This window comes from Tenrec ecaudatus, chromosome 1 (assembly GCF_050624435.1).
Source record: "Tenrec ecaudatus isolate mTenEca1 chromosome 1, mTenEca1.hap1, whole genome shotgun sequence".
NCBI lineage: Eukaryota > Metazoa > Chordata > Mammalia > Afrosoricida > Tenrecidae > Tenrec > Tenrec ecaudatus.
The window spans coordinates 225,259,948-225,330,196 of NC_134530.1; the positions used below are offsets into that span (position 1 = coordinate 225,259,948).

The window sequence follows — 70,249 nt, forward strand, 5'->3', positions numbered from 1 at the left end:
AGGAGGACTCTGGCCCTCCAGGAGTATAGGAGGCAAGTCAGCCCCTGTGGTGGCAGCAGCAGGCCAGGCAGTTAGTAAGGGATTGCACACAAGTACATTGTTTGCTTAAAGCACCATGTGTGTGTGACGGAGTGTGGGGACGCTGCTGCAGAGAGCCTGGAAAGGGCCTGCAGGGCTCTGCCAACACCTGCTGTTCTTTTCCCTCTGCTGAGCTGTGGAGGGGTTTCCTGCCTCTGGAATCACGTGTCATTTCTCTCGCTTGGCCCCAGGTTTTTAAAGACCAGGCTTATAAAGGTAATTTAGAGCAAGACAGGTCATCTAACTCTTTCTATAATGGGCCAGATAGTATGTTAGGTTTTGCTGGCCATAGGGTCTCAGCCACAGCTATGCCACTCTGCCCTTTTTTGGGGACAAACACAGCCAGAGACAATATGTCACCAAATGGGTGTGGCTGCCATCTCAATAAAACTTTATTGAAATGTCATAAAATGTCACCCGTTGTGTGACAGAATCCTTTGATTTGTTCCCAATCATTTCAAAAATACAACAACTATTCTTAGCTTCTTAAACAAAGCAAGGCTTAGCTTGGAAACAGTGGGCCAAAATTGACCAATGGGCTGTCATTTATCAGTCCCCGATATGGATTCAAGATGTTCCAAAATGTACTGCTCATGTTGAAATACTTACGGGAAATGTTGAACTACCCAAAATTTACACACACCCACACACACCTTGCAGCTCCACCACCAACATAGGAGACTTTTCAGAATCTTAATTATTCTCAGGAATATTATTCATTTCCTAGGTGCGGTGGGTGGTTTCTTTGATTAACCTCACGAAGAAATCTCCTTGGTCGGGAGTGTCTTGTCAGCCTAGTATCTTGTTGGGAGTGTCTTGTCAGGGCTCTTTTCCTCCATGCTGTGCAGTATGCTTCATTGACACACACTCACCCATGCCCTTGACCCCTGGAAGATTCGAGGGCCATGATAGCTGGAGGGATGACTAGATCACTAGGCACAGTGCTCGACTGCCATATTCTCTGGGCAACTCCAAAGCCAGACCAGTTCAGGTCAAGGCCAGCTCACCGGGTCCTTTCTTTATTTTCCTGGTTCTCAGAAACTAGCCCACTGCCATCAAGTCAATTCGGACTCAGTGAGTGACCCCATGGGCCAGAAGAGAACTGCCCTGTGAAGCATCCCATCTGTATCTTTACAGGGGCAGAAGACTGCATCTCCCAGCCCCACCTGGAGGAGAAGCTGATGGGTTTAAACCACCAACCTTGCGGTTAGCAGTGCGGTGCGTAACCCACTGCACCACGAGGGCTCCTTTCCAGAAGCCAAGGTGGATCATGTTTTATGACAACACTAGGGGTTGGGAGTGACTATGTCAGGAAGCATTTAAAAAATTCCTGGCCCTGAGGGCTTCAGAGAGAAGAGTTCTTGACTATCTGTGACTTGTGGGCTAACCATCATCAGTTGAGTCTAATTATGGGATTATTTTGGCAGGAACAGAGGTTGCTGTCCTCTACACAGTAAGAACATGCTTACTCATGTAATGACCCCGAGTTTACAAAGCACCTCTGTCATGTTGGCAACTGTCCTTACAACTGCCCTCTGGGAAGAGGGGACAAGCTTTTCTTTTCAAAGATGTTATAGATGCAGAACCTGAGGCTCAGAGAAGCCAAGAGACTGGTCACACAGCCAGCGGCAGAGCCAGAACTTGGACCGAGGCCCCATCTCCCCTCAGGTGCTGCCTTCTCCATTGCCTTGTTGGCTTAAAGGCAGGTGACTAGGCAGTGACTTGGACAGCATGACCAATTTCCCTTTCTCCACCCCCTTCCCCTTTCTCCACCTCCTGCCCCCTATATATACCGGTCCCCACACAGTCTTCTTGGCCTACCATCCTTTCCTTTTGAAACGATTCCCACAGCTGGGGAAGCAACCTTCCACTCACAGCTGCATCTCTGAGAGGTCGAGAGGAAGAAGGGGCCTACTCAACTTTTTGCAGCCATAACAATCAGCCACTTGCAAGCAGCTGGCCCTCAAGCATCATTTCCAGCACCCAAGGTGAGTAACGGGAATCTCTAATACTTTGCTGTTATAGCATTAGGCTGCTGCCTATTTGGGATTGGAGGAGGAGGGGTGGTAGAAGTCAACTTTTTGAGTTTCAAGTGAGGATAAGGTGGGGCACTAGAGGAAGAGTTGCTCTCTCCAGTGGAAGACTGAGAGGGATTTTAACTTAAACTTAGACTCTCTGCCATCTAGTTAATTCCAACGCTCTGAAACCCTCTGGAAGAAAGTAGAATTTCCCTCACGTGAATTTCCAACGCTGTAAATCTTTACGGAAGTAGGCAACCTCAATTTTCCTCCAAAGAGTTGCTGGTGGTTTTGAACTGCTGACCTTGCAGTTAGCTGCTCAATGCATAACACACTATGGCTGGGGGCCTCCTTTTCGCTGGATGGGAGAAGGAATTTCCTGGCTAGAAAACTGATAAGACACAGGGATGAATTTTCAAGGCAGATTTTAAAGCAGCTGGCATTTGAAAGATGAGAATCAAAAGATGTTGAAGGAGGCTGTTGAAGACGGAGGAGAATGCTCTCAGCCAGGATACCACATTCCTTGGTGGTGGCAGTCATTTCAAAAACTGGTCTTATCTGGTCTCTCTGCTCGTTCTATGGGTGGAAGACTGTTTCCTTAAGTCTTCGGCCAATGCTTAGAATAACAAAGTGTCTTCAATGGTTGTGGGAAGAAGGAAGAAAGGATGAGAAGGAGACAGAGATTGAGGAAGGAAGGAAAGAGAGGAGATGGAAGGTGAAGGAAGGCACTGGAAATAGATTGTCTGCATGTAAGATAGACTAAAGCATTGTGTTAAATTCCTCTGACTCAGAGGCTTTTGGTACAGTTGTTCCTAAAAGGCATTTCAGTGGAAAGTTTGAAGGTGACTCACCTGGAAAGTGAATTCCTCTCTTTTGTTCAATTACCTAGAAAGGTAAAATTCTTAGCATCAAGAGTGAGTGGGTCCCGTTGGGAGAGCAAGAGTGGGATCTTGTGGTACCTCTCTAGAGGCCAGGATTAACCCTTTGGCCTCCTCACAACGAGGCACCGGGAATGGTATTTTCCTGGGGGAGACATGTGCATGGAGTTTAAGGCAGGACACAAACAGACTAATGCCCAGTTAACATACTGGCCTGTCTAGTCGTATGGTCACAGCAAAGTGACATGATGGCAGACAGCTTGGAGCTCTTTTCTCTACTCTTCTCGGCCAAATTCTGACTAGCAGATTGTGGCCTCCAGAGACTTGTACAGAGCCAGGAAGGAGATGCAGAGGGTGTGTGAGGTGAAGGAGAATAAGGGAAGGGTGGGTAGTGAATGGTAAGGTCAATGGTGATGAGATTGAGGGGCAGAAAGAGCCCAGCCAGACCACTCCCACGATGTCACTTGTCTCTAGTCTAACAGTGGGAACCAACTCTAGTCTCAGATCTCCCAGCTGGATGCTCAGCAGACCCAAGGAGCGTTACCTGGAATATATCGCTCTGTACCAAACCTGAGATACAGCACTCTGTTCTGAGTCTATGCCAGAAGAAGGCTCAGGGGTGAGCTCAGTGGGCCTGCTCAGTGGGGATGCCTCCCTCTTTCAGCATAATCCCCAAACCCTCCTTCACCACAGATGGACCTGAGAATGCAGATGGCCACCTTTCCCTGCCTGATGTTGTTCCTGCTTCTCTGGAGTCAGGTGCCAGAAGTCCAGGGCCAAGAATTCCGATTTGGGTTCTGTCACGTGCAGGGGGTCAAGCTCCAGGTTCTGAGGAAGGCCTTTGGGACCCTGAGGGACACTGTGGTGAGTAGAGAGATGCTCTGGGCCTCAGCATGGGGCTCCTGTGGGCCAAGGGTAGGAGATTATGCTGGCGGAGCCTTTTAGAGCTTGCCAATCATTTTCTAAACCACAGCTCTCTGAGGTCAGATGGCATCATGAACCTGGTCTACATCCGAAGTGTATGGTGCTCAGAAAGATGTGGTCAGTCTATAATAAAGGGAGGAGAACCCAAGGGGGACACAGAAGAAATCCTGATACTTCCACGCTTCTTCTAGGTTTCATATACATCTCAAGGGAACATGAGATAACCCCACTCTAGAAGCCATGGGCAGTCTTTGGAGCCCCACTGGTGTGTTCACTCACTGCTTTTCCAGGTGTTCCTGAACAATCAGACCTTGGCTAATGGTAGAAAGAAGGGCTAATCCTGAGGTCTAGTGGGACAGTGTGCACAGTGTGAGGGAATCCTCCTGGACCTGAAAGCGCTCCAAATCAGGAAGAAGGGCTAATCCTGAGGTCTAGTGGGACAGTGTGCACAGTGTGAGGGAATCCTCCTGGACCTGAAAGCGCTCCAAATCAGGCACTCTGAGCTCCTCATTGATCTAGATGCCAGGGATCAGGGCAAAAGAGGGAGATGAATGAGACAGCCTGAGGAGAGAGGAGCCCTAGGCTGGCACACAGGACAGCCGAGTGTATTCTAGACTTTGAAATGGGCACCAACTCTCCTCACCAAACTCACTGACATCGGGTCAATACCAACTCATGGTGACCCTATAGGACAAGGTAAAACTGCCCCTGTGGGATCCTTAGACTGTAACTCTTTAAAGTAGTAGAGAGCCTAATCTTTCTCCCGAGGAGCGGGCTGGTGGTTTTGAACTGCCGACATTGTGGTTAGCAGCCCAACGTGTAACCACTGCGCCACCAGGGCTCCTGTAATTCTCCTACCCACCCCAAACTCAGTGTCATCATTTGCACCTTGAAGAGGTGAGACACATGGGCCCCTCAGGCCACTTCCTCTCAAGAATTCTTTGACTCTAAACCCCGATGAGGGAGTGAGTGGTTGGGCTTCAGAAAAGCTTCAAGGGCAAGATGTAGCTCAGAGGTGCAGCCCCTGCCACGTGTTCACTTGTGGAATGCAGAGGCCAGACCCCGCCTTTCCCAAACCCCATTTCACTGCCATCGAGTCAGCTGACTCATAGGGACCCTATAGGGCAGCGTAGACCTGGCCCTGATGGTTTCCAAGACAGTGGCTCTTAATGGAGTAGAAAGTCCCATCTTTGCCAAGGAGCGGCCAGTGATTTCAAACTGTTGGCCTTTCGGCTTGCAGCCTAACATAACGTGTACCCACTGCACTACCCAGGCCCCCTCCTTACCATCCTGCCTTTAGGAATTCTTAAAGTAAACAGGCCTATCACTCCTTGTCTTGGGTGTCAGAAGTCCAACAGTTCCCACATTAAATCCATGTTCAGGTTCCAAGAGCTCTTGTGACTGTATTTTCTCTTGAGGTCAAGCTTTGGGATTTTCTACGGTCAGAAACTTGCACCCTCTTCCCAGGGCCCCGCCTAGCATAGCCTTCCTTGACTCCCCGTTTGCTCCCTCCCGTTTCTGACATCTCAGAGACTGCATACATTTGGGGGTCTGGGACAGTAGCCCGTGTTTGCAGGGTTCATTTCCATGCTGACCACCAACCTAGAGGCATCTTTCCCTTTTCTGTTCCCACAGCAAGCTCAGGATAACAATACAAGTGTCCGACTGCTGCGGAAGGAGATTCTACAGAACATCTCGGTAATCAGACCTGGGCAGGCTGACCCATCTCTGTGGACCTGGTGCACTAGCGGAGCGGGGGTGGTGGTGCCTGGGGAAGGCTGATCAGAACTCTCCCTTCTGTCCTGGGCCGGAAATTCCATCTCTGGCATTATCCCTGTGTGGGTGCTTATATGGTATCTTGGGAGAAAAGGGCAGCGATTGAGGCAGACAAACAGCTTTCTCAAGTTGGGGGGAGCAAAGTCATCAGTCTCTCTCTCCTACTTATGAATGAATATCTGCTTACGCCCACCTCCCTTTTTTGTTCAGCCTTCCTGTCTTTTTTATTATCCATCTAGCCTTGGTGCCCGAGTGGTTACGAGTTGGGCTGCTAACCGCATGGTCAGCAGTTCAAAGCCACCAGCTGTTCCATGGGAGAAAGAGAGGGCTTTCTACTCACATAAAGAGTTATAGTCTGGGAAATCCACAGGAAAAGTTCTACCCTGTCCTACAGGGTCACTATGAGTCAGCATCGACTCTCTGGCACTGAGTTTTGAGTCCATCAGGAAGCTCCAAGGAACTAAACCCTAATCCCCACCAGGGCAACACACGGAGCCCTTGTCACTGCAGAGCACGGTGCTTTACCACGCAAAGCTGGCAAGGAGCAGAGGGCAAGCCCTGGCTTCCAGGGCATCTCTCTCCCGTCCTCCTGAGTTCTTCCTTTCTACTCCTTTCCCCCCCAGCCCTCAGCCACCAAGTTCTGGGTGCCTCTCTGGGCACGTCATGCTCTCCCAAGCCTCCACAGAGGCAGCGTGGTGGAGAGGGAAGAGCACCCACGGGAGGAGCGTGTGTCTCTCACTGGCTGCCTGAGGGACCTTGGGCTAGTCCCTTCCTTTCTCTGGGCCTGAGACTTCTCCTGGCAAACAAAGGCCCTGCTCAGCGAGGCCCTGGAAGTCTCTTTCAGATCTAATGTTGCCATCACCCCTTTATCTCTTGACCAGGAGCAGATTATCCATAAGCAAGGTAAACCCAGGCTTGCTCGTACTTCCTTCCTGATGGGGAGTGCCAGTGTCATGCATGGGGTGGAAAGCATGAGCGATTAGTAAGTAAGCACCAGTAAGCCAGGGCTTACCTTGCTCATTAGGTAATCTGGCACTGCTTTTGACTAATACGTTGGCCGGGCCCAGGTCCCATACGGGTTATTCACCTCGGGGGCCCAGAGGGTGGGGCGGGCTCAGGGGTCCATTGAGCCTCCGTCTCTCTTCAGGATGCCGAAAGCTGCTACTTCATCCGCTCTTTGCTGACGTTTTACTTGAAAACGGTCTTCAAAAACTACTACCGTCAGGCAGCTGAACTCAGAGTCATGCGTGCGCTCTCCACGCTCACCAACAACTTCATCGCTCTCACATCCGCACTGCACCCCAGGGTGAGTAAAACAAAGCCAGGCTTAGGGTGTTTCTAGAATTCTCTCTTCTCCTAAGTAGTAGATCCTGGCTTTTAGCTCACCACAGGGAGGCCTGGGGTGTCAGAGAAAAGAGCACCCTCTTTGGGGGCCAACATTCTGGGTGACTCTTTTTAAGGTGGTCTCTGAGCTCCAGTCTTCTTTTCTGTGAAGTGGGGTGACCCCAACCTTGCTGTGAGAGGGGCCCACGCTGGCCACAATGTAAGAGTTTGGCCTTAGGCTACCGGGCAGCCAGGAATTCAGTGCTGCCCTCTCAGCCCTGGGGCATCCTTCTGGAACGTCTAGAAACGAGTGGGAGGAGGCTTGCTTCTTCACTGAGTGACACGAGGCGCAATGTCTTTATTTTCTGGTCCCAGGAGGAAGATGCGGTGTTTTCTCTGGCTGACAGTGCACGCAGGCAGTTTCTCCAGGTCCAGGGAGCGTTTCAACAGGTAACCAGACCGGTGTTTCGAACTAGCCCAGCTGTCAAAGTGGGGGGCGGGAGAGAGCCTCAGAGCCCTGATGCAGAATTCATGACGTGCTTGCCCCAAAGCCACCTGAATTAGCAACACTACCACTATGGTAGGGAGTCCTGGTGGCATAGTGGTTCCATGTTGGGCTGCTATCCATCAGGTCAGCAGTTCGAAACCACCTCCATGGGAGAAGGATGAGGTTTTCTACTCCTGTAAAGAGTTACAGTCTTTGAAACCCACAGGGCCCACTCCACTTCGTTTTCTAGGGTCGCTATGAGTCAGCATTGACTCAACGGCAATGAACGGTTATAGTTATCATTAACATGCATTGTGCACAAGCACCACAGGCCAAGTGGCGCATCATTCAGTCAGTTTCCAACTGACTGTAAAGCATATGCATATATACATCTCCTTACAAGGTGATCTCAGAGGTTCCTGGGCTGTGCAAACGGCTAACACTCGAGACCGTGAAGCAGAACAGGGGAAGTTCAAGTCTCCCCAGGGGTCCTCTGCTTCTGGAAAACCAGCCCCTGACACCCTGAGGGGCACAGCCCTACTCTGACAGCAGGGGCTGCTGTGCATGCGCCGAGGCACCGTCATGACAACAGCTTCTTTTTAAAAAAATCATTTTATTGGGGCTCATACAACTCTTATCACAATCCATACATATATCAATTGTGTAAAGCACACTTATACATTTGTTGCCCTCATCATTCTCAAAATTCGCCTTCTGCTTGTGTTCCTGGAATCAGCTCCTCATTTTCCATTTTTCCTTCCCCTCCCCTCTCCCTTATGAACCCTTAATAATTTATAAATTATTTTTCTATCTTATCTTACACTGCCCCGCATCTCCCTTCACCCACTTTCCTGTTGCCCATCCCCCAGAGAGGAGGTTATATTAGATCCCTGAGATTGGTTCCCCCTTTCTACCCCAGCTTCCCTCCAGGTATCGCCACTCTCACAGTTGGTCCTGAGGGGTTTATCAGTCCTAGATTTCCTGTGTTTAAAATTCCCATCTGTACCGCTGTGCATCCTCTGGTCTAACCAGGTTTGCAAGGTAGAATTGGGATCATGATAGTTGGGTAGAGGAAGTGTTTAAGAACTAGAGGAAGGTTGTGAGTTTCATTATTGCTACACTGAACCCTGAGTGACTCATCTCCTCCCCACTACCCCTCTGCAAGGGATGTCCAGTTGTCTACATATGGGCATTGGGTCCCCATCGTACACTCCCCTCATTCATGATCATATGATTTCCCCCCTCTACCCCCCCACCCCTGCCTTTGGTGCTTGAAACCTGGTCCTCTCAGCCCTTCATGATCACACATGTTGGTGTGCTACTTCCATGTGGGCTTTGTTGCTTCTGGGCTAGATGGCCGCTTGTTTACTTTCAAGCCTGTAAGTCCCCAGATGCTATATTTCTCGATAGCCGGGCACCATCAGCCTTCTTCACCGCACTTACTTATGCACACATTCATCTTCAGCGTTTATGTGGGGAAGGTGATCACACAATGATGATTTTTGTTCTTTGGTGTCTGTTACTTGATCCTTTCAACACCTCGTGTTCACATAGGCTTGTGTGCTTCTTCTCTGTGGGCTTTGTTGCTTTTGAGCTAGATGGCTGCTTGTTTGCCTTCAAGCCTTTAAGACCCCTGATGCTATATCTTTTGGTAGCCGGGCACCACCAGCTTTCTTCACCACATTTGCAAATGCACACGTCTGTCTTCAGCGATCATGTCAGGAAGGTGGGTTTCATGAAATGACCATTTAGCTGAGCAAGGTGCTCTTGTATTGAGGGAATGCGCGCAAGGTGGCCCAATGTCCACCCGCTACCCTACTACTAAACCTATAAATACGGCTTCTTTTTTAATGAGAGGGTTTCACTAATGAAGACTTCCTTTCTGCAAGAGGCTGATGGAACTTGAGCTAGGTAGTTGGAGGAACCACTGAGGGAGAAAGAATTTGGGATGTGTTCCCTCATACACACCAGCTGTATTCCCAGCAGGCTCAAATGGCCCAGTTGGGAGGGGAAAAAAACAAAACAAAAAACTATTCTGGGAAACTATATTATCATTACCCACAATGAATATAACAACAACAACAACAACAAAAAACCAATTCCACTCCCAGCCCCTGAAAAGGGCGTACGTGATTATGGTCATTTTTCTGAGGAATAGATAGGTCAACCTACAAAGACATGATGACGAGCAGGGCCATGCAAGGAGATGGGACTCAGTTTCCTCATCTGCACAGTGGGCTGACTGTGGGGGAAATTCTGGGGTCACATTAGGATTCAATGGTCCTTGATGTCAGGGGCTACAGACGATTTTGCCTTTGTTCTGGCCCACGGCCTCTCACAGACTCGTTTGCCCCCACTCTAGAACAGACTGCGCACAGAGACGGGAGTGTGGTGGTGGCGGGTGTGACTTGGGAATGGCTGGAGGCGAGGAACCTGACTTGCTGTACCTTGTGGTTAGCACCGCTGACCTCCCACTCTCCTCTCCCTGCAGCTGGACCTAGAAGCAGCTCTGACCAAAGCCGTTGGAGAAGTGGACATTCTCTTGACCTGGATGGAGAAATACTACCAGTGTTGACTCTGTAGACCACGATGCTTCAAACGGTGTCCCTTCCTGTGCTGCTCTCTGGGGTGTGTCACACCCCCTGCCTCGGACCCCACTGTGGGCCCACGTCTGACCTCAAAGCCGCCTTTTGAATGTGGCCCTGTGGACAAGTGTGGAAGGTTCCCTCGGCTGCTGTGAATGACCCCATGCACACTCCTCTATTTATGACAACTCTATTTAATCGCCATCAGTGTTTTAACTGACGTTATATTTATTTGTGAGACTGTACGTTCTGGGAAGCCAGCAGGGGGCCATCTCATGCTTCCCTTGCACCCTCCCCCCCCAATGGCTGCCACTCTGTGTGGCGGGGTCCTCAGTAAAGGGCTAACACACTGGATTTCCAGCCTGGCCTGTGAATTGTCAAGGAGCAATGAGGGATGCTGGGAAATGAACTTGAATTGCAGGAGCCACACTGTCTTGGTGTCTGTGGCTTTGGGGTGGGGTGGAGGCACTGGTTTGAGATGTTGAAGGTAACAGATCTAATGTCAGTCAAAGAGCCCCGCACAAAGCAAGCTCCCACTAAACATTGCATATGTCCCTCTCCTCCCCACCACTCCTCTCCGCTCCATCTCTCCCCCTCATGTGCCCTCCTTTCTTCATCCTAGTCAATCTTCCCTCAGGGGTTGCTTGAAAGGGTGCCAGTGTCAGAGTGGCATTGCTAATGATGTCACCATACCTAAAGGTACTGTCCAATCTGTAAAGGCATTTCCTGATAATAAACAGCATCAGGACTTGGGTCTGGCAGCCTTTCCATTCGGCTCCTGGACAAGGGCCCAGGGATGCTGCATGGCATGTCAGGGAAAGGCCTTCATCCTGAGTGGAAGACTCCATCCTCCTTTTCCCTCAGACTCCAGCCAAACCTCATCCTTGGCTTACATCTAAAGCTATACTGCCTGATTGGCACCTTGCTCCCCGAGGCCCCGAACAGAGAGAGTTCACATAGAAGGGGAGACTTCGCTCGCTCGCTCGCTCGCTCTCTTCTATGTATAGAAAAGCTACTGCCCTCCGGAAACCCCAGACAGCTTCCCTCGCCACCGCGCCACCTTGCTATAAATGATCTGGAACTGATAGAGAGATGAGGTGTATTTATGGAAATAGAAAAGAGTAGTGGTTTTGGATAAAGAAGTACTGAAACAGCCCAAGGTTAAGAGACACACACAAAGGTCAGTATTAGGCTACGGACGAAGGGTAAGGAGATGGCAACGACTACATTGGAAAGAGGAGGATGCTGGGTGCAGGGCACGCGTGGGCATCAAGACAGAGTAACTTGGAGGGTAGAGGATTTATATATAGAAGTTATCTCCTCTTTAATCTTGGGCCTCACTTTGATCGAGCTTGGGTTCATCAGTCAGCCAGCAGTGCTTAATGGAGTGAGCACCTTTAAGTATGTTTCCAAAAGCTTAGAAGACATTGCTACATCAACACCCTTGTCCTTTTCAGGGGGCTCAAGATAAGGAGACACCCCAGCCTTAAAATCAGGGCCAGCCTTAAAATCAGGATAAACATATTGGGGGTGTGTGGTGTGTGTGTGTGTGTGTGTGTGTGTGTGTGTTTTCATGGCAGCCCCCTTTCGTAGCTTTCCTGTCTCCATGAAGAAACCCATGGCCTTTGGATTGATTCTGACTCATAGGCCTCCATCGGGCAGAATAGAACTGCTCCATAGAGCTTCCAAGGCTTTCTGGAAGCCTTTACTGTCCTAAGCGCTATGGAAGCAGACCGCCATGTCATTCTCTCCCTGGTCGGTGGTGGGTTAGAACCAGTATCCTCTGGGTTAGGAGCTGAGCTCTTTAACCACCGCACCACCAGGGCTCCTTGAAGCAGCCCCCAACCCACTGCCATTAACTCATAGCAATCTTCTAGGTCAGACTAGAACCTCCCCCTTGAGTCTCTGAGATTTTAAATCTTTACAAGAGCAGTCAGCCACATCTTTCTCTCGTCCTTGCAGTTAGCAGCGCAATGCATGACTTATGCGGCCCTCATTGCTCCTTGAAGCGCACGGGGTACCCTTGGGTGTGAGGCCCATGCCTGCGAGGGCTCCAGGAACAGCAGCTGTGTCTGTGCTCCAGCCAGATGCCACGTGCTCTAGGGCTAGGCAGGAGAGCCCTGTCATTAAGAAAAAAAATGCCCTGCCAATCCGACTGCCCAGAAATGGAGTAGATGGCATAGGGCAAATGCCCTGCATGCCACTTGTCCACCACAGGGGACTGCAAAATTGTACAAGAGGAGCTGGAGCCGGGCTCTGTGCTCAGGGCCTACAGACTGGGACCAGGGTCAGGCGAGCAGTGGGAGGTGATGGGTCCCTGAGAGCTGATGGAGCAGACATTGGAACACAGCAGACAGGTGAGACTCATTGGCACAAAGGTCCTGGCTCGGGAGGACAGCTGGGAAGATGAGTCAGGCTGGGCATGTTGACATAGTCAGTTGACTCCTCATCCTCCACCTGAGCAGGAGGCTGGTGGTAAAAGCTCACATCTTCACAGCTGGTCTTCAGGGATGGAGCAGGGGACCAGGGAACTTCAGACACCTGGAAGCAACCAAAGGAGCATTGTTGGATCTGGGCAGGGGGGGGGGCTTTACTATCTCTCCGGGGGAGTTCCACAGCGCATGGCGTGTGGCTGGTTGCTGCCTTCCAGAAGACAGCGACAGGGGTGACTGAGCTCCACTTGGCCCCGCCCTGGGAATTTTCAGAGTGGTGTCTCACCCTCGAAAACTGGAAAATACTTTGGTCTACTGTGAGCAGGAAATGCCTTACATGGGACTCAGGCTACAGCCCCGTGGCTCAGCACCAGTGAGAAGGAAACCCAGCTGCTAGCGGAGTCTCCCCTCGGGGATCAGGTGATGTGAGGTGTGGAATAAAGAAGCATCTCCTAGGGCCCAAGGAGTTAGTAGGAAGTTGGGTGAGTCATCCCCTGCACCTCTGGAAGGGCTCCAAGAGCCCGTGGCATGACATGACCAGGGTGCATTCCAGGAAGGGGCTGGGTCGTGGTGGGGAGGAGGCCAAGTGAGGCTCCTCTTCCTGACAGAAACTTCAGGATGGTCAGTTCTCGGAGGACAGGGCTGCATCCTAACCCTGACCTGGTACAACTACCACAACATTCACTACTGTGAAGTTAACCACAAGCCCTGACAACTAGAAGTCAGTCCCCCAAATAGAGCAGGCACTCAGTACACACCTATTGAAAGCAACGTTGCTATTTTACATTTTCCCCAAAGTAGCAGCCACTTGCTTCAATATATATATATCTCACTGCTTAATCCAGTTCATCGTCTGAGATGAACTCTTTTGCGTTTAAAGAACTGAAATACTCCCTAAGAAATATTTAAAAAAAAAAAATAAACTTACTGCCACTGAAATGATTCTGACTCACGGCAACCCTGTAGAACAAGGTATAGCTGTCCTTGTGGGTTTCTGAGACAATAACTCTTTACAGAAGCAGAAAGCCTCATCTTTCTCCTGAAGGGTGGCTTGTGGTTTAGAACTGCTGATCTTGCAGATTGCCAATGCATAACCACTACATCAGGACCCCTTGAGGTATTTTAGGGAGTGTTTTAATGCCTAGTCAAGCAAGACTTCAAACTCTCGTTCACTCTGGTTCAGCCCCCAAATGACAATTTCCACTTCCCTGCCAGACACAGAATAAGAATCTACAGATCTACATGCCTACCTAACAATTACCTGGGGATGTTAAAATGTCGATTCTGATTTAGCATAGATTCCGTTTATCCATGCAACTGGAGTGCCCCAGCTTGTCAGTATCTTCAAGCAAGGGGTCTAACTGGAAAGAACTGGTTTGAAGCCCTGCTTGTAAAGGATGGGATACTTGGTCATCAACGTCTCACTCTGCTGTGAACTAGTTTCATCGGTTCACCAAGAGTGGGCATGAGAGTTCCAGGCAGGAAGGAGGCAGGGAGAGTTGAGTCAGGTGCTGGCCCAGGTGAGAGTTTGTGTGACCATGGGCCATTCTAGAAAACGGAACTGGTCTAAAGGTAGAGTAAATGAAGGCGGGAAGGACACATTTCAGTAGCCTCCATGTGTGGTCCCGGTGCTGTTGTTTGTGGAGTGGATTCTGCCCCAGAGGGTTTCCAGACTGCAATCCGTACTGAAGCCAATCACCATGGAGCCCCTGGGTGGCTTCAAACCACCAACCCTTCTGTGAGCAGCTGAGTGCTTGACCATTGCATCACCAGGGCTCCTTCTAAAATGCTGAATTTGGAGTCTCAGGGATTTGGCAGAACATTCCTTGGACACTGCTGGCCCATTCCTGCTGGGTGTCAGCCTGCTCTCAGAGGAGCCGGGGAGGGTAAGTTCCAGAAGTCACAGGTGACTTTGGCCGAGCTGCTAACTGTTGCTGGGTGTCCCTGTCTCTGTCTCAGCGAGGACCATGACTGCATAGGCAGGAAGTACATCAGTCAGCCTCCTTTGAAGACAGCTCAGGAGCCCTGGTGGTGGAGTGGTTAAGCAATGGGCTGAGATCCAAAAGGTTCCGTTTGAAACCACCAGCTCCTCCTGAGAAAGACGAGGCTTCCTCCTCCCATAAACAGTTGCAGTCTCAGGAACTCACCAGGGCAGTTCTACCCTGTCCTGCAGGGCTGCCGTGAGTCGGCATCGACTGAATGCATTAAGCTTGGCTTTGGATTTTGAAGACAGCTGTGCTCACATGATTAAGTGCCAGCCACTGGGATGTGAATAGACATGCCATGGTGAAGACACTTGGCTGCTAAGGGAAAGATTGGCAGTTACCAGCCACCAGCAGCTCAGTAGGAGGAAAATGAGGCCATCTCTTTCTGTAACCATTCAGTCTCAGAATCCTATGGGACAGTTCTGCTCTGTCCCATAGGGCTGCTATGAGTCAGAACTGACTAGTAGCAAAGGTGGGTTTGTTTGGGTTCTTAAAGAAGCAGCTGTTGGCCCTTCTCCCTTCTTTCTCTTTCCTCAAGCTTGGAATGTGAGCATGTACTAGTGATTGAGCTTTGACTACGGGCCAGCCAAGACTCCAGGGTATGGTGGATGAGATAAAATGAATAGCAAGGCCTGGATGATCTCAGGAAGCAGCCTCCTCCCCCAGGATGTGAAAGGAACACAGACTCCTGTCTTGAAAGTCTTGTCCTTTGGGCTCTACGCTTTCAGTATAAGACATTGGCTCAGTGACAGAACTCTGTCCTTCCATAGGTGGGGGAGATTCAGGTTTGATTCCTCACCAGAGCATCATATGTGCCGCTACTACTCCTCTGTCAGTGGAGGTCTTCGTATGCTGACCAGCTTTTAGCTGAGCTTCCAGACTAAGACAGACTAGGACGAAAGGCCTGGCGATCTGCTTCTGAAAACCAGTCACTGAAAATCCGATAGATTATAATGACTCAACCCATACCAAATAGGACCAGTTACATGGTAGCCAACAGCATTTTAATTAAAATGAAGAATTTGCCACACACTTTTTTTTAAGCTCTGGGGTTCCACTATTCTAAGCAGGTTCTGGGCCCACAGTCTGGGGTGTGAGTTCCCTCAGTTTCCTCCTTTGGTGGAATTGACAGACTCGCTGCTAAAGCATTGTGGTCAATTTAGTTATGTGGTTTCAAACCATGCAGTTCCCCTAGGATAAGATGTGTGCTGATGCCAGGGTTTTTGTTTGTTTGTTTGTGTTTCCTAAAGTCATAAAGTTTTTGACAAGGTGAGCTACTTTTAAAAAAAATCTTAATTTGAAGCCTGCCTCCTGCAGCTGCCGTGCACAAATCTGCGGGGAAGGGGAGACGCAGACCGGGCCTTGCAGGCCCCACTCCAGTTGCCTGGCCCCGAGTCAGGGAGGACTGGGTTTTTGCAGGCCCACAGCACACCACCTCGCTCAGACCGGACCATGGGAGTCGCAGACCTGGTCCTTGCAGGCCCACCCAGCAAGCACCCAGGCCCCAGGGGCCTCAGATAAGAGCTGCCTGGGTCTACCGCAGCTCAGGGATCTTTGCTGACCTGTCCGCTCCCAGCCCATGAAGCGAGTACATCAGTGGAGAATACATACCAGGTCCAGAGGGCATCCTTGCCTCAAACCTAGCCCAGATCTGAAATATAGGGTACCAGTGACCCAGTTCTGGGAGCTCCCCCAGGCCATGTGGGTCACACTACCTTAGACTCTAATGGCACTGCCACCCACCCCGTGCCCCCCTATAGCCCTACCACTGTACCGGAGCTATCCACCAGTCAAATTGAGTGCCCCACAGCTGTCCCCGCCGGTGCTCGCCACCTCTCACCGCTGTTGACCACCGAGTCACCACAGCACCTGTCTACACAGCAGCCTAATCCACCTCCATAGTAGGCCACAGACAGCCCTTGAAAACACTGTTGAAAGTCACGTAGTGAAAGAACGCAGGGCCTCTTGGTCTCCCAGAAATGTGGTGCCCAGCTCTTCGAAATCATCATGTAAACAACAGCATACCGCATCACTTCCAAGAGGGAAACAAGAAAGACAAACCACAACAGCAGACACCACTAACAACACTCTTAGAAGAATCTGACGTGGATCTGCCACAAAAAGAAATTTTCAAAAGGCTGCTTGGAGTAATACAGGAGATGAGGGCAGCTACACAGACTAAGGATGCAATGATAGAGGGGATGAAGGCCACCATAGAGGGAATGAAATCTATGTACCAAAGGGAAATACAGGAGCTAATGGATGAAGTAGCAAAAGCTGCACAAAAGATCACCGATCTCACAAAAAGACTAGATGAGGCTGAGAACCATATCAGTGATCTTGAAGACAATCAGACAGACTTCAGCAAACGAGAAAGACAATCAAACAAGAGAGGATATTTCTGGGGTCACATGGTGGGGAAGCAGCATGATCTGAACCCCCCAAAATGGAGCAAATCAAGAAGGGAGTCTACCTGGATAAACAATCTGGAGGTTAAAACAGTGGGACAGATAGTTCGGGGGGGGGGGGCATGGGAAAGGGGCCGATGGGGGAAAGGAAGTAGCGTCAACAAACCCAGGGACAAGGGAACAACAAGTGATCCAAAATGTAACCGAGAGGAAATACTGAAACCCAAATGAAGGCTGAGCATGACAGTGGGACAAGAGGAAATTAAAAGGAAATAGAGGAAAGAGCTAGGAGGTAAAGAGCATTTGTAGAAGTCTAGATGCAGGTTTGTACATAGGTAAAAATATTGATATATGATGATGGGGAAATAGATCTATGTGCATATATTTATAGGTTTAGTATTTAGGTAGCAGATGGACATTGGGCCTCAAGTAGTCCCTCAATTCAAGAACACTTTGTTCTATTAAACTGTCTTTCATTGATGCTCACCTTCCCAACACAATCGCTGAAGACAAATGGGTGCATAAGCAAATGTGGTGAAGAAAGCTGATGGTGTCTGGTTATCAAAGGATATAGCATCTGGGATCTTAAAGGTTTGAAGGTAAGCAAGTGGCCATCTAGCTCAGAAGCAACAAGCCCCACATGAAAGAAGCATACCAGCCTGTGTGATCACTAGGTGTAGAAGGGATGAAGTATCAGGCATCAATGAACAAAAAAATCATATCATTGTGAATGAGGGGGAGTGCGGAGTGGAGACCCAAAGCCCATCTGTGGGCAACTGGGCATCCCCTTACAGAAGGTTCATGGGGAGGAGATGAGCCAGTTAGTGTGTAGTGTAGCAACGATGAAACATACAACTTTCCTCTAGTTCCTAAATGCTTCCTCCCCCTCACTATCACGATCCCAATTCTACCTTACAAATATGGCTAGACCAGAGAATGTACACTGGTACAGATAGGAACTGGAAACACAGGGAATCCAGGACATATGATCCCTTCAGGACCAGTGGTGAGAGTGGTGATACTGGGAGGGTGGAGGAAAGGTGGGAAAGGGGGAACCGATTATAAGGATCTACATATAACCTCCTGTCTGGGTGACAGAGAAGAGAAAAGTGGATGAAGGGAGTCACCGTACAGTGCATGATATGACAAAATAACAATAATTTATAAATTATCAAAGGTTCATGAGGGAGGGGGAGCAGGGATTGAGGGGAAAATATGAGGAATTGATACCAAGGGCTCAAGTAGATAGCAAATGTTTTGAGAATGATGATGGCAACAAATGTACAAATGTGCTTGACACCATGGATGTACATATGGATTGCAATAAGCAGGCCCCCAATAAAATAATTTAAAGATTAAATAAATAAATACTAAGAGTGAAGGCAAAAAAATCTTAATTTGGAAAACAAAGACAATTCGGGTCACTTAAAGGCATTTTTGCCTCCCTGCCAATAACCATAAATTAAAAAAAAAAGACATATCCAATCCTAGATTTAAAGAGGAACTCCCCCACCCCAAGTCAGCCAAAGTATTCATGCAGGCCAAGCTTGACTGCTGTCAGCGATGGGTAATTGCCTTCCTTACATCTTGGCATTTATACCGCAATACAGTGTAATTGTTCTGGTAGCTTCCTTGGAATCTCCTGCCAGTCCACCCTTTTCCACAAGGAGTCCTTCCTCTATTTGTAGCTCCCGTCGGTTCTCCCTTACTAAGCTGCTGGCGTCAGCACACATTTACCCCAAGGGAATGGCAGGGTTTGAGACCACATAACTAAATATATGACAATTCTTTAGCAGCCGGTCTCTTGATGCCACTTTCAAAGGAGGACACTGGCGCAACTTGAGGCTCAGGCTCTGAGCCCAGGACCGGCTCGGAATGGTGGGCCCTGCAGCAAGGTCAAGACTACCTCAGAGTAACTGCACTTGCTCAGGTGACCATCCGCCCAATAAGGGGCGGGGCGGGGCTGCGGAGGGGCGGGGTTTACGGGCAGCGGGCCTGGGCGGGGCTGCGGGGGGTCCGGGTTTACCTGTTGCTGGGCGGGGCTGAGCTGGAACGGGGAGGAGTGCTCGGGTCCTCCAGGGCCTGGGAGAGTTGCCTGCTCTGGTCCTGAAAGAAACCGGGATCACAGAGATCAGGTCTTGGCGGAGGGATCCAGCTCTGTCCTCACTTCCAGCCCCATCCTGCGGGAAAGCCTGGGAGAGGTCGGGTGGGCGGGGCAGCGTCCGGCTTCCCGGGAGCAGCGGCGCTGAGCCCCGGCGTCCCCTGGGGTCCGCGGTGTGTGGGCCCGTCAGGTCAGCCCGCTCACCTGGGACGGCGTTCGCTCCGCGGGCTCGCAGCGGGCAGGCGCTGTAGATGTTTTGGGAACGCTGCCGGGGTGACACTTGGGGCCTCCGGGGCCGCTGGGAGGCCTCCAAGGCTCGCATCCTTATGGCCAGGCGGCGGACCCTTTTGGAGAGGACTTCCCGGCGAAGCCACAAGGAGGAGAGGGCAGGAAAATGGTGTCAGGGCTGTGGCTACCCTCTGCCCACATTCGCGCCTAAAGCAGGTCTCCTCCCCTGGACTCGGCAGTGTCCGACTTGAAGATCCTCAGTACCCGTGCGCGAGCCCACTACCCCCCAGGGAATCTAACGCGTCCACCTGACTCTAGGCCGTTGCCCCCCTTCTCTTCCCCACACCCAGCTGCTCGCCCAAACTTCCGATTGCCCCTGTGGGCTAGGAAAGTGGAGGTCTGTAGCGCTGGGCCTTTCTATCAGGGAGGCCTGAGCCTTGGTACCCACCTTTCCTCCTCTGAATGGCCCTTCTCACCACCATGCCCAGCAGAGCCAGTAGCATAAGACCCAGAATGGTGGGGATCAGGATATGAAAGCCGTGGTTTTCAGAACCAGATGATCCATAGTTGAAGGTCCTGGAGAATGAAGGAAGGAAGAGAGGGAACACAATGTTTCTGAACACTCTCCGATGAAGTGTCCCTTTGTGATAGGCCTCCACCCCCGCCTCACTGCACAGGCACCTTGTCCAGAGTCAGGAAATCTGGGCTCAAATTCAAAGTGTCTGCCTTTTACTGGGGACAAACGAACCCTCCTCTCCCCCAAATTCATTATCTTCCCTGAGCCTTGAATTTCCCTAAGTGGAGATCATAAGACGTGGAATGCAGAATTATTATGAAGCTAAGATAAAACAACGACCATAAAGAGGTTAGTGCATCTGCCCTACATCAGAAGGGGCCTGGTAGTGTACTGGTTCTGAGTTGGGCTGCAAACCGCAAAGTCAGCAGTGTGAAACCACCGGCCACTCAGCAGGAGAAAAATGAGGCTTTCTGTTCTGGTAAAGGGTCTGGGAAACCGACAGAGGCCGTTCTACCCTGCTCTATAGGGTCACTGTGGTCCGAGTGGTCTCGACGGCAGTAAGTTTGAGCTTTGTGAAGTTGCTTCTGGATCATGGCAGCCCCATGTGTGTCTGTCAGAGTTGGACTGTGTGCCCCACACAGGTGTGGCAGTGACTGATTAAAAAAAAAAATTTTTTTTTCAGAACAAAATCATCAGGTCTTTCTCTACAGGCTCTTCCGGGTGAACTTGAACCTTTGACTTCTTTCCTTTCAAAGGAGCATAATAGCTTCTCCCACACCTGTCCAGTACCACCACCACCCCAATCCAGTCGATTCCAACTCACAGCCCCCCTGTAGAGCAGTGGTTCTCACCCTTCCTACTGCTGCGACCCTTTCATACAGTGCCTCACATGGTGGCGACTCCAACCATAACATTATTTTCATTGCTGCTTCATAACTGTAATCTTGCTACCATTATGAATCGTCATGTAAATATCTGATAGGCAGGATGTATTATCATTGTTACAATTTGAACATCATTAAAGCATAGTGATTCATCACAAAACAATATGTAATTATATATTGTGAAATATTTATTTCTAAAGACATAAATGAAGTTTGTCTTGAAGCTTGGTGTACTCGTATGTGGGCATATCAGCATGAGGGCGGACCCTCCTGGAGACAGATAGAAGAGAGGTGTCTTGGTTCCTAAGTGTTTTCTGATGGTCCTAGGCGACTGTGAAAGGGTTGTTCGACCCCCAAAGGGGTCGCAACCCACAGGTTGAGAACTACTGCTCTAGAGGATGTTCAAGGTTGTACATCTTTACAGGGTAGACAGCCTAGTCTTTCGACCACAGAGCGGCTGCAGGGTTTGAACTGCTGACCTGCAGCTAGCAGTCCAACACTTTTCCTGGCATTGCCACCAAGGCTCCTGCTGGTCTTCATACATGTCAGCTTCCCTTCCAACTTTCTGCAACTCAGTGTCCTTCCAGGATTATTTACAATATGAACTGGGTTGGTTTCCTGTAGCGGTACTGTCTATTGAAAAGAAGATTTTTTTTTCCCGCAGTGCTCCCTCTCCCTGGAAGATCTTCCCTGCATCATTGCTACCTAGTGAACACTTACGTTCCTTAAGCCCCCCAAAACCAAACCCACCACCATTGAGTCCAGTCCAACTCACAGCGACCTTCCCAGACTAAATCTTTCAGGCAGCAGACAGCCTCCTCTCTCCCCTCAACCCTTCCTTAAAGATCAGTGCAAAACCACCTCTTTCCTTCCCCAGTTAATGGTAGTCAGAATGACGTTTCTGTCTGTGTGCACTCCCCTTTTCTCGATTTTGTGCTCAGCCCACCATGGTTCTTAGCACAGTGAGACTTACAGTAGTTCGTTCGTAAGACCTGGCTTTTCCAGTGCCTGCCACTATCCTTTTACATCCGTAGCATGGAGACCAATGCCCAGCACATAGTGCAGGCTCAGAGCAGTCAGCTGGGTGGATTGGGTGATGGAAGTGACTGAACTAGGAAACAGGAGTCCCGGTTCTATTTGAAATGAATTACCCCCCACTCCCACCCCCGGCCTTAAGTTCCTTCTCTACAAGTCTCAAATCATTTGGAAGATTCCTATCTACACTGGCATGCTTGTCTTTGTTGTTAGGTGCCACTGCGTGGGTTCGGAGTCCCAGCGGCCCTGCGCACAATGGCGTGGAGCACCACCTGCCCTGCACCATCCTCACAACCATGCTTCCGTTGGAGCCTATTGTTGCAGCCACTGCGTGAGTTCATCTTGTCAGCGGTCTTCCTGTTTGGCTTGAGCTAAGCAAAAATAATTGCAGATTTTACAGAGGTGTTTTTTTTTTTTTTTGGTGGGGTCAGTCTAGGAATCTTGGTGGTGCAGTGCAGTAAACTGGAAGGTCAGCAGTTTGAACCCACCAGCTGCTCTGCAGGGGAAAGGCGAGACAGTCTGCTTCTAGAAAGATTTACAGCTTTGGAAACTCTGTGAGACAGGTTCCCTTTGGCCTGCAGCATTGTCGTGAACCTGAACCAAGTCTGAGGCAATGAGTGGGTGAGGGAGTCATCCATAATACGATCCCCGAGCAGTCAATTTCTCAAGAGAAAGACGAGGCGTTCTACTCCGTAAGGAGTTACAGTCTCCACTAGAACGGACGGTGATCACACAACTCATTTTAGAAATGATTTACCCGCAGGGGTGGGGAGGGGGAGAGTGTTCTAAAATTGATTGTGGTAATGACTGTATAACTTTTCTTGATCTGATTGAACTATTCAATTTTGTGATATGTGGATTAAGTGCCAATAAAACTGTTTAAAAAAAAAAAGACAATCTCAGAAACTCACAGGGGCAGTTCTACTCTGTCTTCTAGGGTCGCTATGAGTCATAATTGACTCTGGCAATGAATGAGTGGTCAATTTCAAGACTTCCCTGCACGGATCCCAACCTGTAGCCTGTGCTGGCTCATTGAAATACAACATGAGTCACATCTGCAATTAAACGTTTTCTAGATGGCCTGTTGAAAGTGGTGTTAAAAAAGCCAGCAATCCTGTTTCCTAGTCCAGGAAGGGAGTGAAAGTAACTTGAGCACCCCATTGTATTTAATCGCCAACATTGAAAGCACGATCACTTCTACATATAAGTGAAAGAAAGCTTATGACCGAATTAGGGAATAAGATTCCTTTAGATATGGACCCTTTAACATCTGGATCTCATGTCAGACTCACCACCTCCTTTCAAGTGCTCAGTAATCATATGTGGTCACTGGCTACCACTGGCTACCTCGTTGGTCAGCAGGGCTTTCTCCGAATCTTCTCAATCCTCACTGCATTTAGAACCACGTGGAGAACCCACAGGGACAGCGGCACCCTCTCCTCTAGGGTTGCCATTGAGCCAAATTGACGCAGTGGCAATGTGCTTGTTTTCATTTTTGTATTTTTTGGAGAATGTTAGAAAAAAAATACAGCCTCTGGGCCCTGTTCTTGGGAATCTGATTAAATCAGTCTGTGATGGTTTGGCATCTAGTACCTCCCTCTCCCCTTCAGATGCTCCCAGAGTAGCACTAGCAGCTAGTCGTGTGTGTGTGTGTGTGTGTGTGTGTGTGTGTCTGTGTGTTGCCGTGGAGTCAGCTCCATCTCCTAGCATCCCTGTGCACAACACAAAGAAACACTGCCTGGTCCTGCCACACGTGGTCCTGCCACACGTTCACACTTGTTCTATCAGACATATGTTCCAACTCCAAAATTCACACCGCAGTGCTACCAAATGATAAACACAGGCACTGAGGCACAGTGAGGTCAGGTGACTGGCCGAGCATCACAGAGCTACTGGGTGAAGGAGCGGTGGTGGGGCAGCTGCTGAGCTCAGGCAGCAGAGCCAGACAAGGAACAACAGGGCCTTCGTCTTTGTGGAAGCTACACCTGGGCAGCGGGGGGGGGCTACTTTCCCCCATCAACTGTGAAAGATTGTTTAAAGGTTGTTTCAATGGCTTCCTCCTCACTAAAACAGATTGGGATGAACATTGAGTGACAGAAAGCCTTGGCTCCCAACCCCCAGAGCCTCCTTGTTAGTATGGGGGAGCTAACAAGTGAATGCTCGTTAGTGTCACTAACGGGCTCACAGACTGCATAGTATTTCCCAGTGGTCTCTTAGCGGCAATTCCAGGAAGGGCCTCTGGTGGTGAGTGCTGTGGGAGGATTTCAATGGCCCTCCTAGCTCTTGCCTGCTTTGCCGGCGGCTTAGCCCATCTGGGACCATAGAGGCCCTTTACCTCGGTCGGGGCAGTCTGGTCTGGTGGTGATAGCTGGCCGGCTGGGGCCTCGGTCGCTCCTCCCAGGCTGAGCTCTTCGGGGCTGTGGTGGATGGTGGGAGCCTTGGGAGCTGCCCAGTGGTCACTGAAGATGTTCTAGAGATTGGAGGGCGGTGGATGATCGGGGTGTTGAGGAGCTTCGGGGGAGCTGGAGGGGCCTGGGTCCTTGGAGCCGGTGTGGTTACTGCCGGAGATAGCAGGGCAATGTGACCTTTCAGGATTGAGCCCCAATGCCCCTTCTTCCCATTTACTGAGCCCCCTCATTTGTTCTTGGTGCCCCCCATGGCCTGCAGCGCCTTCTCAACAGAGGATGGCCAGGGAAGCTAGCACCCGTGGCCCCCATGCCACGGCTTTCACGTTGCTGAGCGGTTTCTCAGAGCTGGCGACGTGAACTGAGATGGCAGCTACCAACGGCTCCTTGGTGTCCCGCCCCCTCACGTGGTGCCTGGGACCCTTGGCAGACCTCTGTGCCTTAGCATGTCGTCTACACCTAGTGAACCCCCAGCTCTATTTACTCCAAATGCCAGTGCCTCTAGGAAGCAGCTCTTCCGCCCTGGAGCCTGTGGAAATCTTGTTTGTAGCAAGGTTTGTGACCTTTTCCACCCTGCCTTGTGCCCCATCCATTGTCCATTCGGTCAGTCAGAACGTTGGCTACATGGTCTCTTCAGTTATTCGATTCGTCTCGGCACCCAGGAGGGTCTCCTGGTGAAATAGCACCCCATGTACCTGTGTTGTAGGTTGGATGTGAGGACAAGATGGGAGGATAAATATTGCCTGCCAGAATGTGTTTGACAATAGGGAAATCAGTTAGAAACATAAAGGTATCTGAGCCTTATTCGTTTTTTGTTGTTGCTGCCGATACATAGGCTTGTTAGAATCCCGACTCCTGGCAGGTAGAAAGCAGTCACGTGGGGAGGGAAGGCAAGGAGACCTCTGACTGGAATGTCTGCCCGGCCCCTTTGGGCAGTCATTCATACATGAGCAAGATTTTCGTGAATGGAGGTCGCATTCTATTCATCGTGGTGCCACCTGGTGGTTCTATGTAAGTCCTGCAAGTGTGGCCTGCTGTCCTGGCAGCCGGAGGATTTGGATAGCAAGTGAACTTACCTTGAACTAGGAGTTCAGAAGGACTGGCATCTTCAGGCATCAAGAGCCAAGCGGGCACGAGGGCTGTAGTCAGGTATAGAGGTTGATGAAGCCACTCCGGAGTCTGGGGTGGCAGCTCATCTGTGGCAGGTTCTCCATCCCAGAAAGGATCATGCTCTTTGGGAGGCAAGAGGAAGAGGCTTGAGGGGGTGGCTCGGGTCTGCAGAAAGCATTGCAGATGGGACTTGAAGCTGACTTGACCAGGGGGAGGGCAGTGGGGGGATGATGGCAGAAGCCAACAGGGGAGCAGAAAAGGAACTGACTGGGGCTTTCCTTTCTTGACTGGTTCCCCTGCAAGACCATTGAGCACTGGGATTTGAGGCTGTGAATGAATTAGCATTGCATGTGTGTGGAGACACCATCCGGGCTAAGGAGAAAGTCAGGGTTCTGCGGAAACAAGGAGTGGCTGGATCAGATCACAAAGTAACAACTTGGGCCTTGAGAGGTGTCTTTCCTAAAGTCATTCTCTTGTATGTTACATGGGACAGCTGTTTCCTTGTGTTTCCAATTCCCTCGGTCTCAGAGCCTCTCTGGAATTGCCCCTCCCCCTGGTCCCTCGTGATGGAATGGACAATACAAAAAGCGCATTATCCTATCTCTCTTACGCTCTTTGGAGGGTGAATTCTGGAGGCAATCAGGTTAATGGACGCGACGCAGTGTCGGCGATGTGGCTCACAATTATTGCACTGGCTAATATGGTCACAGCATCCGCATCTGGACAACTGTCACGGTGGATGTTTGTCACATCCTCACCTGGTGGAAACATTTTCTGGGTGGCCTGGGCCCCCAGTCAGATATGGTACTTACCACGGAGGCTCAGGGTGATTTTCTGGGTCTTGTCCCGGTCTGTGACCAAGCCCATCCCACAGGCATAGATGCCACTGTCGTGCTTCCTCATCTTCGTCATCTCCACCAGGAACAGATTCTTGTCTGGGTCCACCTTCAGGGTGATCCGACCAGAGTATTCTTTCTTGAGAAAGTCCCCAGACTTCCCTCTGGACACCATGGTGTTACACCTTCCAGAGATAACCATTTCCCGGCACAGATAGATCCTTGAATGTACTGTAGACAGTGGACACTTAAAGGTAATGGATCCTCCTAGTTTCCCCTCCATCTTGACTTCTGGGATGATCTTCAGGGCCCCAGATACTGTGGAAGAGGTTATTAATGCAGAAGATGCTCCATCCTCAGCTCTGTCCCAATCCCAGCCTCATCTCCAACTCCAGTCAATGATTCAGCCCTAGGCATCCTCCCAGCATACGCCCCCCTCATTCTCCCCAGTCCCACTGTCATCATGATTGTCCATCCAGACTCAACCAGCTCGTAACACCCACCCTAAGACTTCTGGCCATCTGTAGCCATCCACAGCTCTATGTCCTGGCCCAGCCTGTATCAGACACACCTCTGTCCAGTCCCTTAAAGACCTAGACACAGAAATCTCTGAGAAAAGAGTCAAAAGTACAGCACTCCCGCTAAGGAGAGGCACTATGCCAGGGATGGCTACAAGTGACTCATAGCCCCCAAGTGACTTCAGTGTGGCGCTGACAAGCACGGTGTGGCTGTGTGTCACAGGTCTCCTTTTCCAGGGGTGTTCTGGTCAGGTCACTGGGTGGTACAAGCAGTTTGCTCTCAGGGACGAACCAAAGGTTTGGCAGCTCTAATCCACCCAGTGGGGCTTCAAAAGAAAGACTTGGAGTGGAAGACTGCATGAAAAGAGAGAGTTACAGGGCTGGCCCCAGCCAGAGCCAAACTGACCTCCTCCCTGGAGGTGGGTGTGACAGAGAACAACACTCATCCTACAGGCTGGGGTGAGGGGCCAGCATGCCACACCCACACGGAAGCAGACTGGAGGAAGGAAGAGAAAGAGAGAGCTGGACTGGATCCCACGCTGGCACACCAGGTTCAGAGGATGACGTCCCTGAGGGAGCTAATGGGACACAGAGGGGACTGGGCAGCTGACAACAGCTCGTGTCATGTTGTTCCCTAACTGGAGCAGACTGAGACAGAAGACAATACTGGGGTCACACAGTGGGGAGGTAGTGCAGTCTGAACCCCCAGGGTGGGGGGCACCAAAAAGGGAATGTACCAGACCAGCAACTGGAGCAAAGAAAAGTTATGAAGCCCCTGAGGAGCCCCCCAAAAGGGAATCCAGGTGGGGAGGGGCAGCTCCTGGACAGTCATGAAGGCCAGCAAACAGACCTGGGATATTGTATACTTCTTCTTCTTCTTCTTCTTCTTCTTCTTCTTCTTCTTCTTCTTCTTCTCTCTCTCTCTCTCTCTCTCTCTCTCTCTCTCTCTCTCTCTCTCTCTTCCCCTTCTTTTCTCCATTTTCTTTTTCTTCTGGTTTCTTTTCCTTTTCTTTTGTCAATCTTTTAGTTTGGGCTATGTTATAGTCAGTGTGCCTACCCATATAAAATAGGCATGGGAAGCAAGCCCGAAGAGAAAGCAGAGAGACGAACAGTCCAGGGAGACCTGGGTGTATGTGTGGGGTGATGGTAGTGGGGGAAGGAGGTGGTGAGCTGGCAGCACCATAGACAGGGGAACAACTAGGGTACTGGAGTCAATAACAAGGAGGACATAGGGATCCTGAAGTGGTAGGTGGTGTGTGTGTGTGTGTGTGTGTGTGTGTGTGTGTATGAGTGTCAGAGAAACAGCAAACTAGCTAAGAGAAGGTACAAGAGGTAGAAATAAGGGGAAAGTGATAGTAGGGTAAGAGGAAAGTAAAAGGAAATAGAGGAAGCAAAGCAATGGATAGAGGTATAGACATAGCAGTGTACATATGTAAATACATTAATCCACAAAAATAGAGGTATTGACCTATGTACATATATTTATATGGCAATACACTGAGTTAGTGGGTGGACTTCGGGCCTCTTCTCATACCCTCCCTCAATACAAGAACACTTTGTTCTAACAAATCAGCAGTCTGAGATGTTCACCTTCCAGACACAATCGCTGAAGACAAAATGGGTGCATAAGCAAATGTGGTGAAAAAGGCAGATGGTGCTCGGCTATCAAAAGATATAGCATCTGGGGTCTTAAAGGCTTGAAGTTACACAAGTCACCATTCAGCAGAGAAGCAACAAGCCCACATGGAAGAAGCACACCACCGGTGCGATCATAAGGATTCATAGGGACTGGGTAATAGGCATCAGAAGACACATAACAAACAAAAACGTATTGTTGAGAATGAAGACAATGAAACAATACCCCCATTGAGGAGCCATAGGGAAGAGATGAGTCAACCAGGGTGCAGTCAAGCATCGATGAAACACACAATACTCCTCTGGTTCCTTGAGACTTCCTCACCCCCCACTACCACGACCCCGGTGCTGCTTGTCAATTCAGATTAGACTGGAGCATGTACATGGGTATAGATAAGGGATGGGGCTCACGACACATGGAATCCAGGAACAGGAATGGGAATAGCAATACCAGAAGGGTACGGGAAAGGGGGGAATAGGAAAGGAGAAAGGGGGTACCAATCACAATGATAGACACATAACCATACACCCCTTTCCAGGGGGAAGAAAAACAGAAAACATGGGGAATGGAGACAGCGATCGGTGTGAGATATGGAAATAATAACAATTTATAATCTATCAAGGGGTTGGGGGGGGCAGGAAAAAGAGCTGACACCAAGGACTCAATAGAAAGTAAATGTCTAGAAAAGAATGAAGGCAACATATGTACAAATTTGCCTGCAGCAATCAATGTATGGATCGCAACAAGAGTTGTAAGAGTCCCCAATAAAATTATTTTTCAGTTAAAAAAATAAGACAGGCCTGACAGTTTGCTTCTGCTATACACAACAGGCGCAGAAAACCCCAATGGAATTCAGTTCTGTTCTCAAACATGTGAGGTAATCATAAGTCAAAATGGGTCAATGGTGACAGTGTTTTGTTTGGCTCAGACTCAGCCAGCCAGCCATTCATCCACAGGTCTATTTATTAAGTGGTTTATTGCATGTCTTCCATGTGGCAGCTCAATAGACAGTATCACTCTCCTCACTAATCATGTAGAGGGGGGCGCAAACAGACGAGGGGTACCCCCCGAAAACCAGAAGTTCACCACGTGGAGGGGAACTTTGGTAGTGTGCATTTTTCCCACTGGGTGAGCAAACATTGAGCAACTCACTCTGACCCACTGGCATTGCCTGGGAAGGTTCTCTCTGGTCATGGTGGACTTTTTCATAAAAGCAGTTTCCCTCAAGCTTCTTTTTTTGTGTGTGTGTGATGGCTGATTTAAAGTAACAGTGTGGGACTGTGAAATTTTGTTTCTTGCTTGGGAAAAAATGCTACAGAAACGATTGTGAGGTCAATGCAGCTTAATAGAACAGCGCTATTGGAAAAAACTCAAGGGAGTGGTTTTCTCATTTCCCAAAAGGTGAAAGAAATGTCAATTGATGGCAAACCTCGTTATAGACAACTGTCAACTTCCTGAATGGGTGAAAATATCGACTCACAGGGCATTTTGAGTTCGTTCCACTAGGTGTGCCTATTGATCAAGCTTTCTACTCAGAGGCTCCGAAAAGGTTGTGTAACAGTGTGAGACAAAAAAGGCCTGATTGGTAGCAGGCAGGGAAATGGTTTTGCCATCACGATAGTGCAGTTGCTCACACAACCATCTCAGTGGGCCAGTTTTTTGGCAAAAAACATCATGCCTCTCTTGCCCCACACCTTACTCACTCAACCTCACTCCGTGCGACTTCATTCTGTTTCTGAGAATAAAGAGGGCATGAAAGGACAATGATTTGACAACGTAGAAGAGGTGAAGGAAAATACGAGGGAGGGGCTGTCAGCCATCCAAACAGATGAGTTTGAGAAATATTTCCAAGAATGGACTCAACAGATTTGACGGATATATTAAGTTTAGTGGAGAGTACTTTGAAGGTGCTAAGGTTGTTTGGTAGAAAAATTTAAATATATAGCTTTGAAAAAAATTCTGCTTTGGGGGTGGTACCCCTCTTTTATGTGGACAGCTCAGTGCCATAGATCCATGACAGGTGCAGCACTCGCTCCCTGCAAGCACCGAGCAAGGCATCTGACCCAGACTGTTGTCTAATTTGAGGAAGGCTCTGGAAGAAATGACGTCCAAGTTGTGACTTGAAGAACTGGAGGGCCACAGAGAGAATGATGACTGACTTCACTGAGGTCAGGGGCTCAGGTATGAAGTGAGTATGAACGAGTGTGTGCTCATTCTGTGTGCGTTGGGGAGGGAGAAGGGTGACGAGTGACCTTTCACGGCAGGTGATAGCATGTGATCCATGGGGCATACGCGGCAGCTGAGAAAACACCGGTCTAACGCAGTTGAGCCTGCCAGGGAAAAGGGTAAGATTGGGTGGGACTGGCAAGTATGGTAGGTGAGTCCCAGGAAGTACCTGCATATTTCTGGAAGGTGGTTCATTGAGTGAAGGGCATGGGGTATGGCTTGGGCAGGGGCGGGTGGTGGAGGAGAAAGCATCCCAGAGAGTGAGCACAGCTCCAAGAAGGGCCAATGTGAGTGAGGACGTGACATGTTCATGGAGCAGAGAGGTATGTGCGACTCCAGAAATTTGCCCACGGACTACCCATTAAGAGTATAGACAAACCAGGAAAGTCCGCAAAAGCTTTGGGAAAGAGGCAGGGCTTGAGACTTCTGGACAAACAGATAGGACCGAAGAAGCCCTTCCACCAGAAGGAAGAATGACACGGAAGCAGGCACAGGAACATGAGATGGGGCTCAAGGAGGGCAGGACGGGACAAAGAAGGAAATATTCACAGAAGCGGGTTGGGAGGGAGAGGAGGGAGGCAGCCAGGAACAGAGACCTGGTATGGAAATCTTCACAGGAATAGCCAACCACTAGTCAAAATCTACTTAATTCCATGCAGTGACTTCATGAAGGGAACGAGGCAATAGAAGGGTGGCCTTTGGAAAAGATGAGAGCCAGTGTGAGTGGTGAAGAAATTGTCCTATGCTTCCAGAATGCTCTCACTCAAGTGTGTGTAAAGGCCGGCATCCAAGGGGGGAGAAGTACAGGAACACTTTTCCTGAGGCTATTCCGTTGAAAAGTGGGGACATGAATGCTGTGTCCCCAGGAATAACGGATGGACAGAGGCAAGGTATAGTAGAGGTTGGTCATTGCTCAGGCAGACACCTTCACTGGTCTTCTGCTTAGGGTTGGGTTTCTGGTCATTCCAGGATCGCCCAGTCCTTCAACGCTCAAACAATGAAGATGAAAGACAAAGAGCGGTGCTGGGCACACTGAGATCTGGTCAGAGAGCATTATTAGCTGGTGATGTTAAAACTTCAGGAGAAAGTAACCAACTTTATGTAGAGTTCATAATAATAGTAAGTAATACACATCCAGACTTCGAAGAAAAGCTTTCTAAAACTGATGAACTAAATCAGTTCTAATCACCTGGTTTAGAATTCTAAAATAGTGCAGTGAGCTTAAGAGTCATCTCGGTTATGGGAAAGAGTGTGGGCACTCATCTAAGGTACAATCATTGGTCTCTCAATGACTAGAGGAAAGAAAACAGAAGACACATAGCCACTGTTAGTTAAAATGCAAAAACAGCCATGAGAACTTCAGCTTCCATGACCCAGAGACCAGAAGACTTGGATGGTGCCCAGCTACCACTACTGACTGCTCTGAAACAGGTCACATGAAAAGGCCCTGAAAAGAGTGGGAGAAACATGTGGAACACCCCAAATCATACCAATGGTCTGTGAGAGACTATGTGGCCCTTAATTACCCTTCTGGCCTGGAACCGAACTCAACCCTTTGGCACAATTTTCAAGCAAGCAGGAGACAGGTCTATACAGTGAATGGTAAGTCTACCTAGGGAGGAATGTACTCCTTAGAACATTGAGCCATCGGAGATCACAGGGGCGGCATTTGCCAAAGGGCAGAGTTCAGAAGGCAGGAAGGATCCGGAAGGGAGGCATGGAAACCGGAAACACAGTGAGGAAGTAGGGTAACGGGTGCTATCTTGTGGGGATTGCAATCCCCACAATGACATGAAATAAAATGTGCACGAGCTGTGGCAGGGAACACTGGCACCCTCTGTAAAGCCAACTCAATAGAAAAAAAGCTACGTATTTCTAAAAACGTTATCCGAGGAGAACTGGCCCAGATGCAGACGCCTTAGATGTGGCGATTGCTTCTAGCCCAGAAGTCTGCGTTTTAAAACAGAAGCCCCAGGTACCCTCACCTGTCTACAATACTGCCCATATAACCACATTAACAAACGATTCCGGGGAAGAGAGGAAAGAGCGGAAGATACGCAAAGACACAAGTCTCTTTAACCTGAATACAGGTAAAGAAGCTCCTAAGTAAGTGACGTTGACCTCTACATCGGCAGCTGGGTTTTCAGTGATGGTGACGGGAGAGGAAGATGAGTGCTTGCAAAGTCACCTGAAAATAAATACAGGTGATGAGCAGGGGAGTGGGCAGGGGGTGAGGGAAGCCCTATCATTTCCACAATACAAAATAAAAGTAAAGCAAATCCATGTGAGCGCTTTGCTGGCGGGGAGGCCCTGAAGACGGACATTGGTGCCTGCATAGCGGAAGCGGGTGGTGATGAGGACCCAACCAATTCAAGTCATAGCAGCACTTTGGGACGTGAACAGCTGGCTGAGACTTTTAGACTTCTTTTTTGCTCTAAAGGGGCATGGTCTACAGCTTGTGTAGGTTCACCCCTCGGAGTTGTAGGCTCAAGCAAGCATATACATGAAGGTGCTCCAAATAGCCTATGTGCACACATTTTAAAGTTATAGATCACGCTAGTGAACTGTTGGATAAAATAGGCTTGATGCCCCTATCTTGACAGAGTTACGCCCTCTTTGGATGACTATACCCCAGATTACGGTGATGCAGGGAAAACCAGCCCCAGACTTCCTGCTCCCACACTCTTGTCAAACTTATTTTCCCCACCTCTGATTCCTGACCACATCCCAAGGGTCCTGCTGTACATGATGGACACCACAGCATCTATGTGCAAGCTCCACCAACATTCCACCTCTTGCCCAAAGAGCTGTTGGTGGTCACCTCTTTATAGGATTAGGGGTCACCCTCTAGAAGAAGAGCCAGGACCGAGGGTCCCATGATCACTGAAAGGGAGCTGGAGTCATATGGGCAGGAAAGCCCAGGTCTGGACGAGGAGTGTGGGCCAGTGAACTACTCACCCTGTGGGAACATGACTGGAAAACCGGGCAAAACCAACCGTGGTGGATTCTCTAGAGCATGCAGTCCACAGCAGAGACCCCTCGGACCCAGCTAGAAGTGCTCAGGACAGACTGCTATTGTTAGGTGGGACTGAGTGAGTTCCAACTCACAGCAACCTTATAGATAACAGAATGCAACGTCTGCTCCTGCGCCATCTTGTAGTCATTGTTATATAATGTGGAGGTGGTACCTTTTGCTTCCATGGGGAGAAAGACAAGGCTTTCTACTGCCATAAAGAGTTACCGTTTCAGAAACCCACAGGGGCAGTTCTACCCTGTCCTATAGGGTCACTGAGTCAGAATCGACCCAATGACAAAGGGTTTGGATTTGGGGTTTGCTCCTGCAGATCCTCCATTCTCCCACCCAGATGTTCTTTCCTCTCCGGCACAAGCTTATGAACCATAGAATGTGCCCACCATCTCCCACCACTACCTCTCATGGTATCTGCAGTTTAATTAAGACGCCACTCCTTGGGCCTTTTTGGTCTTTGAGTCAATAAAGATTTGTTGAGTTTCTTTCATATTCAAGCCGTCACCAAAAAAAGCAAACCCACCATTTTAACCTTCAAGGAGGTTACCATTTCATAAACAAGATCAGATGGATACACATTGATCCGCACTTCAAGGCAGAATGTGATCAGCTACTGGGGTTCGGAAGATGGAGTTGAGGAACATCTACAAGAAGAAGAGGGAGTTTGAAGGGCCCATCCCAGGTGGGGTGATGGCTCAAGGGCAGTCCCACTGGACTGGAGGTTGGGAAGTGCAGGCGAGTGTGGCAGTCTCAAATCCCTACAGGAGAGGGGTGCAAAGAGGAGCTCATACTTGATACACAAGGCAATGGTGGGGGGCGGGGCACGGAGCATTTTGGGGAAGGGCGATCCCATGATCCATGTCAAGATTCAGGAAGAGTAGACTTCAAGATGAAGTTAAGCATGCAAGTGGATTTGAAGGAAATGGGAACTACTTAAGAGACGATTGTTTGCCCTTTTCCTTCCCATCCCCTCTGCTTTCATTCTAGTAGGTACTCTCCTTGCCCCTCTTCCTGTTAGCTGCGGCTCCCCAAATTATGCCAACCCCTGCCAGTTGTCCTGGGGTTCACTTGGACTCAGTAACCCCCTATGGGTCACAGTAACCAAACCAAACTCCCTGCCAATGAGTCGATGCCAACAGTTAGCAGCTCAGCGCATCACCACCATACCCCCAGAGCCCCTTGAGGGTCACAGTAGAACTGTATTTTACAACATCTTCAGCGGCTTCTGATTTTTCAGAAGTACAGGGTCAAGACTTTCTTCTAAGGTGCTTCTGTGTGGACCAGACTCCACAACGATTCAGTCAACTGCCAAGTACGTGAACCGTCTGCAGCACCCAGGGATGGCAGCTCTATCTGACCCAAACCATGATTTTATCAGTCATCGCATCTGCACCTGCATGCACGGTGGAAAAAGAATGGATGCACTTGAACTCTGGTGCTGGCGAAGAATGGACTGCTGCAATGAATGGACTGTTGTTGTTTTTAAAAAACACACTATCATACTATTCCTTCGAAGGGAGAATGACTAGACTTCTATTTTTTACTTTGGGTATGTCCCCAAGAAAGACTGAGCCCCAGAGAAGGACCTTATGTTTAGTACAGAATTGGTGGGAATGAGACGTATTTCTCAATCAGTTGAAATGATGCAATAACCACAATAGATTCACACCCACTGTGAAGGTGGCACAGAACGAGGCACTTAATTCTCTTATCTTTAAAGTCGTCATGCCCGGGATCCCATTTAACGGTAACTAACACCGACAACAGAATTGGCTGATTATTGGACCAAGGGCTGGGTGAGAAGCCATGACATGAGGTGGTAAAAAGACATTCCAGTGTTTCGAGGCTGTGGTCCGTGGATGTGGAGACAGTCGGCAGAGCTGGCTTGGATGGGAGGTGAAATGTTGGGGGTGTTGTATTTCGGATTGGGGTGGAATATTGATCTGGGAGTGCCTCGGAATCAGTTCCATTTCCCGGATTATGGAGCTCAGGAAATAAAACAGTCCTGCACAATGTATCAGCCTACCTTCATTCAGAGTCGAGAGATGAACATGTAAGAGCAAAAGAGATCCAAAGGAAATAGAGTGGAGAGGTAAGAATGAACTTTGGAGGCACCCTGGCAAGACTTCATACTAAAAGGCTCATGTGACTGGAAGAGATGATGCCCACAGCTCATATGCACTACCATCTGACCGGAACCAAAGTATTGGAAATGGAGCAAGGGCTCTGGCAGAGAGTAGGGAGGACCACTGTCTTTGCCCAGCTCCAGGTACTGATTTGCACTGAATGTTTCCAGAAACATCCCCTCTACAAATGCCCCGCTGAAGACCAGCTTCTAGACCGGTGGGTAACTTCTCAGAAGAAGTCTAAGGAACAGTGTTTGCCCATATTGCTTACCTGGCAGTAGATACAGCAACCAGCACCAGAGGTCCATGGCTTCTTACTGTGCAAGATCTCATCTGAGAGCTCCTGGAGCGGGGACAGGGACCCACTGCTCACCCAAGATCCTTCCAGGGGCTACAATTGTTTCCTGGCCCCCACGCAGTGTGAGGCTTGAAAATGAGGAAATGATAACTTGTGTTGTTTGCAAAGCCGTCTTATGCTAAAAAGAAAACACCGGCAAACCAAAGCGGAAGTCAGCAACGTAGACAAAAATATGTCTTCAGGGAGGATTACCCAGGTTCAAGGGTCGTGGGCAGCTTCTTAGGACTCTCAGCAACCCCCAGGCCTGATATTCCTGTCCGCAGCACTCTGCCTTAGAGGAGACTCCTCTACTTTACCGTGACCTCTAGGAGCCAGAGTCATTTGCATTGGGCCTGTCTTCCCCATGAAAGAGCCTCCAATCAATTCCTCCTCTGGGAATGCGTGGAACTCAGCTTAGGCCTTCAGTGAGAAGGTGCTCCTTGCAGTCCTTAAACCAACAAAATTAACACCACTCATTGAGCTGGGGTGGGTTTTTCTTCGTGGGGACTCCAGGGGCGACAAGTTAAAACCCACTAGCTTCTTCACTGGAGAAAGAGAGGCTATTTGCCTTCAAAAATCAAAAGGGCCAGTTCTACTCTCTCTGACAGGGTTGCTCTGAGCCGCAATCAATTCTAAGGCAGTGGGTTGATTTGGGGTTCATTCTTTCTCGAATCTGTTACCCAGGCCTTTCTTTTATGGCATTGGTTGGTTCTGAACCACCAACCTTTAGGTTAGTAGCTCGGCTCAAACTGTTTGCTCCACTCAGGAATCTGTTCTTACAGTCACCAATGAACTCCTTTGAATATCTCGGGTACCTACTTTGGCGGGGGGGGGGGGGGGGAGGGACTACTCACAAACTACTGGACTTAGAAAAATCCAATGCCTTTCTCTGGAATTTTATGTCTTTACCTGTAAGATGAAGAGTGGGCCTAGAATTCTATCCAGTGCAGCATTATTCCTGAGGTCTTATCACAGCTCCCCCAGCACCTCGTCTCCACCATCCCTCATCTCCCCCGACCACCTCCATAGGCCCTGTTTTCTTGCAGGGGGCCAGGCTACTGTCCAGTGACCACAAGGACAATGTCAGGGACAATGTCACAAGGACAATGGCAGGCCATATCACAGCATCACTAGAAGAGTGATTTTCCATGAGGATGAGGTTCAGAGAAGAGAGAGAGGCAGAGGCCGTTGACAATTAGATCCCATGGAAAGACGTGGCTTCTAGTCCTGCCTTACAACTTTGCAGCTCTGAGCAAGCTTCTCGTAAAATAGAGATGATCCCTACCCTGCCTATATCACACGGCTATTGTGAGATCAAAGTATAGGCATGGCATTGCTTTGAGAGCATTTTCATGAGGAATCCTGCAGGCTGTTACTTAGGAGGGGATTTCCAGGCATCCCTGCTGGTGTGACAGAGTACCTATGTTCCCAGGTCCTGTCTTCGGGCATTGAAGTTTCCTGTCGACCCAGAGGACTTAGATTATGTGTGCAGGAGCGTGTGACTGACACCCTCTAGCTTCCCTAGGGTCTCCTGCTTGCCCCCTCCCCACTCACCCACACACTCTCGATTCATCACATGCTCCTGCGAATGGAAAACAACAACATCCGCAATGGAAATTGAATACGGGTCTCAGAGCAGGTGCAGAGGAAGTGCGTGGGGGCAGGCAGCATGCTCCACCCGGCCCTTGGGCATCCTCCCGTGCCAGGCAGTTGTAGTTGTGATTTCCTTCAGTCAATGGGGCAAAACCTCCACAGCCACAGACCCTGGATTGGAATGCTGATGAGCTCAGTTGAGATCAGCCTCTCTCCTCCCCTCCTCGGGGGGTTCTTCCTGGTGCTCTATTGCTGGGCTCTGTGATCCCCCTTGACTTAAGGGCTTGGATTGCCCAGAGGAAAACAAACAGAGAAATGATGTGAAGGTGCATAGTACAGACACAGGATGCGTGACTGTGTGAGATGTGATGTGTTGTGAGTGTGTACACATGCGCTGTGTGAGTGTGCACTGTGTGATGCAGAGTATGAGGGGTTACCTGTCTGCGATGTGCGGTTGTTTGAAGTATGATGTGTGTGTGTGTGTGTGTGTGTGTGTGTGTGTGTGTGTGTGTGTGTGTGTGATGATCAGATCAGATGCTGGGGGCTTACCATGCCATGCTGGAAGGAGATCAGGAAAGGTCTTTCATGTCCTGTGAGACCCAGATGAACCCTTGCCGGGTCCCTAGGAGCTGCTGACTCCCTGGGAAGCTGGGACTGGTTAGATTCGGAGGGAATTCAAACTCCCAGGGCAGGCCTGTTCGTTCGGACTTTCAGTAGTTACCCCAGAGACTGGAGCCACGGGCTTGAGGTCCAGAGGAAGACTGGCCCCTGGGTGAACTGTGCAGGGGGTCATTTCACGGCTCTTATCTCCCTAAACATCTTTCCCCTCCACACCTGAGTTCACGGTTCTGCTCTGTTGACTGGGCGCTCCTAGAGAGCAGACTGTGGATACTCTAGGACGCACATGAAGGTGTGGAGGACGCACCCTTCCCTCGGGCCGGATGTGAGTTGAGGACAATGCTGCTCCCACAGAGAGAAACCCGAGGATGAAATGAGAGCCTGATCACAGGTTGAGGGAGGGGGAAAGTAAGATTTGGGGACCAGTCCAAGTCTTAGGGTAAATGAATTTTACTTCCTCAATGACCTTTTAACCAGCGTTTTCATGACCTCTGTGTGCTGTCAATGACATAAGAAGAGGATTTCTTAGACGACTGGTGTGAGACTTGCGTGAGGAAGTATTCCGAGGGCCCTGCCAAACGGCCTGGGTGTGATAAGAATCAGTGGTGACAAGCCATCGCTCTGGTGGTGGAGGTTGTCACTAGGGGCCCTGCTTGGTGACTGCATCACCCGCCATGTGCTTTTCACGGGTTCAGGCTTGGAGCTCTGGGAATGGAATGAGCCAAACGGAATAGCACTGTTCTCGGGTGGCCTTCTCCACGTCCCAAGATTGTCTTCCTGAAGACACGTGACGATTAACCATCACCACCACCATCGCCACCCCAGCCTGCAGGATTGGCCCGTGAGTCTCACCGCCCTCCCGTACAGACACATGGATATAGGGACTGCTTTCTTTCATAAATCATTTAATTGGGGGCTCTTCCAGCTCTTATCACAATCCATACATTACTTGTATCAAGCACGTTTGTACATATGGTGCCATCATCCTTTTCAAAACATTTTCTTCTACTTTCTTTTGGTATTTTTGGTATCAACTCCTCTTTTTTCCCTCCCTCCCCCACCCATGTGGACACTTGATAAACTATACATTATTATTATTTTTGTATATCTCACCATCCACTGTGTCCCTTCACCCATGTCTCTGCTGCTCAGGGGGGTGGGGGTGGCAGTTAAATGTCGATCATTGTGATCGCTTTCCTCTTTCTCCTCCTTCTCCCCCTACCTTCATGATATTGCTATTCCCATTATTGGACCTGAGAGTTTATCTGTCCTGGATTCCGTGTGTCAAGAGCTCTTATTTGTGCCAGTGTACATACTCCGGTCTAGCCAGATTTGTAAAGGTAGAACTGGGTCATGATAGTTGGGAGAAAGAATGTTGTGTGCTTCGTCGGTGTGATACTGCTACCTGGCTGACTGGTCCCTTCCATGTGATCCTTCTGTAAGGGGATGTCCAATTGCCTACAGATGGGCATTGGACCTCCACTCTGACCCTCCTCATTTGAATTGATATGATTGTTTGTTTTGGGTCTTCTGATGCTTAGTACCTAATACCTGATCCCGTGGACACCTCGTGATCACACAGGCTGGTGTACTTCTTCCATGTGGGCTTTGTTGCTTCCCTGATAGATGGCTGCTTGTTTATCTTCAAGCCTTTAACATCCCAGATGCTATATCTTCTAATAGCCGGGCACCATCAGCTTTCCTCACCACATTTGCTTATATTCCCATTTTGTCTTCAGCGGCCGTGTTGGGAAGGTGAGCATCACAGGGTACCAGGTTGAGTACTTGCATCGAGGGAGGCCTTGGGTAGAGGCCAATGTGCATCTGCTACCTTGACACTTAACATATATAGACCTATATCCCTATTGTGATATATTAATATATTTATATATACATGCCTATATTTATACCTCTATAAATATCTTTTGCCTCCTAGCTCATTCCTCTATTTCCTTTTACTTTCCTCCAGTCCCGCTACCATGTTCGACCTTCATTTGGCTCTAAGCAATTCCTCTCGGCTACATTGCACTTGTTCAACCCTAGTAGGCTTGCTACATCGTCCTCACCATCGATTTTAGATCTCTGTTGTTCCCTTGTCCCTGGGTTTGTTGGCTCCCCTCCCTTTCCCCCACCTTACCCTCTCCCTTGTCCTCCCAGAACTGTTGCTCCCGCTGTTTTCTCTTCAGGATTGTTTATCCTGCCTATCTTATAGAGGTAGACATGAAAGGAGGAGGAGGAGGAGGAGGAGAAGAAGAAGAAGAAGAAGAAGAAGAAGAAGAAGAAGAAGAAGAAGAAGAAGAAGAAGAAGAAGAAGAAGAAGAAGAAAAGAAAGAGAGAGAGAGAGAGAGAGAAAGAAAGAAAGAAAGAAAGAAAGAAAGAAAGAAAGAAAGAAAGAAAGAAAGAAAGAAAGAAAGAAAGAGGAGGAAGCAAAAGGGCCTGTATAGCTCCAGGTCTGTCTGCTGACCCTTATGTATGCTTTGCAGTCAAGTCTGATGAGGTGCCAAGCCCTGCCCTCTGAGTCTGAAGTCTACTTTGGGGATTCTTTGGGGACTTCATAGCTTTGCTCCTCTGCTGCTTTGTTGCGCTCCCTTCATATTTCACCCCTGTGTGTAGGGTGTGGGGCGTGGGGGTGGCGGTGGAGGAGTGTCAGACTGGCCCAATTCCTGCACTGTATCTCCAGTGCTATGGACTTCCACCCCCAACCCCATCCAGAAGATTTCACTACAGAGGTCTGCACTGAAGATACAGTCCAGGGAGAGTGACAAGTCTGCCCAGACCACACGGGAGCAAACTAAGAGGGAAAGAGACAAAGAGAGAGAACCACATTTTGGCCCACCAAGACCTGAGGATGATAATCCTGCTCAGTCTCACCACAGGATAAGGGATTTCTGTCAGAATAGTTTTGTTTTTTTCCCTCAATAACTTGGTCCACAGACTTTCCTGTCCCAGAGCAAATCATTGCACAGGAGTGGGCGTTGGAAATGTGACGCGTTACAATAAGTCTGCTCATGACTTTCATCTATAAGAAATAGTACCATTTGGTGATGAAGATTTCTCTGGAGTGCCTAGGTGCCACAACGGGATTGAACACTGCCAGCAAAGTTGGCATTTGAAACTTACCTGGATATGCCCTGGAACACAGCAGACCTGGTCATCTGCTTCAGAAAGACTACAGTCTGGAAATGCAAGGGAACAACTCCACTCTGCACCCATTGGAATCCCGTGAATCAGTCAGAATTTCAAATCTTCTTCACTTTCAGCAAGTAAGCTTGTGTCATTTGCATATGGGAGATTCTTAATGAACCTTCCTCTCATTCTCATGCCAAGTTCTTCATAGAGTCCAGAATCCAGCTCGTTTGCTCTGCACACTGACTGAATAAGTATGGTGAAAAGACGCACCGCTGACCCACACCTCTCCTGATTCTAGACCACACAGTAGGTCTTTGTTCTGCTCAAATGACTGTTGATTATTCTATGTACAAGTTCCGTGTGTATACAATGAAGTGTTCCGCAATTTCCATATTTTGCAAGGTTTTCCATAGTTAGTTTGAACTGCACAATTAAATGCCTTTCCAGAGTGAATAAAACAAAAGAAAACATCTTTCTTACATTTTCTATTTTCAGCCAAGATTCATCTAACAATGATGTGTTCCATTCCACTTCCTCTTCTGAATTTGGTTTGAATTTCTGGCAGCTCCCTGGTTATGTACTGCTGTAACCATTTTCAAATAATCTTCAGCAAAATTGTACTTGCATAATATCACTAATATTGTTCCAAGATTTCTGTGTTCTTTTGAATCACCTCTCCTTAGAATGGGTACAAGTATGGATTAGTTCCAGTCAGTTGGCCAGGTAGCTGTCTCCCAATTCTTGGCATAGTTTTCGGGTTCAAATAACTGACAGCCACTATAGTACCTTGAAATTCAGAAGAGTCTTTTATTCGGTTCTAACCAGACTGCGAGAATCTAAAAGCGACTCCTTGATTGCAGTCCTTGAGTACAAGGAGTGGACATTTCCGGCTAGCTTATTTATCATTTGTCTAGGACTTAAGCTAGCATGGACAGAAGCAGAAAGCAAAATTAATGTTATTATTCTTTAAAGTTAGTGAGCGTGGCAGGGTACAACATTGATTATAACATCCTGGTTAATAAAATAAAAATAGTTACATCCTGGTTACAACATCTAAAGGAACAATATTATTAATTATAATGTTCTGATCTCCAGAACATAAGAGTTCATTCTAAAATCCATCACTGGTGGGACTTTCTGAGATGGGAGGGCGAAGGAGGCAGGTCACTGAGCAGTCAACACGATGGTGGTGGACCGTGGCTAGTGTGCATCTGTCTCAATAGACTAGTGAATGTTTTCAGCACTACACTCATTCTTAAAAACATTTCGATAGATATTCTGTCAATTCCAGAAACCTTGTTTTTGACTAACACTTTCAGGGCATCTTGATTTTCCTTCAGTACTATCAGTTTTGGGTCATATCCTACCTCCTGAGATGGTTGAATGCTGACTAATTCTTTGTGTCTCTTCCATCATCTTATTTTTAAGAGAAGGCATTGTCTTTTAAAATCATTTTATTGGGAGCTCTTACAGATATCATAACATTCCATAGTTCCATCACATCAAACAGTGTTGTACAATTGCTACCACAATCAGTTTCAAAACACTTTCTTTCTTCTTGAACTTGTTATCAGCTCCACTTTATCCCCTCCCTCCCCAACATATTCCCCGGGAACCCTTAGTTTTTTTTCCTATAATAGCCTCCACCTATATCTTACATAATCCAATATGTCCATTAACATACAATTCTGTTGTTCAACCCCATCAAGTAAGGTTATACAGTCATCAATGCTAACAGCTCCCCATTCCCCCCAACCCTCCTCCCATTTCCTCAGGAACCCATTACTCCTGTTACTGTTTCTAAATGGTTATTGTCTTGGCTTTCATGTACTGAACGATCTTAAATATCCTAATGAAATCTTGCATGATTAATGGGGTAAAACAAATAGAAACCATCATAGTAAGGGCAGGAATATTATGAAACTAGAGGATAGTTATGTGGATTTATCATCGCTTCTGTGTGACCCTTCTGAGGGCTCTGTCCAATTATCTTGTAGGTGGGTTTGGGGTCTCCACTACATCCACACCCTTTCACATTGGTTTGGTTATTTGTTTTGAGCATCTGATACCTCTTCCCATCAACACGTCATGATCACACAGGCTGAGGTGCTTCTTCCATGTGGGCTTTGTTGCTTCCCTGTTAGATGGCTGCTTGTTTAACTTCAAGCCTTAAAGACCTTCAGACACTATATTTTTTAATAGCTGGGCACCATCAGCTTTCTTTACCACATTAGCTTAGGCACTCATTTTGTCTTCAGTGACCGTCTCAGGAAGGTAAGTATTACACGATTGCCACATTATTAGAACTGTATTACTTTCTCTCATACTGGGGTATTATTTAAGTAGAGACCCAAACTCCATCTGCTTCCTTGTTGCATTTGCATATATGCATATATAAACCTTCCATCATCTTTTGGTACTTCCTGTATTCATCAGTATTTTGCCCACAGAAGTCCTTCAATATTTCCTTCAGTTCTTTCCATTTGAGATGTGTTGAACATGGTCTTCCTTCTTGATTTTCTAACTCCAGATCTTTGCACATTTCATTATAATGCTTTGTTTTGTTTTTGAACTGCTCTTGAAATTTTTTCTAAAAATCATTTTATTGGGGGCTCATATGACTCTTATCACAATTCATATATACATTCATTGTATGTCAAGCACATTTGTATGTTTGATACATAGTACTTTTCTCTTTTTTCTCTTATTTTTAAAAAATTTTATTGGGGGCTCATATAATTCTTATAACACTCCATACATCCATCCATATGTCAAGTACATATGTACATTTGTTGCCATCATCATTCTCAAAACATTTGCCTTCTACTTGAGCCCTTAATATCTGCTGCTCATTTTCCCCCTTCCCCCCACTCCCACTTACCTCATGAACCCTTTGTCATTCTTAAATTATTATTTTGTCATATATTACACTGTCCAACGTGTCCCCCCACCTTCTTCTCTGCTGTCCCTCCCCCAGGGAGGAGGCTATACATAGATTCTTGTAATCAGTTCCCCCCTTTCTACCCCACATTCTCTCTATCCTCCAGGCATCACCACTCTCACCACTGGTCCTGAAGGAGTCATCTGTCCTGAATTCCCCGTGTTTCCAGTTGCTCTCTGTACCAATGCACATCTTCTGGTTTAGCCAGATTTTTAAGGTAGAATTGGGGTCATGATAGTGGGGGGAGGGTGGCGGAAGTATTTAAGAACTAGAGGAAAGTTATATTTTTCATCATTGCTACCCTGCACCCTGACTGGCTCATCTCCTCCCCACAACCCTTCAGTAAGGGGTGTCTGGTTGGCTATTGATGGGCTTTGAGTCTCCACTCTGCACTCACCCACATTTACAATTATATGCTTCTTTGTTCCTCGATGCTTGATACCTGATCCCTTCAACAGCTCATGGTCACACAGGCTGGTGTGTTTCCTCCACGTGGGCTTCGTTGCCTCTGAGCCAGATGGCCACTTGTTTATCTTTGAGCCTCCAAGACCCCAGACGCTATATCTTTTGATAGCCGGGCACCATTAGCTTTCTTCACCACATTTACTTATGCACACGTTTGTCTTCAGTGATTGTGTCAGGAAGGTGGGCACCCATTGATATGATTTTTAGTTCTTTGATGCTTGATACCTGATCCTTTCGACAGCTCATGGTCAGGCAGGCTGGTGTGCTTCTTCCATGTGGGTTTTTGATGCTGCTCAGATAGATGGTCACTTGTTTGCCTTGAAGCCTTTAAGACCCCAGACGCTATATCTTTTGATAGCCGGGCACCGTCAGCTTTCTTCACCACATTTGCTTATGCACACAGTTTTCTTCAGCAATCGTGACAGGAAGGTGTGCATCCTGGAATGCCAATTTAATAGAACAACGTGTTCTTGCATTAAGTGCTTAAGTGGAGGCCCAATGTCCATCTGCTGCCTTAATACTAAACCTATAAATATATGCACAAAGATCTGTTTCCCCACACTCTGTTTTTTAAAGGCAAAGGGGATGAGAAAGGTAGAAGATGGATCTAAGGGAGTGCCAACCCTGTTGCTCTGAATGGCTCTGGCTGTTGGCTGAAATAGTACTTATATATGATGTTGTAGACCTGGCAATGTTGTTTTTAGGTGCTATGAAGTTGATTTTCAACTCAGTAACGCCATATAATGGAGCAGAGCTTCCCCACGGGGCTTTCTTGGTTGTAATCTTTATGGGAACAGATAATTAGGTTTTACACCAAGAACCTTGAGGTTATTTGAACAGCCAAATTTGGAGCTAGCATCTGACCTCTCAACTGTTGCACCCACAGAGCTTCTGAGCTTCTGATGCCTGACTATTGCCAGTTCTAAAGCCTTTACCTGGTAGGACACACATGGCGAAGTTGCCCTCTCCAATCAAACTTTGCGCACTACAGTTTGTCTGGGAGTTGCAGTCAAGGGTTTGGGTGGCCCTGACTGGTCACACTCTTTTCATATTGGGGCATAATTCCCAGCACAGACACCTCCATTTGGAGGCCTCTTTACCAGCATTCTTTAACAGAGGCCTTCCTCGGGTGCTAAGACCTTCTTCTAAGGGGAAGACGTGGGAGATCTTGAAGATGTTTTTCCACTCTGAATGTGTTCTCAGTACTTTCCCAGCCTGGTCCTTTCCTTCCTCCCTCCCTCTGGCCTTGGAGTTCATAAAACTATGAGTGGAGCTCTCCCAAGAGTGAGACATTCCACATACCTGTGGTGTTCTACCTGACCCTTTCCCCATGCCACTCCATGAGGAAAAATGGAACAAGGGGAGCCTGTATTTTCTCCAGTTTTTTTTTTGTTGTTGTTGTTAGTTGCCAACACAGAGAATGGAATGTTGCCTGTGCCTTTGCTTATGTTATCACAGTCGGCAATTAAAGATGGAACCATTATTTTCATTTTGTTTCATTATATTCATTATCGACTTTAACATCTGGCAGCTCAATTAAACTCTCTCCAGATCAGATCAGATCAGATGTTGGCGAGTTTTACCTTGTTTTTGAGGTAAGAATTATGTTGAGTGACTAAGTCAGTCCCCAAAGGACAAATATTTTAAGATCCACGTGTGTGGTCTATCTAGAATAGGCAAATATGTACACATTGAATGTTCCAAAGGTAAGAGGAAGAGGAAAGAGAGAGCCAGCCATTCATTACCTACGGAACTCTGTTAAGGGTCATGGGCAATATTGGACACTGTGCTGATGTTTGCCACTCCACTTTACATGTCAAATGTTGAAATAGCAAAGGTTCTTTCCATTTTTTAAATGACAAAAAGTATTGTATGATCGAGTCGGAAAAGTTTTGGCCAACCGAGGTGAGTTTTTTTCTCTCTGTCTTTTTGTAGCTTTAAATAACAAACCAGCTGCTATAAACCAATCCCATGCCATTGTTGGGTGTTGGCAATGTGTGATCAGACTATTACATAATTGATTTTGTACAAGAGGAAAAATAATCTCAAGAACTTGGAGAGGATATTCTTGTCATCAGAAATACTTAAGTAACTCCAAGAACAATTATGAACATTGACCGCTGCTAATGGGTTTATCATCATTAGCCCCACAGTTGGTTGCAACTCCCCTGCATTGATTTGAATAGTGTACCCTCAGAATTCATATTCAGCCAGGACCTCAACATAGGACTCTGTTTGAAAGTGGAGTCCTCGAAGATATGAGTTGTTTAGTTAAGAGGAATCATGCAGAATGAGGGTCGGCTCCCAATCCAATGACTAGTGTCTCCATGAAAAGGCTGTAAGAAGCACAGAGACACATGGGCCAAGGAATGCCAAGGATATCAACAATCAACAAACGCTAGGAAAGGGGCACAGAACATACTGTCCCTAACAGCCTCTAAAACCAACCATATGGACAGCCTGATTTCAGACTTCTACCCTCCAGAAAAAGGAATCCCGGTGGCACAATGGCTAAGCACTCACCAAGGTCAGCAGTTCAAATCCACTGATAGCTCCATAGGAGAAAAGATCTGGAGCTCCACCCCCATAGTATCATAGTCAAGACAACCCTACGGAACTGTTCTACTCTATCTCGTGGGGTCACTATGAGTTGGAATCAACCCGATGGCACACAACACAACGGCTCCAGCACTCTGAGACACTAAGTTTCTGCTGTTTTAAGCCACCCCATTTGTGTCACAAGAACCCTCAGAAACTAACATGTGCCTTAAAGTGGTGCCTTCTGAGTTTATGACCCATGTACATTGTAGACCATTTCCTGTCCGCATGAAAGCACCTGTCTGTTCAATAGGCTGCATGAGGACCTGGGGCACTTTGGCTGTTGTGGATTACCATCGACCAGATTCCAGTTCATGGAGACCCCATGTGTAGCAGGGTGCATCTTATATTTGCTATCACTGATATCGATTAGGAATAATACAAGACTATCTGGGTCTTAGTGACATTTCTTAGCCTTTGATTCCAAGAATTAGGAGTAGCTAGGAGCCATGGATCGGTTTGCTGGTAGTGGGTATTTATATGGAATCTGTGTCTTAATCCTTCTGCCACAAACTCACCCCTCTGGTGAATGAGCAAATAGCTTCCAGGGTATAAAACCATGCTAGATTTACACACATCGGAGTTTGGGTTTCAAATGGCTTACTCTCATTCCAGGGAAAACTAGCTATGGACCATGCAGTAAAAAAACATTCCTGAGGACTGCCTGTCCGGGCTGCAGAGGAGCCCCAGGGTCTCATCAGATCAGGGACCCAGGACGCTGTCTTCAGCCAGATTGGAATGGAAACTCAATGATGAATGCCTGAGTCCTGAACAAGAGAAGGCGTGGGGAGCTGCAGCATCCAGAGCAAGGACAGGGGCAACCCAAAAGTTCTGCCCACACCAGGCAAGACAGAATAGATAGAATACAGTGATAGTTACATAATCTGGTGTCAGTTTGAGGATTAAGAGTGTAGGGGTGGAGTCTAGCCTGTCAATCAGGATATAGCCAATGGTGCCTGTGTGTGGGCATGGCCTTCTCCTGAGGATTCCGGGAACTCCTGTAGCTCCTCCTTGGAGGTGGGAGACACTCTCTCTTGGTTCACTCCCTGCAAGAGATCCCCGTGGAGAAGTCACTTGAAGAGAGGCTGAAGGAGCCACATGGAAACCTTTTCCAGGGCTGAGATTCTTACAGTGCCACTGGATCCACAAGACTTCCCAATCCACTGGTCTGGGATCTTCCTGCATTTGACGTCATTATATGTGTTTTGTGAGTCTGAAGAGGACTTTATGGATTGGTATTGAACACATGGGCTAAGATTGGTTTATGGACTTGATTTGGACTGGGCTGGGATGTTTTCTCAATTTTCAATTGCTGTTGTATATAAAGCTCTTTCTTATGCACATGTGAGTGCGTCTGCATTTGTTTCTCTAGTCTACCCAGACTAACATACATACTGTGCAGAACTCTCACCCAAAAGGAACTCTTGACACCCCCAGGTCTCAAGGAGATAGCAGGAATTAGGGGAGCTGCCCAGGGACAGGTTGGACTTTCCTTATAGGCTTTGGCATGGCTTATTGCCATACCTAGGTATCGCCTTAGTGGATAAGGGGGTCCTTTATCTAATCACTGTTCCCCCAGACAGGCTTTGGATCAACTACTCTAACATCAAAGTAGCATTTTTGCTAGCGATGTTTATGCTCTTTCTAGTTGATAAGCCTATAGAGAGGGTTTACTCATTTGATGACTTCACTTTTAATCCCCAGTTTCTTCATCTTGGAGGTTTGCCTGGAAGGACATGCAATTCAAAGTTAAATATACCATGGTTATTTGATTGAGCTTTTTTCCCCTCTTTCAAATGTCCAAGATGAGCACTGGTTGTACTTCCTTTTCGTCACACATTATGAAACCGTTCTAATCACCCTGCAGCACTAAGCTTTGGAGTAGACACAGCACCGGTCTTTTCTTCAGGGCCACCCTGGCCCCACTTTCAAGCTCTCGCACAGTCCCCTCAGCCCAGAACTGAATGGAGAGGAGACTTTGGTCTAGACACATGTCCTGGGATCTCTAAAAATGGGACTAAAGCAAAATACCCTAAAACCTTTTTCCAAGAAAGAACAGGCATGCGGGGGGTGGGGGTGGGGGGAGGGATACAGTCTGAGACATCTTGATGGAAATCATAGTGTTTCATTTTTAATTGATTTGTTAGCAAATGCCAGTAGAGAGGTGGCAGTTGAAGCACAGAGCTCAGAGGAAGAAAGACCTTAAACTTCATTCGTTGGATACCAGCCCCTCCTTGGCCTTCTCAGACAAACACCCTCTTGTCTTCCCTTCCACTCAGGGCTCTCCAAATATGAGGGGTTGTACACGCTTGTCCTTTCATCGCTTGGGCCCATGTGAGTGACCAAAAGGGAAAGTGCCAGCTTTCCTGGGGGGAGGCCTGTGGATAGTCAGTCTCCGTTCACAGTTATCTCTTCTCGCTCTCTCTCCTCCGGATTCTAAAGGGAACATTTCCCCATCCACCAGCGAAGTAGGGGCTCCTGTGGAGCGAGCCCTGATCAAAAGGACCAGACTCACTGCTGCCCAGTCAATGCTGACTCAGAGCGGCCCTGCAGGGCAGGGGAGAACTGCCCCTGTGGGTTTCCAAGACTGAAACTCTTTATGGGAGTAGAAGGCCCCAGGAGGAGACCCCAAATCTACTGTTGACATGGTTCTATCCCCACTCGCGCTCTGGAGAAAACCTCTTCAGACCCCATTCTTCCTCTTCTGAAAATGGTAAGAAGAGGTGCATACATATAGGGTGCGATATGAACCCTCTATGAAAGGACTCCAGAGAGTTAGTGTTCCTCTCAGTAAGGGCAGAGGTGGGCTGGGTCTGCATGGGGAGAGTTTGAACCGAAGCACACTAAAAGGAACTTTGGCTTTCACAGACTCACTGCCTTGTGACCTGTCTTACAGGCCAGGAAAGAAGGAACTGAAGGCTGAAGCCAGGGCGCTAATCTGACTGGCGTCCTGTGACAAGGATGCATAACAGTCAGTCCTAAGGGACTGTCTTTACTGGTACCTTCTCCTTACCCATCAGTCTCCCCTCTTTCTGAGAAGTCTGAGACGTTCATTCTCCTTCCATGCCTTAGGCACGTTCATCATACGTGAGCTCCAGGTGGGTGCAGTCCCCACACCACTCTGCCCAAACAAGCACGGTCAGACCATGAAGGAGAGGGCCACCCAGCCTCTGGGGACAGAGAGGAAAGGTCTAGCGGAGGCAAGAGTGCAGGCGGCAGGAAGTCCCTGGAGTTGAGGGCCCTGAGATCAGCATGAATCAGAGTGATCCTGAGGTGATTGTGGCGGGCGGAAGGAGGCGGCACACGGCTCAGGCATCACTGGGGCCGGCTTGGACATTCTCGGCTATGTTCCTGGACTGGAGCAGGAAGGCAGTGTAGGCCATATCGGCTTCCTCCTTGGAGGACTGGGGGAGCAACAGAACAGGAGTCAGTGTGGGGCACTGCTCAGTGCTGGGTGTGGCTGGGGCTAGTGAGGAAGGGGTGGTCACCAAATATTCTGAATACATAATCTTGGGCCCAACCAGGGTGGGAATCCAGTACTCCTACTCAGGCCCCCTGGTCACCAAGAGGGACTGATTTTGAGAAATGGAAAATTGAGGCCTCTAAAAATAGCTCCCGTTGTCTCACTACCTCCTTCTGACACTCGGAGTGGAACCACCTCTGTGGCCTGGGCCTGTCCCCGGAAGCTCTGCCCACACAGTCCCCGGGTCAAGGTGGCAAGGCTGGTGCTAGACACAGAGCATGTGATTTTTCTTGCTCTCCCAACCCAGGAAGGTCGCTTTCTAGCATCATGACGCCGAGAGGAGAAGGCCAAGTGTGGGACTGATTCTCGCATGTGCTGCTATGGTGAGGGAGAGCAGGCATGATAAAAAGCCCACGTGCCCCAGGCTTAGAATTATGAGGAGTTCTTCCGAGGGTCCCTGAAGCTCAGTACGAGGGCAGGGTAATGCACAATCCAAAGGCACAGATAGCCTTGTTGGGGGTTAAGGGATTATGACACTTGGATGGGACAGAGGAGGACTTTTAGTGACTATCAACTTGGCCACCATGAGCAACATCTTTCAGCACCGCCCCCCTCCCTGGAAGGCTGGTCCTGAACAAACCTACAAGCGAGGGCAGGTGGCCTGAGCCGCCTTTCCCACAGCCTAGGACAGTGGTTCTCAACCTGTGGGTTGCGACCCCTTTGGAGGTTCACCGACCCTTTCACAGGGGTTGCCCGATTCATAAAAGTAGCAAAATTGCAGGTATGAAGCAGCAACGAAAATAATTTTATGGTTGGGTGGTCACCACCACATGAGGAACTGTATTCAAGGAAGGAAGAGGATCACTGGCCTAGGATGAAATGTCCCGTTAATCCACTTAGTCTTGAGATTTGATCTGCTCGCCCTGGGGCCACATCTCCCACACGCTCGCCTTCCCTATCCCAGTCTCTGTCCCTCCGGCAAGCTTGCTGTGGTTGGTGCTGCAGACTCAATTGTCAACTAGACGGAATCCAGGGGCTCCGTAGAACCGCTCCCTAGGCTATTCTAGGCTGCCATCTTTCTGGGAGCACACTGCTCACCAAGTCACTGAGTGGCTTCAAGCCACCCAGCTTTCGATTAGCCCGGTGGCAAGAGTTGGGGCGCGGGGCAATAGCGTGAGAGTGAGTCAAATGAACGCATACACCACCAGAGCTTCAAAAAGCCTATAAATGCAGTTCATCTTCTTCCTCATCCTACTCTGCCTCAACCCCCAACAGCCAAGCCCTTCTCAATAAGAGTTGCCTCCCGCTCATACCATAGTTTCTGGCATGGGGCCCCACTTTGAGGTCCTTTTTCCTGCTAGTCTAACTGCAGTCCTTCGTGCTGCCTTTCCTGCCACACAAATGGAGCCTGCCACCCCTGGCTCACCCTTACCCGTTTGGCCTTCTTGGGGTCTTCGCTCTGCAGGTTGCTCTCCACGGCGCCCTCTGTGGTGGCTATGAGATATGAATAAGGAGACGGAGACAGATTAGGCCTCGCTAGTGGATCATACCACCCCAGCGATGGGGAGTCCCTTCCAGCTCTTTCCCTTTGGGGTGCTGAACACTCCCTCGAGTAGGGCACATACCATCCTTGGTCCCTAGGGACGTCTCGTGAGTGATTGGAGAGACACCTTTGTTGTCATTGGCGCCCAAATCCCTGGAGTTCTCCAATTCGGACATGCTGATATCGGTCCTGTAGCTTCTAATTGAAATTCGATCTACCCAAGAGAAAGAAATGTGGCCATCAGGGTGGGTGGGATGTGAGGATGAGACGCTGCCAGAGATGCTGCACTTCTGGGGAGGAACTGGCCAAGATAGCTGAAATGGCGCTCACTGCTCATCCATGACTCTTATCTGATCCAGACGGAGAGGATTTTTGGATTCTCTGCGTCTCCGCCCTAGACCCTTTCTATGAGTAACGTGGACTTCATCAGTCCTGGCTTCTGTTTGTTCCTCAGTGACCGTTCAGTACACGATGCCTCCTTTCACCCCAGTCCCAGCCAGCAGCGGTGGGTTTCATGAGGCCTGCTTTGAGCGATGAGAAAACTGAGGGTTGAAATGAGTGCTCCCCCCCCCCCCGTCACGCAGCCGTTTAGTTCATTTTCACACCCCTCCAATCCTCGTTTCCTTTCCCTGGGTTAGCCTGCCTTAGAACCGAGACCCGGAGCATCCGAGATGCCCTCCAAGAGACAGTCTTCAGAGCAGTCACCGGTTGTCGAGTCCATTCCAGGCCCTGGTGACCCCACGTATTACAGGGCAGGACAGTGTGCACCCCAGGGCTTCAGGTCTGTGATTTCCCGAAGCATCCCTCCCTCCACGCCTGTGTTCTGAAGCATCCTGGGTGGGTTAGAACCTCCAATCTTGGAGTGAGTAGTGGAGCACTGAGTTGCCGGTGCCACTCAGGGGCTTCTACTATTTGGACTGCAGTGCTTTGCTTAACTGGGGGAGAGGTGGGGCTTTGTCTGACTCCATCCTCCTTCCCCAGCTTCTGTTATTTTTACCTACAAAGAGCAGAGACTACGGCTGCCTCCTCTAGGGGCAGCAGAGCCAGGACAGGGGGTTCAAGGGTTGAGGTGGGCAGGGAGCATCCTGGGAACTCACCCACATTCCTCCTGTGCCGGGCTCTGAGGACTCCCACGACTGCAGCACCCACTGCCAGCACCAGGGCCAGGGGCACCAACGTGGAGACCAGCACCGTGGAGCTCCCACCTTGTCTTCCAGCGCTGCAAAAGGGATTACATTCGTTCATTGCTGAGCGAGAAGCCCAGCCCAGGGTCCTAGGATGTGCTGTTAACACTGGTTCCTTTTCTCCTACGTTGGTTTACTCCCATCTAATCTCACTGCCATTGAGTCGATGCCAACTCTTAGAAACCCTAAAGGGCAGGATAGAAACTGCCCCTTCGAGTTCCTGAGACTGTAACTCTTCACAGATCAGAAAGTCCCGCCTCTGTCCCATGGGTCAGCTGGTGGTTTCAAACTGCTGACTTTGAGGATCGCAGCCCAGTGTGTAACTCCCATGCCACCAGGGCTCCCTCCCTTCTAATACAGTCCCTAGCTCAGTTCTTCCCAGAAGCTTTCTTAGCTCCGTCAAAGCCAAGGCCCAGCCGTTCTCTGCATCCTAATCCTGAGGCGGTGAACTGAATTGTCAACACGGTCTGTGATGGACTGAAGTGGGTCTTCCTTGGTGCTCCCCGTCCCCAGTAGGTGCTGTAAATCCTGCTCTGGGGACACAGTTCTACCCAGGTCTTCAGTTGTATTAATGAGGCTCTTTCAGCAGAGTGTATCTGAAGTCTAACCATCTCTGACGCACAAAAGGAGCAGATCAGACAAGGAAGGACAAACAAGGGAAGAGACGTGGCCGTATGGAGGAGAAGGTCAGAGAAGCAGAGAAAAGGTGTTGCCCCCAGAGCCGGCAGAGCAAGCGAGCCTCCCCCTAGAGTTGGTGCCTTGAACTCAGACTTCTAGCCAGCTCAATGCTGAGACACCAAACTTCTGTTTATTGAAACCAATCGCTTGGTGTCTCTCTCTTTTAGCCATGCTAGAGAACAAAGCCATGGCTTCCACCACAGACCGTGAGTAAGAAGGTGCCCGCAGAGCGAGTAAGGGCAGCCCCCATCATTTAAGAGGGTACAGACTTTCCTCCCTGGGCCCTGCTGGCCAGCCTCAGCCCCTAGGACGTTCCCCATCTGCAGAGCCTGCAACCCTTCCTCACCTGCCGGCACTGGGACGGCCGTCAACCCTGCTGTCACCAGCCGGCTCTACAAAATCCTCATTCACAACAAGCTTGGGGTCCAGAATGGCCTTGTTGCCAAACTCCCGGACATCGGGTTGCACCACCTCGTCACCAGGAGCGGCATTTGCTTTGCTGATGACGTCATGGAATCCTGGAGCAAAGTAGAGGAGGGGGAAGGAGAGTTTGTTTAAAAAAAATTTTTTTTTCCTCTTTGAGCCTAGAGGGAGCCCTGGTGGCATAGTGGTTATTTGTTGGGCTGCTAACCACAAGGTAGGCAGTTTGAAACCGCCAGCTGCCCTGCTGGAGAAAGATGAGGCTCCCACAGGGGCAGTTCTACTCTGCCCTGTAGGATCTCTATGAGTCAGCACTGACTTGATTGGGGGAGGGTTGTTTTTGCTTTTGAAGTTAGGGAGTGTAAGGATTGGGGCTTCATTAGGAATCCCAGGGTCCGGGGTGTAGCGCCAGGCTGTTGATGTGGGACCTAGGACGTCATTAGGGATACAGGAGAGAGAGTCTTCTCGCGATGGCCACAAATGATCTCTTCCCCGCTATTGCACTCATTTCCAGCTGTGAGGTTCCATCATAGGTCCAGCTGTGCATACAGTCTGACCTGTCACTAAAACACAGCCTGGAAACCCTGTCCAGGCTTCTTGCCTGTTGCCTTGGAGTGGTGGTGCTTCCCCCTGGTGGCGCTTTGTAAATGATCCCCAGTGGTGAGCCAGACCAGCTGGAACAACCACACAAGAGGGCTTTCCCCCCTTCTGCTTTGGGCCCGATTCAGACTCATGGTGACCCCTGTGTGTCAGAGTAGAACTGTGCTCTGTGGGGCTTTTCATGTTTGGGGTTTCTAAAGCAGCGTCCCAAGCCTTTCTTCCCAGGCAGACACTCCTCCAGCCTTCTGACTAGCAGCTGAAGGCAGTAACGGCTTGCACCAACCAGAGACTGCTGGAGGAGTCTAGGGGAAGCTACAAGAGAAGGCCCACTGCCTTCAAGCCCATTCTGATTCATAGCCACCCTGTGCAGGCTTTTTCCAAGAATGAAATCCTGCCAGAAGTAGACAACCTCGTTGTTCTTCCATGGAGCAGCTAGTGGACTTGAACTGCTGACCTTGCAGCTAGCAGCCCAATGCTTATCCCACAGTGCCACCACAAGGTTCTTCTTCTTCTTTTAAACATTCTATTAGGGGCTCCTACAACTCTTATCACAATCCATACATACATCAATTGTATAAAGCACATCTGTACAGTCTTTGCCCTCATCATTTTCAAAACATTTGCTCTCCACTTAAGCCCTTTGCATCAAGTCCTCTTTTTCCCCCTACCTTCCCACTCCCCCCTACCTCATGAGTCCTTGATAATTTATAAATTATTATTTTGTCATATCTTGCCCTGTCCGGTGTCTCCCTTCACCCCCTTTTCTGTTGTCTGTCCCCCAGGGAGGAGGTCACATGTAGATCCTTGTAATCGGTTCCCCCTTTCCAACCCACTCACCCTCTACCCTCCCCGTATCACCCCTCACACCCCTGGTCCTGAAGGGATCATCCGCCCTGGTTTCCCTGTGCCTCCAGCTCCTATCTGCACCAGTGTACATCCTCTGCTCTATTCAGACTTGCAAGGTAGGATTCCGATCATAGTAGTTGGTGGGGAGGAAGTGTTTAGGAACTAAAGGAAAGCTGTATTCTTCATCGGTGCTACATCACACCCTGACTGACTCATCTCCTCCCCTAGACCCCTCTGTGAGGGGATCTCAAGTGGACAACAAATGGGCTTTGGGTCTCCACTCTGCACTTCCCCCTTCATTCACTATGGTAAGAACAGGGTCCTTCTTTAGAGGCTTAGGAACTCTATATGGTTTGAAAAGAAAACTGTAGGATGTGTCTTGAAGCTGCGACTAGATAGCAAGCACACTATTTTTACTTAGCTCTGTATGTTTACTTGGGGTGCCCTGTTGGAGGGCTGACTGAGGCTATATGTGGGCCAAATCCCCTGGCACCCCAACTTGTTCCATCAAAGCTTAGGGTCCCCTGTGACTGAGAAGTCATTAAAGGGTGCTGCTGCCTCTGGGGCCTTGGGGGCATTGGCCTTGCCCTTGGAGACTCACTCTCTTTCCTCTCCAATACGGTCACATAGACAGCCGCAGTTTCTCCGTAGTGGTTGCCTTGCTTCACTCCGCACCAGTACCAGCCCTCATCGGCCTTCTGGGCTGATTTCAGGGTTAAGGAAATGCGCTGGTTGTTCAGGTCGCAAGTCACAACGTCCTGGCTGGAGCCTTCTTCTTTGCTGGGCAGGGTCCGGCAACCCGTGTTACTCCACTTGCACCAGTATTTTTCATATGCGTAATACTTGCATGAATAGTTGCAGGAGAACGTCAGATCATCTCCCTCCGAAACCCTGAGAGCCTCCGGCACCTGTAGGTTGGGCTTTCCTGGAGCTAGGAGGAAGGAAGAAACAGACACAGGAGTTGGTACTGGTGGTACTAAAGAGATGAGACTTAGGTTGGAGACCTGTGCCCATAGTCCATTTTCTCTAGGGGTGGCATCGTAAAGGACGACGGTACATTGAAGACATAAGAGATGCCATGGCCAGGGGAGGGGTGTTCTATCTAAGAATGATCACTGATGACCACCAGGATTCAATCCATGGTCTGTTACGGACACACAGAACCTAGTCATTTAACTTGTGCAGTCCTTTCGCTTACTGTCTCTCCTAGACCCAGTACCATGGGCAACACACAATACTCTATTTCAGGTCGTGCTGTATCTAACATAAAGGAATAGGAGGTGCTATAGGTGGGAGCATCAAGGGTGCAGACGTGAACAGGTAAAGGTACTTGTTACGGGCGTGAAGAAGGTAGGTGCTCTCCTGGGGATTGTCCCATAGAGCACAGTGTCAGATGGAACTGGAGGAGGAATGGGGGTTGGGCGGAGGGTGACACCACTGCTAACTGGAGGGCTTCTGAGTCTGTCTTCCCCATCACTGTGGTTTGACTCTTACCGTCAACAATCTTTAGCTCCACAGTGGACCGCCAACGGATATTGCCACTGGTCAGACACCAGTAGAACCCAGCATCCTGGGGGGTGAGCTGGTTGAGTATGACTGTGTAGGTGCCATTGCCTGGCTCTTCAAAGAGCACCAGCCTGCCCTTGTAATCTTGGCTAACCAGCCCCGTACTCTCCACCAAGAGTGGGCAGATGCCATTCTTATTGTCTTCCCAGCGGCACCAATACTTCAGGGTGTTGCTTTCCTTCGGGTTGTAGGGACAGCGCACTGACACAGAGCCTCCGGCCACACCCTTCACCACAGACAGAGTTTGGGGAATGTTGGTCTCTGGAAGCATACAGAAAGGTGAGATGAAGGATACAACATACTAATGATCTCCCTTGCTTTTTCCCCAACCAAGGGAGGGTGTGTAGTTTATACTAATCACCTTCCTCTCTTCAGATAATGAGCAATACTTTCCAAATGGCCCTGCACCTGTAATGGAAGCCACGAGGACTAGACTCCAGGGGCCTTAACTGCCAGCCCGGTAACTCCCTCTCTTTCCTCACATTAGTCAGAGTACAGAATGGAGAGGGTTGAAGGAGAAACAGCCACCCTTCAATTTCTTCTTTTTCTTATTTTAACGGCTTTATTAGCACTCGATCCACAAGGGATACAATTCAATAATCCTATCCTATCAAGGGAAGCTGTGCAAGCAGCACCACATTCCACTCTAGAACATCTTCTTCCTTGTGCTCATTGTTGTTCATGTAATTTTCCCCCTAATTGCGGCAAAAATAGACACAACAAAGCCTTCTGCATGTATAATTCAGTGCCATTGATTATACTCTTCATGTTATGAAACTATTATTGATCTCCTTTTCCAAATTGTTCCACCATCGTTAACACAAACTCAATGCCCCCTAAACAACTACTCTTTCTCCTTCACCCATGGTAACCGCTGGTCAAGTTTGGTTTTTCCTTCTTTTTTAAAAGTAGTGTTCTTGATATGAGATTCACATATCATATACTTACCTGGTGAAATCCCCTCTAACAAGAGTTCTATATGCATCATCACAGTCAGTTGTGGTGTTCCCTCCCTCCCCCACCCCCACCAACCCCCACCTTTGGTTTCTTACAAAACTAACTTTCTGTTTGAAATTTTGTCTACTTCCTCATCACACTTCAAAAAAAAAAAAGGATTTGGATTTTATTCAAATGCTCAGTATGCATAGATAAGTTTAATTATCGAGGGCCCCCAAGGAGCACCTCAAAGTAGCCAGCAATGCATTCCACTGAGAAGTAGGGTGGTGGGCTGCAGGTATGGGGCGAATCTACGAGGACCCAGAGCTGTCCAGAGAAACAATGGACAGGGACTATAAGTCCCTTAAAGAAAAGTTGGGTCTACAACTGCTCTATTTGGTGCTTCTCAAGCAGGCAACTCTCTGTAGAGGGCTCCTGCATGAGTGGACGCAGGGATTCAATTACTTAGCATGTTGAACATTCTTCTGTGTAGAGCGAAATAGGGTAACAGGTAATCCATACTAAGAGATGTTGGGGCAGAAAATATAGGGGTCTACTTTTAAAAAGATCCTGGGCATTGAAAACCTTACGTAGTGCAGTCTTCCTCTGACACACATGGGGTTTCAATGCATCAGAATGGATTCGACAGCAACTGACTTTTCCACATAAGGCAGAGGCATGTTGGCTAGCTCTCCTTCCTGTGTGATTCATGTCATCACCAGCTCAGGGTCCATCAGTGAGTGGATGTCGTCCACTGACTAATGAACGTCGATGAATAGACACACACCTAGTTCATGCCACAAAGAACAAAGGTGAGCTCATCAGCTTGCCCTCCCCTTCTTGCTCCCCACTCCAGAGTCTCACCCTCATTGACAAAGAGCCGCCAAGCTTGGAAGGGCCAGCCTGGCTCCAGCACACCATCCGAGTTGGCTCCGCACAGGTAGTGCCCCGCATCCTCCTTCTTCAGGCCTGTGATCAACACACTGAACAAGCCATTCTTGTCCATGGGGGTGAGCAGGATCCTGCCTTGAAAGTCTGGTGCCTTCTTTCCCAGGGTGTTTATGACTATGTCACAGCCATCCTTGTCATTTAACCGACACAGAAATTTGGGCACGTGTTCCATCTCAGAGCCCAGGTCACAGTCCAAGCTGATGGAGCCCCTAAGGTCTCCATAAACCAGCTCAGGCTCTGGCTTCAGCACTTGGAGATTAACATTTCTTTCTTCCTGCCCAGCCTTACAGATATACGTTGCAGAGTCATCAGGACGGAGTTGGCTCAGGGTGACGGTGAACAGTAGTTGGCTTGTACCTGGTACATGAAGGCTTACTCTGCCTTTGTACATTGGGTTCGTGTTCAAGGAGTCAATGATGTGCACGGAGTGATCACCAACCTTCTTGTACAAGCCCTTTGTACGGGGGGCGTTCTCAGCCTTGAAAGGGCACTGGAAGGTCACACTTCCACCCACATTCTCTGTGTAGACTGACGTGTTGGATGAGGGCTCGCGACCTGCAGGATGAGGTGGGGGACACAAGTGGTGATTCCACCTCTCTGCAATCAAGAACTACTCACTGTTCCTGATAAGGGCGTGGGTGTGTCTGTCATCCAGAATGCCCTCTTCCATCGAGTCTGTTCCCACTCACGGCCATCCTATATGGGATTTCCAGGCTGTGGATCTTTATAGGAGCAGACAGCTTCATCTCTTTCCCACAGAGCAGCTGCTGGGTTTGAACTGCTGACCCAGTGTTAACATCCCAATGCTTACCCATCAGTGCCTGCTTGAATGATGCTTGAATGAGGCCTTCTCCATGAAGCTGCCCTCGGATTAGCTCTGATCTCTAGTCTCTCCCTCCTCTCTGCTCTCCCAACACGTTCATTGGACTCCCTTATTATGTCCAATCTTGTGCATAGCTCATTGCATTTCTCCCTGCTTTCCCCATAGTCTGGAAGACTCTGGAAGGAAAATGCACCTTTTGCTCCTCTTGACTCTCTGGACCTATGTCTAACCATCGCAGGTGCCCAGAGCAATGAATGTTGATGAATGAACACAATGAACATTGGTACCAGGGTGGCAAATTGTAGCTCGTTGCCATAGAAGCTTCTAAAAATTCCCACAGTCCAAACATGGGATGAGCTGTTATGCAAAGTGGCAACCTCCCTGGTCTATAGTGTTTAATTCAAGGCTGCAGACAGTCTACGCTGTTCTTCTAGAACATTCTATTTAACGTGAATACCCGGTCCCCCTCTGCTCTAAGACCCTGTAATTCTAGGAACCTCCATCCTCACCCGAATAAATCCTTGATCGATCCCACAAACACACAGTGTCTTCTTCAAAATCTCCCTTAGGACTCTCCTTTCTTCTCAGTTGCCTTTGACTATCTAAAATTCCCTTGCTTTTGAATCTTCATCAGAAAGACCTTTCTTATTTTTTTCTTTCTCTAAAGTCGGACAGGCTTGTTGCATGCTCTATCTCTTCAGGACCTTGTTCTGTGGGAGAGAACTGATCGTCTGCTTTATACTAACAATGTCAATGGGCTAACAGATCCCAGATAACAAAAATGCATCTCATGGAGAGTATGTTCCTGGCAAAACGTTATGGCTCCTGCTAAACCCTCTCACGGACACTTTGGTGTCCTTACGTTCACAGGCCTCTTGTCCTATCTTTAGCAAATGCTAGAGAGATTCTCTTTCTGCTGTCTTTTTAAACTAGGGCCTCAGTAGAGTCGTGGAAGGACACGGCCCTCCCCCAAACCTAGGGAGGTCGATTCCTGCCCCTGTGTTAGCCCCGTATGTCTCCTTCTCATCAGTGTATTATGAAAATTCCTTGCCTCTAGTGGATGGAGAGAACAGGTCTCTCTAGAAGTGCTTCCTTGAGCCATCCCATCACCCCTGAGGTCACTCCCTCTCCCTTTCCATGGAAGCCCAAGGACCCCGAGTCCTTACCTTTGTTGATCTCCAGAGTCACATCAAAGGACAAGCCTCGGTTATTGACACCCACGCCGCACTTGTATGTCCCAGAGTCACTCTGTGTGAGGTTCATAATGTCCACCACAAACATGTTGTCCTCCGGGAAGTTGGTCAGATTGGCTCTGCCCAAATACTGCTTGGAGACGAAGCCCCCTGAGGAGATGAGGGTTGTGCATGCGCCCCTGGACTCCTGCCGGCACCAGTACTTCCGGCCATGCCGGTTGACAGAGGTGCTTGGGTAGTAGCACTTGATGGACGCTGAGCTGCCTTCCGTTCTACTCACCTCCTGGGGCCCAAATATGGGACTCTTGGCAGCAATCACTGTGGAGAAAGAGGACAGGTTTTCTGAGGCCCTTGGGAGGCAGTCTCCTGATGACATACAGAGAACGCACCTTGACAAGATAAAAAATTTCCAACTGTCTCATGGGTGGAACATTTAGCCTATATGACATCTAGGCCCTTGTTGGAATTGGTAAAAACAACGGATAGGTTACTAGTAAGTAAGTTATATATGAAATTCATTGCATGATACCCACTTCAAGGGCAATGAAAGAGCAAACCATAAAATGTATATTTCCCATTAAAAAGTTATCAACGCCACCTTTGTAGGATGTTCTGTCTTTACGTGTGCTATTTATGTTAATTTCTAAAAAGGCTTTGTAAATTATTCCCTTTTTTTTAAGATAAAAATGTTGAGAGCCAGGAAAGATAAGTGACTCTTCCAAAATCCCATAACAAATCACAGAGATGCTTGGTCCTGGGGGGCAATGCCTGTCTTATCTCCAGGGAAGACATCAGACCCCCAGCCTGGCAAGCAGGCATTGGCCCTGATCCTCACCCCTCACCATCTCTTTGTAGACTGGGCCTCTTTCTGCCCTGTCTGTGTGCACATGTGCTAAGAGGAACATCCCTGGGGATGGATCATGTTTCAAAGACTCCCGGGAACTAGGTGGTGGAGGGGTGGGTGAAGGTTGGAGAGCTACCGGGAGTTGGTCCAGACTGGCAGACGCACCTGGGAGAGCTGTGAGCAGTTGGTAGAGGAGCAAGGGCATCATGGTGGATGGCTCCTTCCAGGGCTAAGCAGCCCAGGTGACTTCCTGTGTGAGATTCTGGAAGACAACAACCACAGGGGATGAAACACCTCGGTCTCCCCGGGCTCGTTGGCCTCGGTGTTCCTGTAGCACTTGTTTGTGTGCCTCCAGCGACGGACATTCAACAGACATTCATCCTGCTGCATGGGTGGATGCAGGGCTCCAGCTTCCCCCTCCCTCTACAGCACGTACTGTTCCTCACTCATTAAAAGTACATGTTGTCTTCCCAACTAAGCTGAAAACCCCTTGGGATGAAGACTTCTTCTGTCGCACACCATGCCCCGCCCCCCACCCCCATGAGGCCTGGCCCTGGGCACACCCTGAGATCCTAGGAACAACCCTCTGACTGCTTGTGTCTCAGCCAGTGGCAGCCCCAGCTGATTCGGGGCCCTTTTTATGCATTCCTCAGAGGCAGAGGTGGCTGGCATGCTTTCTGAGTCCAGAGGGACATGCTGAGGCCCCTGGTGGAGGACTCAGAAGGTATTAGGGTCGTAAATGTAATTGTCCTGATAACCACCATTGATTGTTCTCCTACCATATCCTAGATCGGATCCAGGCAATCTCTCAGTTAGGCTTTATACGCGTAAACCCTAGGAGGTGTGAGGCGGAGAGACCCGTCCACAGGACGAGGAAATGAAAATGGAAAGATTAAACACTTTCCTCAAGGTTACGCGGGAATTAGGAGGTAGAGGTGGAGGTGGGGCAAAAAGATGAAAGCCAGATTTGTCTGACTCCAAAGTCCATGTTCTTAACCTCTCCCGCTGTGCTGCTCGGAGTTTCAAACAGAGGCATGCTTATACCACATGCTTGCTCCCATTCTTTGTAGCGCCTCCTTGGCTTATCAAAGCATGATGATTAACACCACTTCACCCGAGCCTTCCCTTTAAACAAGACAGGAGAGATTTACTTGGGACGGTTTACGGATGAGAAATCTACCACTGAATCACTGCTACCATAGAACTCCCGTCTTCCCCGCTGGCGACTCAGGCACGATTCCTGGTCAGTGCACCTCAGGAGCAGCCACCCCTGTCTGCCAGAGGTGTGCGTCTTATATGACGAAAAATAGGCTTCAGTGAAGCTTCCAGAGGCAGAGACAGACTAGGAAGAAAGGCCTGGCGATCTCCTGCCAAAAACGCACCCCATGAAAACGCTATGGACCACAAGGGTCTGATCTGTGACCGATGGCGGGGCTAGTGCAGGAGCAGGCAGCATCCCATCCCATTGTGCAGGGGCTGGCTCAGAGTGGGAGACAGCCCCCTGGCAGCGAGCAGTGACACATGCATCAGAAAACCAAGATCTGAAGATGCTGGGTGTCTTTGCCCGAGGTTTCCCAAGACACTCAGCTCCGGTGGGAGCGTTAAAAAAAAAAAATGGAGGTGCTCTGGCCTCGGGTCTCCTGCCTGGTTAGACAAGGGCAGACCATGGTGGAGACGACTGCAAGATAAGACTATGTCTATGGTGCCTGTGGGGACCCTGTCACCATTCTGGTCTTGGCCTAAGGCTGGGGAGGGAGAGGGTCTCAGTGTTCACCCTGCCAGGCAGCTTTTATCAGACACGAACCATGAAATGGTTGCACAGACTTGACAAAGAGAGTGTTAAAAAGAGAAAGCGCAGATAAGAAGCCATGGGCAGTCATGAGTGTCCTTCATGATAAGGAAGCTCTAAGGAAGCCAGGCGCAAGGCCCCCAGCACATGACACCCCCTCACCCTGCCAGACCTCCCCCGATTACCTTGGCCTCTGCTCTCTCCTCTCAGAAACACCCTGGACTAGCTCAAGCGAAAGGCAATAGAATTGTTTATCTTGGTTTGTTCTTCCTCTTAGGGGATTTCCCCGTAAATCTCTTTTATTTCCTTGTGGAGACAAAGACATTCTGTTCCTTCATTTCCCTGGAAGACTAAGGGGCCAGGAAATGGGCAAGTTGGAGGTGGTGTGGCAGATAATGGGGGTCAGGTGGCAGCTTGCGCCTTTTTGGAGTCCAGTCAATAGTTCCAGACCTTTCACACCGGACAAGGATTAACTCCTGCAGCAGGGCCTGAGCCAGATGCCGGAGTCAACCCCAACTTAGAAACACCAAGACACACAGTTGGGGAACCCCTGAGCAAGTGGAAGGTTCCCATGTGGAAGGAGCGATCAGAAGGCAGCGCAGCAGTAGATGCTCAGCCAAGAGCGGTCCAGTTGGAGATGGCTACAAGAGGGAAGACGGGGTCAGAATTGCTTTCTCTCCTTCTGCCAATGGCTTTCCTGTTTCTACACACCTGCAGGGGATTAGCATGAAGAGGAGGTCTGGAGGGAGAATAGGTGTGTGTACCCAGGACCCTTTGCACGACCCCAGGCCAGGATCGAGAGCCTCAGGCATGTACAGATGGAAGGGCAAATTTAGAAGGGAAAGACCTTGACGAGGAAACTCCGAGGCCAGTCCTGCGCAAGCTAGTGAGAGAGAACAGATGTCTACGCTCTGTGGAGCCGGGCATCATTGCCCCAAGCTAGACACCGAAGCACGATTTCTCTGCTGGAAATGGAAAGGCCCTGTGCTTGGGGAATCATGGGAGACCATTTCCTCTCAAAACCAGAACTTCCTCCCACGGCCAAGAAATTCGGGCCCGGGAGGCCCCAGCTCCAGAGTGGCTGGAGTGGGGTTGAAAAGATTTTCCTCAAAGAAAGGAGGAAGGAATGTATGCCTCTTAGGTATCTGCTATGTGCCGGCTTAGGAATTCTGGCAGCGTAATGAGCTAAGCAGCGGGCTGCTAACAGAAAAGTCGGCGAAAGATGGCAGTCTGCTTCTGTAGAGATCTATAGCCTTGGAAACCCCAGGGCCCAGTTCTCTTCTCTCCTGCAGGGTGGCTGGGAGGCAGAACGGACTCGAAAGCAGCGAATGCATATGTGGAAGGCTTGGCTTTGCTCTTTCCTCACATGATCTCATCCATCATCACAGAAACTCAAGAGGAGACTACTCCTCTCTCTGTGCGGCTATGGGACAGCTAGGGACTACAGGACACTGAAGGGCCACCACCCCATTCCCAAATGGCATTGGTAGTTCGGTATCGTCTCACCTTCCATGTGGGAAGACTCGGGTTTGGGGCCCAACCACGGTACCACACACATGTACAGTCATCATCCATCTGTCCGTGGAGGCTTGTGAGGCTTGCTACGATGCTGAACAGGTTTCAGCAGAGCTTACAGACGAGGAGAGGCTAGGAAGGGTGGGGCCAGGCAGCACTGTGTTCCGCTGGGGTGACTCTGAATTGAGGCCTGACTAGATGAAGCTAAGTACAGCAGCAGCCCATTGTCCTGCCTGGTGTTCGCAGGGCAGTTCCTTTTACAGAGATACACAAAGCCACCCTTTCTCTTCCTGAAAGCAAGGGTCGCTTTTCACCACGGAGACGGAAACGTTCCAGATCAGTCTCGGCTTAGCAAGCTAGCGACCCCGTGGTATTCATAACATGCATCCACATGACTGTGGATTGAGGCAAGGGTTTGTGTAGAGGGTTTGTCTTCTAAAATCAATCCAGTTTGCTCTCTTTCAGTAAGAGCGGCTGGCCACCACAACTCAGAGCCCAAGCCTATGACTTCTCGTCTCCTTTGCCAGAGGGCGAAGGTCCTGGCTTGCCTTTGGGTGGGCTATGTGATCTGGTACCTCCATGACAACGCTGGCCCCACCATTCTGCCTGGCACATGGGGGAGGGTAAGTAAGCGCGACCCTGAAGAACAGCCAGCTCTGGAGCTCGGTAGACCTGGCTGGCCCAGGGGTTTTCCTTGGCTCTTTTAAGAGGCATTGCCTGCAGCCGTGTTGGGATGCCAAACTCATCTCTCCTTGGGTGTGATTTGTGAGCACAGACTAGAGCGAGCCTCTCAAAGACAACATCCTGAGGGCCAACAGAGCACCCTGCGTGGTTTCAAGACGCCACAGGCAGGAGGGAGCAGAAGAGTTTATTTGTTTACCTAGGGGTTGAAAGTGTGGGTGTCAAAGAGGGTCTGAGAAAAGTCAAGGTTGCAGCCAAGGGATCCACACCCAGACAGACGCCAGGGAAATGGGGAGATGACAGTCAAAGAGGGCTAAGAAGGCAGAGGAGTCAGAATTGGCCTGCATACTTACCGATGTGTAAGTCATAGGCATGTGAAAGTTGGATGCTGAATGAGGAAGACCAAGAAGGATCAATGTATGTGAATTGTGGTGCCGGAGAAGACCATTGAAAGTACCACGAACTCCTGAAAGGACAAACTGATCCGTCTAGGAACAAGTACTTCTAGAGAGTTCTTTAGAAGGAAGGATGGAAAGACTTCCTGTTTACCTACTTTGGACATACTGTCAAGAGAGACTAGTCCCTGGAGAAGGACATCACGATTGGTAGAGGGGTGGCAAAAAGGGGAAGGCCCTCGACGAGCTGGAATGACGACACAGTGGCTGCATCAGTGGGCTCAGGTATGGGAATAATGGTGACGCCGACGCAGGGCCGGGCAGTGTGTCCTTCCTCCCGTTGGGTAGATGGTCGCTATGGATGGGAATGGACACGACGACCCTTAGCAACATCAGTTACCAATTTCATGTGGGTCTCAGCACATCTTGCGGCGGAAACCACATGACACTGTTCAGTATGCGTTTAGTAAGTAAGCAAAAGTAACCCCTGAGTTGGAGAGTGGTATAAAACCAGAGGCAACGCTGCAGGAAACGGGGCCTCTGGCAGCTGGTTTTAAATTGCAGCGCCGTCTCTCGTAGCTGGCCCTGGAAACTCAGATGGCACCGGAGAATTCAAAGTGTCCAGTGGCACCCGGGACACTCGCCGTACTTGCCAAACCCCAAACCAAACTCAATGCCATCGAGTTGATGCTGACTCATAGCGACCCTATAGAACCGGTTGGACTGCTCCTGTGAGTGTCTGAGACGGTCGCTCTTTCTGGAAGCAGAAAGCGTCATCTATCTCCCACGGAGCGGCCGTAGGTTTCAAACTGCTGACCTTGTGCTTAGCTGCACAATAAGCAACGAGTTCCCGGGGTTCCTGATTCATAGAGCTGGAGCAGGCAGAACTCTGTTTGGGGGGCAGCCTTTGAAGACAGGATGTATATCATCCTCGAATGGCCCTACAGAGGCCATGCAGGCCAGGGATTCGGCTAGAAGCAGGGGCTTTACTCATGCTCGCTGCTATCCCCTGGTGAGGAATCCTAAGTCACACGCATTGTTTTAGGCGGTTTCCCAGCGGCTGTATGTGGTATCCTTATGGGCGCCGCTAACAACAGCTGGTCGAAAGGTTGCTGGGTGGCTGGCACCCAGCGTCACCATGGAAAACAGGCCTAGAAGTCTGCTTCCAGAAGGTCATGGCCTTGACCTTTGGGGCGGGTCTACTCTGCACACTCGGGTGGCTGTGAGTTGAAATAGAACTGAGGGTAGCTAACAAGGACAGCACGTACAACTCCTCCTGAGTGCACGCATTCACTTTTTACAGCGACATTCCTACCCCCAGGGCAGCTGCCTTTCAGAGGAGAGGAAATTGATTCCCCCAGAGGAAGGGGTTCACTGTACTGGAGTGAGTCAGGGGATTTGAATGCGGGCACTGCAGATGGGTGGAGCCTGTGGGTGGTCCCTGTGCTGCAGAGGGGTTTGGCTCCAAAAGGAAGGGACAGCCGATCCAGTGTTAGAGGAGAGAGTGGATTCCAGCCCTCCTCTCTGCCGTTCCTAGAAACAAGGTGAGTAAGTTTACTCCATGGAAGCTGATGCCATCACCCTGCCCAGGAAAGGCCCTTCCTGTGAAAAGACACCCAGCCTTCAAGGCACCTGGACAGAGGCATTGCTTCCTGAAAACGAGTCTGAGTCGCTGTGTATTTGACCACTTGTCTGTGACTTTGTTGCACTGAGGTGGCTTTCTGGATGATGTGAAGAAGCTGTGCAGGAGAGACTTCAAATGCCAGCAGGTTCACCCAGGGTGGACAGGTTCAGACTAAGACAGACTAGGAAGAAAGGCCTGGCGATTGATTTCCAGGAACTAGCTAGCCAGTGGACACTCTCCACGGGTCACCAAGAAGCCACAGAGAGCCCACGGCGCCCATAACATCGGGCTTGGCACACCAATGATTGTGAGGGCAGCACAGGTCCACACAGCAATTTACTCTCTTGTACGTGGAGGCACCAACCCCAGGGTGCCGGCTGCGTTGCACCTGCTCCCCATACCTGGTGCATTGATGCCAAAGCTGCTTTCTGCTCCCTCCCAGCGTGTCAACCAATGCCAGCATCTCTGGGCCTCCAGCCCCCGTCCACCCAGAGCAAAGACAAGGAGAGACTAGGACCCCGACCGAGCACAAGGCCCCGGGGACGGTACTTGAAAAGACGGTTTGATGCCGGGTTCTGTTTTAGGGAGCGCCTTTGCACGCTTTCAGGGCGAGCTGACCCCGTTTCGTGTCGGCTGGCTGCTGGGGTCTAAGCAGCCTTCGCTGTAAAATGGGAGTTAGGATCCCCGTGCTGCCTACCTCCCTGGTTTGATCCAGATGGAGATAGGAACTTACCCCTGCCTGGTAAGGGACTGTGCCCAATGGAAGCTGATGTTCTCACCGGACTTGTAACACGAGCCCCTGGGGGTCTGGAGAGGCTCAGGGATGGGCTAGTGGTTCTGTTCTTCCTGCTGCACCACCTCGGCCAGGCCAAGGAGAAGCTCTGCCTCTGGGTAGCCCCTGTGTGCCCCCTCCCTCTCCCCGACTCATGCTCATTGCCCAATAGCTGGCCTAACCCATGGCCTGGGTAAACCCTTCTCCAGATAGGAACCGGAAACCCGAGCCAGGTGCTCTCAGTCTCTGCCCGGCTCCTGACCAGCCCCGTGTGTCCGAGGAGAATTGTACTTCACACAGTTCCCAGTGGCTGATGTTTCTGAAGTAGACTGCCAGATCTTTCTCCCAGGGCACCTCGGGGTGCACTCAGCCACCAATCTCTGAGTTAGTAGCTCAGCATTTGTGCTGCTCAGAATTCGGGCCCCTCAGATGTTAAGAAACTCCAAACTTCCCTTGTCAAGGGAGAAGGTGATGGCACGCTGGGACTGAAGCAGTGTGAGCACTTTGGGTGGCATCAGACACTGGAGCGAGCACAAAGGGAACCGAGGGCGAGTGGACTTCACGTGGCCATGCCATGGCCTGGGATGCTGTCAGAATGGGCAAGGGGAGAGGGGGGTGAGGTCTCTTGGCGGCAGAGCCAGGAGGAGCATCAGGACTTAGGAAGCTGCCTGTTCCTTGGATGTTGGTACTGCCCCCTGCTCACTTGGTTATCTGTGTTGGCCCCTCCCCTCCATAGCCCTGCCCACCATAGCGAGAGCAAGGAGCCCGGTCACTCAGTGGTAAAGCAACCAGCTGATAATCCAAAGATCCCCGGTTCAAACCTACCCTGCCATTCTGTGGGAGGAAAACATGGCAGGGCACTTTCAAAAAGAGTCACAGCCTCAGAGACTAGGCTGTACTGTTCTACATTCCCAGTAGGGCCACTGTGGCAATGGGGCTAGCGAGGCTGGACGACACAAAGACACACACTCAGGAGTCGGTCGGTGCTGGGGAAGCTGTCAGGGCACAGCTAGGTTTGCTGGTGGGAACTGGGGAGGATCTCAAACTTCCTGGGGTTCCATAAAAAGAGTCTCAACAGGAAAGCTCAGGGTAAAGACTTTAGAGACCAGCAGAGTCCCTCTGAAAGGTCAGGTACTTTATCTGCTTTGTCTGAATCCTGGTCTCTGTGCTCCTTGATCAATCGCTGATGGATCAAACTCAG

General features: G+C 49.4%; 3 protein-coding genes across 3 annotated transcripts; 1 reads left to right on the plus strand and 2 right to left on the minus strand.

Annotated features, from left to right (window-relative positions):
• The first annotated feature begins 3,667 nt into the window (after positions 1-3,667).
• Positions 3,668-10,059, plus strand: IL24 (interleukin 24). The gene is made up of 5 exons (XM_075542319.1): positions 3,668-3,838; positions 5,534-5,596; positions 6,822-6,980; positions 7,373-7,447; positions 9,976-10,059. Exons 1-5 carry the CDS (start codon positions 3,668-3,670, stop codon positions 10,057-10,059), a joined length of 552 nt encoding a protein of 183 aa, XP_075398434.1.
• Positions 10,060-12,433: 2,374 nt separating this feature from the next.
• Positions 12,434-35,852, minus strand: FCMR (Fc mu receptor). The gene is made up of 6 exons (XM_075542333.1): positions 35,816-35,852; positions 25,990-26,328; positions 25,165-25,170; positions 19,200-19,352; positions 18,921-19,000; positions 12,434-12,610 (listed from the first exon to the last, which is right to left on the minus strand). Exons 1-6 carry the CDS (start codon positions 35,850-35,852, stop codon positions 12,434-12,436), a joined length of 792 nt encoding a protein of 263 aa, XP_075398448.1.
• A 14,039-nt stretch (positions 35,853-49,891) lies between these two features.
• Positions 49,892-62,480, minus strand: PIGR (polymeric immunoglobulin receptor). The gene is made up of 10 exons (XM_075542341.1): positions 62,438-62,480; positions 61,402-61,746; positions 59,326-59,967; positions 57,454-57,786; positions 56,565-56,884; positions 54,440-54,618; positions 53,329-53,450; positions 52,314-52,445; positions 52,121-52,173; positions 49,892-50,629 (listed from the first exon to the last, which is right to left on the minus strand). Exons 1-10 carry the CDS (start codon positions 62,478-62,480, stop codon positions 50,534-50,536), a joined length of 2,265 nt encoding a protein of 754 aa, XP_075398456.1. The 3' UTR covers positions 49,892-50,533.
• Positions 62,481-70,249: the final 7,769 nt, after the last annotated feature.

Excerpts from the sequence above, each read along its gene's own strand:
- IL24 (XM_075542319.1), top strand. The coding sequence starts at position 3,668 with ATGGACCTGAGAATGCAGATGGCCACCTTTCCCTGCCTGATGTTGTTC. Across the intron at positions 5,597-6,821 it reads AGATTCTACAGAACATCTCG|GATGCCGAAAGCTGCTACTT; the intron begins GTAATCAGACCT and ends GTCTCTCTTCAG. Across the intron at positions 6,981-7,372 it reads CATCCGCACTGCACCCCAGG|GAGGAAGATGCGGTGTTTTC; the intron begins GTGAGTAAAACA and ends TTCTGGTCCCAG.
- PIGR (XM_075542341.1), bottom strand. The coding sequence starts at position 62,480 with ATGATGCCCTTGCTCCTCTACCAACTGCTCACAGCTCTCCCAG. Across the intron at positions 54,619-56,564 it reads TGACCGTATTGGAGAGGAAA|GCTCCAGGATTCCATGACGT; the intron begins GAGAGTGAGTCT and ends CTCCTCTACTTT. Across the intron at positions 50,630-52,120 it reads ACCCCAAGAAGGCCAAACGG|TCCTCCAAGGAGGAAGCCGA; the intron begins GTAAGGGTGAGC and ends TTGCTCCCCCAG.
- FCMR (XM_075542333.1), bottom strand. The coding sequence starts at position 35,852 with ATGGACCTCTGGTGCTGGTTGCTGTATCTACTGCCAG. Across the intron at positions 26,329-35,815 it reads GTTGCTGTATCTACTGCCAG|TATCTGGGGCCCTGAAGATC; the intron begins GTAAGCAATATG and ends CCTCTTCCACAG. Across the intron at positions 19,001-19,199 it reads CGGAGCGAACGCCGTCCCAG|GACCAGAGCAGGCAACTCTC; the intron begins GTGAGCGGGCTG and ends GGTTTCTTTCAG.